General features: G+C 39.7%; 4 protein-coding genes across 9 annotated transcripts in view; all 4 read right to left on the bottom strand.

Moving 5' to 3' along the window:
- LOC140948898 (VWFA and cache domain-containing protein 1-like) overlaps positions 1–10,849 on the bottom strand; it is a 40,168-nt gene extending 29,319 nt beyond the window's left edge. Inside the window, exons 1-8 of the mRNA XM_073398163.1 lie at positions 10,183–10,849; positions 9,290–9,434; positions 7,999–8,125; positions 3,141–3,208; positions 2,890–2,991; positions 2,417–2,792; positions 1,376–1,524; positions 74–229 (exon numbers count right to left, since the gene is read on the bottom strand). Coding sequence (XP_073254264.1) covers positions 74–229; positions 1,376–1,524; positions 2,417–2,792; positions 2,890–2,991; positions 3,141–3,208; positions 7,999–8,125; positions 9,290–9,434; positions 10,183–10,820 — 1,761 coding nt within the window. The 5' untranslated portion in view covers positions 10,821–10,849. The remainder of the gene's footprint in view (positions 1–73; positions 230–1,375; positions 1,525–2,416; positions 2,793–2,889; positions 2,992–3,140; positions 3,209–7,998; positions 8,126–9,289; positions 9,435–10,182) is intronic.
- An 11,262-nt stretch (positions 10,850–22,111) lies between these two features.
- On the bottom strand, positions 22,112–46,425 carry LOC140947503 (uncharacterized). Of its 2 annotated transcripts, XM_073396619.1 has the most exons (18): positions 46,115–46,425; positions 41,535–41,683; positions 40,413–40,490; positions 36,971–37,099; positions 35,116–35,157; positions 32,288–32,434; positions 31,467–31,514; positions 31,135–31,245; positions 30,238–30,291; positions 29,888–30,046; positions 28,859–28,912; positions 28,316–28,360; positions 27,858–27,977; positions 27,078–27,137; positions 26,648–26,731; positions 25,678–25,734; positions 23,881–24,088; positions 22,112–23,251 (listed from the first exon to the last, which is right to left on the bottom strand). In XM_073396619.1, the coding sequence occupies exons 1-18, from the start codon at positions 46,405–46,407 to the stop codon at positions 23,176–23,178; spliced, it is 1,914 nt and encodes a 637-aa protein (XP_073252720.1). In that variant the 5' UTR covers positions 46,408–46,425; the 3' UTR covers positions 22,112–23,175. The 2 variants fall into 2 exon arrangements, with proteins under 2 accessions (XP_073252720.1, XP_073252721.1); XM_073396620.1 differs by lacking the exon at positions 28,316–28,360.
- A 6,693-nt stretch (positions 46,426–53,118) lies between these two features.
- LOC140948575 (uncharacterized) lies at positions 53,119–55,778 on the bottom strand. The gene has a single exon (XM_073397830.1). It carries the CDS (start codon positions 55,743–55,745, stop codon positions 53,640–53,642), a length of 2,106 nt encoding a protein of 701 aa, XP_073253931.1. The 5' UTR covers positions 55,746–55,778; the 3' UTR covers positions 53,119–53,639.
- Positions 55,779–60,738: 4,960 nt separating this feature from the next.
- LOC140947400 (centriole and centriolar satellite protein OFD1-like) overlaps positions 60,739–71,824 on the bottom strand; it is a 34,964-nt gene continuing 23,878 nt past the window's right edge. For 4 of the 5 annotated variants that reach the window (XM_073396490.1, XM_073396489.1, XM_073396488.1 and 1 more), the window contains 11 exons: positions 70,991–71,064; positions 70,510–70,601; positions 70,167–70,244; positions 69,857–69,918; positions 69,722–69,753; positions 69,203–69,261; positions 68,754–68,858; positions 63,500–63,611; positions 61,861–61,915; positions 61,596–61,761; positions 60,739–60,874 (listed from right to left, as the gene is read on the bottom strand). In XM_073396490.1, the coding sequence (XP_073252591.1) occupies positions 60,758–60,874; positions 61,596–61,761; positions 61,861–61,915; positions 63,500–63,611; positions 68,754–68,858; positions 69,203–69,261; positions 69,722–69,753; positions 69,857–69,918; positions 70,167–70,244; positions 70,510–70,601; positions 70,991–71,064 (952 nt within the window). In that variant the 3' untranslated portion in view covers positions 60,739–60,757. The remainder of the gene's footprint in view (positions 60,875–61,595; positions 61,762–61,860; positions 61,916–63,499; positions 63,612–68,753; positions 68,859–69,202; positions 69,262–69,721; positions 69,754–69,856; positions 69,919–70,166; positions 70,245–70,509; positions 70,602–70,990; positions 71,065–71,824) is intronic. The other variant, XR_012166962.1, reaches the window with a different exon arrangement.

Here is a 71,824-nt window from a genome sequence, read left to right on the forward strand (position 1 = left end):
GTAACAGAAACATGCCAGATAGTAAGCTTTGTACGATATATAAAATATGTAGTGTTCGGAAACTACAACTTACTGGTGTAAGATCTTTCGTTAGAGACTTTTCATCAGCTACAACACAGAGAATGAAATAGTCACTGCCGGTTACGGCTGACCACAAGTAAGTGGCCCTCATCTTAAGAATTTTTGTCCCGTCTGTTGGTCGATCACCAAGTGGTAACGCAAAGCTCAACTGAAAGGAAAAAACTCTCGAAATTATTTTCCTTTTATAGCCCCAATATGGTCCCATGTTTTGCAACGCTTTTCAGTTAAAACCTTTGTGATTAATAAAGAAGCTAACATGCATTGGCCTTATTTATACCGGAGGACGTCTGAGATGTCTACTAAGAATGACGTCTGAAATTAAGTACAACAGATCTACTCATTTAACAAACTCTTTAGTAACCTTTCAAAAGTCAAGTTTACCGAAGAGCCGCACTAATATCGCAATCAACAGCCAGGATAAGTTTCATACGTACATTAGCCTACACGTCACTGATCATGTTTTCAAGGCAGTAGATGAGAGAAGGACTACAGCCATAATCTTAATTGATTTGAGTAAGGCCTTTGAAAGTCTCTCACATAATCTTTTGGTTCGTAAAATACAAGACTTGGGTAACTCTGAGTCTTCCACAAAGTGGTTCGAGAGTTCCTTGACCGAAAGATATCGGCTACAACCCGTATAGGCTGCATGCTATTTTCACCATTACCTGTCTGTTATGGAGTTCCCCAAGGATCAATTCTCGTTCCCTTATTGTTCACTCTTTACATCAATGATTTGCGGAATATCGTCTCAAATTGCGAAATTGAATCTTACGTAGACGATACTAAGCTGTTTCTGGCAAGCGTGCGTCTCTCAAGATCTCCATCGGGTTGTGGAATGGCTCTGTCAACATCGGTAACTGATTAATCCCGAAAGTTTATCCTTTTCGGTACAAAGCAGCGGCTAGGAAAACTTGTTTATCCGACGGTATCGATTCTGGGCAAAACCTTAACTCCTGACAAGGTCTGAAAGGATTTGGGCATCTATCTTGATTCCGGTTTGACTTTCCATACTCATATTGACACTTTAGTGTCCTCGCTTTTTTCTACCTTGTGTAAAATTAATAGAATACGGAATCTCATTGATAAATCGATATTTTAAATTATTCTAAATTCATTCGTTTTAGTAAACTTTTTTATTGTTCGACAGAATAACATATTGTAAACATATTGTGTTTTTGAGAGCTTTTTGAGGTAATATCGCAGCTTTCAACACCATCTCCGCTTATCTATAATAAGGCACCAAACAATACAAACATTCTGGCTCATACGAAAACGAAAAGTACACATTATTTACCTCAAAATTGTGTTGGCCTGACCCACCCGATGTAAGGTTGTATATGAAATCAGGAGGCAATGCAGGTTCCAACAGTGTCAGCGGTAAAAAAGAGTGGCTGCTTGTTACATCCATTGGGCCAGGAGAGGAAGGATGAAAAATAGCGCGCCCTGAAATACGTGATTGTGGTGAAATTATCGCTGTTCAAGAGTATCCTAACTTTCCCCTTCCCTAGTTAACGAAGGAGAGATAATGTATTTCTAACTTTTTAGTTTGCGGAAGAAATATAGAGTAGTGTGACAAGTAAATAAAACATAGAACCTGTTTTTTTTTTTGTCATATAGTACTATTAGTTTTAGAATATTTAGCAAAATAAAGTTTGGGTACTGTAATTTTTCCTTGAAATTCGGATTTGGACTCTCTTAGAAGAGAAAGAGCAACATGCTTTAGGGTACTGGGAAAAAAAGTGTCATTATCGTAAGTATGCCCAGTCTATCAATACAACACTTTTATGGGCTGAATTGGCCTGTCATGTTAAACCTAAGGCAGCAGTAAACCAGGCTAGAATTTTCCTTACCAGTTGACAGTAGCACATATAAAAACAACCCATTCCGTCTCTGTTTTACGACAACAGGTGTCTTCGCTGGCTAATTTATACCGGAGACAAATGCACCCCACCGTAAAGTGGGCAAAAACGGAAAACCAGCGGGCTAAGTAGTTTTCATCCAGCCACCGAACCTGTCAAAACCTTTTAATCTTCTACCACAAAACTAACAAAAAGATTGATAGTGAACAAGCTAAAACAAAGAAGAGGATCAAATTAAAGTCTGCGTGTGTGGAAACTCTACTTTATGCGTTTTACATACGTACATACATGCATACATGTACATATATACAACCCGTCTTAGCAGGCTATACTGATCTTCGCTGGATGACGCATTTGTCTTCTTAATTTCAGAAAATTCGAGAGATAAATACAATTTTGTTTTTACGTCAGCCGAGCTGGGTGCGGAGTCTGTTACCAAAAATAAAACCTTCGTTAAAACTATAAAAGCATATTACCTTCTTTGTCTACAAGTACAGCATACGTCAGGGTTGAGGACGGAAGCTGAAAGATCTCTTTAAACAGGCGCTTGAGAGGCAGATCAAGAGCAAGCACGCCCTTAAAAGTTCCATTTTGGATAAGTGCTACGGATAATACCACCTTCAGACCAAGCGTCGGGTCTACATGAGGCGCGGAAAGAATGGGTTCTTGCTCTAAAGGAGTCTTAACTGATGTGTAGTAACTTCCCATAATTGTTTTTAACACACCTCCCTGTTGATCTCTGATTTCATTGAATACACCATTATTACTGAGAGCAATTCTTCGAAGGCGTTGAAGACTGATCGCTGACAGGCCGGCACCAAGAGCGTAAGTGTTGATCTGAACAGAATGGTTCTATAAACAACAGTTCTACTTAGTCTAGCTACTCACTGGCCAGTTAACAAAAAATGTACAGATCATATATAAATGCATGCTAACAAGTCAGCCTAACCATACTGATCTGTCCTTCCTCAATTGCTTGATATATTGCATCTTCAGTATCAGTGGGGTCACCATCCGTGAGAAACAAGATGATATTGCTTGTCCCGGAACTCTGAAAAAAGTGAAAATGCATAAATTTGCTATACTGTTTGATAGCATGAGTATTTGAATATACGGTGTTCAGTGCTCTCATAAACTTACAGTTCGTAATGGAGTAGCATTTAAAAATACAGAACTAGTTAACTGATATCGGCATCCTACCTTATCATTCGTTACATTCTGAAACATGCCGAAGGCCACTTTAAACGCCTTGGCATAGTGTGTTAATCCTGTACAGAGAGAAAAGTCATCAAAAAGTAGCTTTAAGTTATTAAGCCCGACTAACTTTGAGTTTAAACGAAAAGATCAAATTCTTGTAGAGAAACAGGCAGATGAAAGACATTTCCAAACGCTACTAATAACCGAACGAAGCGTCACAAAATACAACACGTGCAAGACTGGTATCTTTGCGCCAAAACTACAGGTCACGTGACCCTAGCTCCTACACTAGCCCAATTGTTTTGAAGTCACTGCCGGCAGTTATCGTTCTCTACTTCACAGCGAGTGAAAAGGAAAATTTGCGTACAGAAAGTTGTTTCTTATAAAGAAAAGAAACTTTCACAGTGCACTGCAAAACAAAAGTATAAATTAAAAATGACATGAAAACACTTTGACTACTATTACTTGAGCAACAGGGAAATGATCGAAGTAGTCTTTTCTTCTCGAGTAAGCTTGCAGGTCTTATATTTCTGAGAAATTTTTAAGCCAACAAGTTTGTTCACTCGCATACGTTAGCAATATGGTTCTTTGACCGAAGAGGAGGATAAATCTGGCTCTGCAAAGGTATTAAATCTGGGCATGCAATAAAAGTAACTGTAACTACTAATAATAGGATACAAGCGGGTTTTAATTCAGCCCGGCGAAAGAAGGTGAAGTCAACTCACAAATTAATCGAATGCATAATCAGAAAAATACACGCCTCTTTGGAAATGTTCAAAACTTTTTCTTCCACCTCAGACTGACGGAATGATCCGTTTTTCCTTTAACATTGGTTGATCTGAATCCAAAGTAATTTTCAAGTGATGAAAAAAAAAACAAACAGGTAAAAAGGCTTTACTATAGCAAACGTTCACGTCTCGAGCATTTTTTTCAGTCTCAGTCAGAACTCTCTCAGTGACAAACAAACACAGTCAGAACAGCCCGCCTTGAGCCTGCGGTAAGACGTGCACAGAATCTTGCGCAGAACGTTTTTCCGCCCTGAAACGTCAAGCAGGCTGCGTAGTAATCCTTAACAGCATAGGCGAGGCCTGGTCTCCAGAATCTTGCTTGCACCTTGCGCAAGGTCTTGAGGCGCCCAAGGTGACTAACTTCAATTCCATCATATAGTCGTTTCAACGCAGTGTGCACCAGGCTAGCAGGAGAATGAATCGGGCCTTTAGTGCTTCTCTCTGTCCTCAGCCTTTAGCTTCAACACATTGTCCTAAAGTTCCAGTAATGGATACTGTGCATATATTGCTCTGGTAAGGAGACTGTAGGTTTTCTGTTCTTACGCTGTGGGTGGAGATCTTCCCTCTTTGGTTTCTTTAATCACTGGGAGGATATGGAGGTTGCTAAATGTCAAAATCGTACTCTTGGGAGTCTCTCCAACCAGCCGGCTACTTGTCTTTCAGGTTGTTTAAACAACATCAACCACTTCAAGGCATAGTGGTCTGTTCGGATGAGAAACTTAGGAACAAGCAAATAGAACTAAAATAGTCGAGGAATTCTACTAATACAAGCATCTCGAGTCGAGTTGCACAATAGTTCTTTTCAAGGAGGTGTAGTGCTCGACTTCCACAGTCCACAACACGCTCTGTACCATGTACCTGCTTCTGAGACAGTACAGCTCCAATACCATGGCCACTGCTCGCATCGCTATCCAGAACAAACTGGCCACTAGATGAGCTGCAGTCAGGATATATAAGAACAGGTGGTTCTGCTTAAGTTCACAAAAGGCTCTCTCCTGTTCAGGACCCCTTTCTAGTCAAGCAGTTCAAAGGTTCTGCCTTTTCTGAGAGGCAAGGAATAAATCGACGATAGTATGTTACGAGGCCGAGGAAGCCTTTCGCTTTCGAGGTATTATCACCGGTTAGCCAGTCAAGGATAGCACTAGTCTTCTCTGGATCAGTATTGATGCCAACAGCCGATACCACGTGACCATGAAAGGAGACCTTTCCCTGAAGGAAGGCACACTTCTGCGGTTTCAATTGCAACCCTGCCTCTCGTAATCTTTCAAATACTGCTCGGAGAGGGAATAGGTGTTCCTCAAACGCACTGGGTATGACAATTATATGATCCAAGTAAACCAAGAAGTGCTTCCAGTTAAGTCCTCGTAACACTAAGTTCATTAGCTACATAAACGTTCCAGGCCCATTGGTTAGCCCAATCGTAAACAGGTCCACTGGAATTGACCTCGATGCGTGACGAATGCCGTTTTGAGCAAGTCTTTCTTGGCAACGGGGACATGCAAATACCCTGAGGCCAGGCTGAGGCAGCTGAGCCACTTTGCCCCAACACCTAAGGATTCCAGAATATCGTCCGTCCTCGGAAGAGGTTGAGCATCCCTTACAGTAACTGTGTTATGTTAAGCTGTAATCTCTTGTAATGCATCTAAGCATCATACTTCATGGGCAGAACAGTGGGACTGCTCCAGGGGCTATTGGGTGGTTCTGTTCCCTTTTTTCATGAGCTGAGAGAGTTGTCGATCAACTTCATCCTTCATGGTGGTAAACGACGGGGTGCTTGTTTAACGGGTGCGGCGGAGCCAGTGTCAATTGTGTGTTCCATCAAATGGGTTCGCCCCAGCTCACCATCTCCGGTAGTCCTGGTATTCCTCTAGTAAATCAGCAAATGAAGTTTGTTGCTCTATCGAAAGGCCTGAGTAGTCAGCACGGATACCTATCTTCCACACAGATTCATCCAAGAAAGCCTTTGGTCCTTGATGACTTTGATTTGGCTTGAAAGACGTATTGTTCTCACTAGCACTTGAATCCACATGGATTCTTGAACGGGATCGAGAAATTGTCCTTTCCCAGGCTTTAAGGTGATGGATTTCTCTGAGAAACTTCCTTGGTGAACAGTCATGTTACCCTCCTTTGGAATAGTTAACGTTTGTGCCACACAAAATCTAGCACCCAACTTTTCCATTGCTTCTTTCTCGATCCCTTCCAAAATTCCGGGTGTCCCACCAATCCAGGTTCTAACTTTCCGCATAAAACTAGCCCTGTTCCTGGTTGGCACTCAACTTGTTCTGAAAGGATGATACAGTAAACGCTCGGTACCTTCTTCTAATAAAAGATCGGCAGCTCTTCCCTCTTAGCCACAAAGGTTCCCGTATCAAAACTCGACATGTCTCTTGTTCGAAGAAATCTGATCCAAGAATGCACGCGTGAGGAATGTCACGAACAATCAACATCAGCTTAAAATTTAGAATTTCCGAGGCCTAAGGATATCACTGATCTTCCCTGAATTGCTGAAACTTCACCATTAGCCAAGTCGGGAGTCACTTCCATCTTATGAAGCTTAGCTGAACGATTATTTCCGCTCTTCTTCCAAGTTTCTTCATTGAGGATGTTAGAGGTAGCGCCAGTATCTAGGAGAACTGAAATCCGAGCCTGATTGATCAGTCCAGAAATATGAACACCACCTCCACTCAAAACAAACAAATTCTCTCTACTGGACGCTTCTCCCGTTGAAACATTTTGGGTCCTTAGATGATTTAAGGGGACGGATCGACCCGTGGCAGTGCCCTATGCCCTTTTCCCGAAGCATTAGGGCAATCCCGGGCGTAATGGCCCTAATTTTGTCAACAATGACATTGAACTCCGGCGAGTCCCCGAGAGGAATAGCGGCCGTGTGGGGTATCGTTGTTCCAACCTTTCAAGCCTTGAGTTGATAGAGACAATCAGCTTCTTAAGCTCTGCAGCATCAGAAAAATCTTCATCACTCTCGGCTTAGTTCAACTGCGGCCGTGCTGGTTTAGACAGTGTCGAATTGCGTGAAGCAGTGCGAGCTCTTTCCAACTGTGGAACCAGGCGTACGGCGACAGCGAGGCTATCTGGTTGCTTCATCAACAACTGTTCGCGGCATCCATCACTACAACGAACGGGAACTTCCTTTAAGAACCGGTCTTTCACGAGTTCTTCTTTGAATCGATAGGCGGCATCAGAGTAGGCGTTTTCTGCCAGTCCCAACAGCTTTTCAGCATACGCTTTGCTTTTCTTGACGAGCACGAATTAGCATCTTACAAGCGCCGGTTGATTTTCCTGAGTCAAACCGTGTCGTGATGCGTTCTAAGAACCCTTGATATGAGGTGCTCTCTGGGATTCGAAGAAGTTGAAGGGCTCTGTAGGCCGGCTGCTCCAACAGAGTAATCAAGTAATCATAAACGCTTCCGTTTCTGTTCCGTAATGTCAGCAAGCTTTAAGTATTCCTCGAATTCCGGTAACCATAACATGCAATTTTTTACCGAGCGAATATGGTTTCGGTTGATTTAGAGAGATGCTTCGGCTGATTGAATCGCTAGTACTTGTACTCGGTTTAGCCACTGACAGTTTGAAGGCTTCAGTCATGGCCTTCACCAGATCGTTGAACGAAGCGGGTTTCGTGGCTTCATGTGGACCTGTTGGTTTTAATTCTACCAGTGGCGCTCTTCTCGCCGGACTTATGAAGAGATTTTTCCGGCCTCTGTTGAGAGCAACCAGTCGCTCCTTCTCCGTAGTTGTCAGACATGGTTTCCGTACCGTTGCCACCAATTTCTAGAGAAACAGGCAGATGAAAGACGCTTTTGACAATCGAACGAACCGCCACAAAATACAGTACGTGCAAGACTGATGTCTTTGCGCGAAATAGGTCACCGTAGACCTTAGGCTCCTACATTCTTCTTGAAAAGTGTTTTAGGGTCATCAGTTTCCTGATGGAAAGTGAAAGGTATAAAATTTGGATTCCCTCAAGTTTAACTGACAAAAGTAAAAAAAATCGTCACTGAATCTTCGCCTAATACTACGTAAGGTTAGCATATGAATCAAAGCATACGTCCTACCGAGTGCGTAGATGTTTTCAAGCCACCCTCTCAGTCTCTCCAAATTAGCAGGTATTCCTTTTGCGACTATAGAGCCAAAACAACCAGAAGGGGTTTCAGTGTAGCTGGAAAAGGCAACAAGACCAACCTTTATGAAGACAAAACAAACTGGGCGTTATTGCGTTAATTATTAGTACCTGCCTAGTCCCTTTTCCGATTTTTGTGAAGTATTTCACTTTCTTGAGATGCCAGTAGCCTTGAAACAGGCGAGAGAGAACCTGTTTCTGCTCCTCCTCTTTCAGTGCATAATGTATGCCCATGAATGTACTGGAATAAGTTTGAAAAGTAGAATAACACCAGAGCAAACCCAAGCCATCCCACTTCAAGCCATTCTACTTCAACTGAACTTTTAACTGCTTTTCTGTTACTAAGTTACAAACGGACGCAAACGGATGCAACAACTTCCACCATTGCTTGGAACTACAGTGTATTATGGAAAAGATACAACCCATAAGACTTTGGAGACCACGTTTAATGCGCGTGCGTGGCACCAGCAATTTCGGATGAGCTGTTAAGGATGAGCTGTGCAAACGGATCCAGCATTGTTGCGCTACGCTTCGGCGATCATGGAACAAAAGAAATGTTGGGAGTTGTTGGCTCAAAAGTCTGACAGGTTCAAACTTTGTGCAGCATTTCCCAACAACATGCAACAGGGTGTGCAAACGGACGGAACATGTAACATCCAACAAGGTTGGAAGATGTTGGCCAACAATGTTGCGTCCGTTTCCACGGGGCTTTAAACGCAGTTTCACTTGTATCTCAGGGCATTTGGGTCCTGGGCTTCCAAATAGTTCGATCAGGATTCCATCAAATTTCCATTTACTTGCGTTGCTTAGGTCTCGTTTATATGGAGAAAACCTGTCCCGGGTCGTCCCGGGTAGATGGGTCGACCTCCCAGCTGAGTCAACTTTAGCGAGCGTTTATATGAGAAAGCACTCGTGCATGCTCTGATTGTCTAACACAGCGCTCGCAACCGGCTGGTCGAGCCAAAGTGTTCATGTATGAAGAAAAGTAGGTAAAGGTAGGAGGGTGACCGTCACCCTTCTAGGCGAGCCAATTTTTTGTTGTTGCTCATGTAAACAGTTCGCCACATTTTGTAAGGAAATATACGAAAGGGTAGCTTGGGTAGGCGGGTGACCCTTCTCTCAGGGACAACTTTTGTCTATATAAGTGGGGCCTTAGAGATGGGAATGTTCAGTCTAGTAGCTAGTCTGATAAACTCTTCTTGTTTTCGGAAATGAACAATACTTACGTTGTCTTTTGGTGATAATGTGTCCAGTACTGTAAATGCGGCTTCCTTAGCCAGCCTCATCCTTAACCCACTCATAGAACCACTGCGATCAATAATTATTACTAAATTCTTCTTAACGGGTGAAGCAGTTTCCACGTACCACGATCTAAGTTTCATTAATCAAAACAGACTCGATTAAAAATGCTCGCTACAGCCATTTAGGAGGATCTGAGCCCATATTCGACTTAAAAACAACGCACAATACGACTGAACCAACGAAAACTCGAGGAATTGGCTTTTAGCCCCAAATATGATTTTATAGTTTTTACTTTGTCGAGTTAATTAGTTATACCCCGTCCGCATGAATCTGGATATTTTTAAAACCGCACATTTTTTCATAAGAATCGGCCCTCTGTCCACTCGAAACCAGTGAGTCCGTTCTTCATGGGTTTTTTTTTGGATCCGACGGACTTGCGAACTGTCTAGATGATGAAAACCGGATATTTACGGACTGATTTTAGCGTGTCCAGATTCGTATTGATGGGACCCTAGTAATAATAGTTTTAACATTGCTTTGATCTGATTAGGTTAGGTGGAAAAACAGCAAACTGAGTATTATTTCAATCCCCGTCCACTCGAATCAGGATATTTTGATACCACATATATACATGTTTTAAACCAATCGGCCTCCCGTCACACCAAACCAGTGAATTTGCTCACCTAAACCTCCAGACTGTTTTGTTTTTAATCGACGGATTATATTTGCGAATTTGCGTGAACAATTGTAACCGGACGATTTTCTAGTTCACTAAGTATACTGTCCCAGAATGCCCCGGATTCGCTTGAAAGGGGCCTTTTGTGATCAGGAAACGCAACCTACAGTTTAGGGTCTCACAAAAATATAAAGAACTTACTTAAATCGTGGGTCGAATTGTAAACTGTTGCCCCCACAGTAGCGTGTATTGGCAGGATACTGCAAATACTCTCCGTCTATAGAACCGTAATACTGCCATGCCACTGTCTCCGACTCGTTGAAATGTCCCTCATAAAAACTCAATAACTCACTGCTGAATTCCACATTATCCTGACTGGTACCTGAAGAATCTCTGATGAAACAGCCTTTCGTTAAATCGACGAAAGAGCGAACTCGTTCATTGAACTGGATACGCAAAACATCCGAATTCTCTCTACAACAGCCTATAACATTTCCTTGAAGAGAATCTGCTGAAGGTAGCTGCATCCTTTCTCTCAGGCCCTGCAAAAACCTTCGACTATTGTTAATTCGGGCCTCGGCGTGTTTAGTTATATTGCGAAGCAATTGCTGGCCGTCGGTATCTCGAGCAACACAAGAAAAATCTTTATACAGCTTGTGCAGCATATCAAATCCTGTATTTTGTTGGAAGACCTTGTACAGGCAAGTTGCTAGCCTGTTAGCAGCGTTTTTTTCTACTTCGTGAACAAGCCATGATTGTGAAGGACGGACAACAAGGATAGCAATAATGGTAAAAAATTGAAGCTCTCTGCTTGTCCTGAATGAGCTGCTGAATGTCATCGTTTTGCAAAGACGAAACAGAGGAAGCTACAATAAGCAACTGTCAAGGGAACGAAAAAAAATATATTAACAATTGTACGATTTCCGGTTTTCATCTAAATATAGCTGTTATCAATATATGGCTTGCTCCCCAAGTTGATTCTCAAAGACCGAACATACCACCTCTTAGTTTTATAAGGTAAAAACAAACACATTGCCAGAAAGAAAGCGCACCCACTACCGTATTGGGCATTTGGGTAAGTTGGAAAGGCATAAAGTCATGACTGCCTGTAAGAACCAAATTAACGAACTGAGTCTTCAGGAACTTCACTCTACCACTTTTTGATTACCAGGTAATAATATTTTTCTCGTTAAGGGTCATAGCTACAAATTGAAAGTTAAGAGGAGCGAATCACATTAGAGACGTTAGATGTGGCCACTCGCTCAGTTTGATTGATGCGCCTGAGGGATTTGCGCTGACTCGTATCCAGTCGTCTCTCAAAGTCCTATTAATATTACCGGGAGAAGGGTCGTGTATTGCAGCGCAAGGACGTTCTGTTCTACGCGTGTAATCCAAAGAGAGACTACTGGGCCTTGTCAACGTCGTCCCCAGAGCCTGCGTTACCATTATCCAGCGGAAAGGGCAACAGAAGCTCTGTGGAAGAATTGAAAACCGGAACCATAAAATCCTGGTTCCGGTTTAATTGCCCCATGCGTGAAATTGTTTACCCATTTGACCAAGAGAAGTTGTCAGGGGAATTTTGTTTTGTTTGCACATTAGTACACAATCGTTCCAAAGTAGTTTTTATTTAAGTGACCTTTGATCTATGTATCAAGAAACTTGAAAGGACTCTTAAGGAAACCGAAAAATTTATATACTTATTTAAAATGCCGCGACTGAGACATTCCGTAGTCATGACGAAAAACGTTCTTTCGTCCTCACAATATGACCAGAGCTATATGCAAATTTGAAAAGTTCAGTTACATGTACTGTATAAAATAGGCCTAGATACAATTTCCAGTTTTCTTAGGATTCTTAGAGTCAAATGAGATTTTTGGAAACTTTTATGTTTTTTGGACGATAATGTCTGGAAAGATACAGCCGATAGCACAAAAACAAATTTGGGTGGTTCTAACACACCAGAAACCCCAAGCGGGCTCTTGCCATTCAAATACTACTGGTCAGTGGTTTAGCCTATAAGTTATGTTCATGCCTTGTTAGCATCATTGAAAGGCCTGGTCCAAACTCACTATGTGCTTATTGTCGTTATCGTTTGTTTGAAAGAGCACTATGTAAACGAGACGAACCACTTACATTGTCTAAAAAATGAATTGTCATTTTGAATCAGTTTGAAGGTGTCTTAGCTTGCATTTTGACCACACATCACAAGAATCCTGCATATTATGCAAATTATGTGATTATTTCGAAAAAAATTGGGATAAACCGTGATTTTTAGAATAAATTTCGAGATTTTGGGGGATAAAATAGGGATTTATAGACATTTTTTGCAGAAGTTCAGGATAGATTTTTAGGCCATTTTTCGGGATTTTTGTACATAGGCCTAGAATAAAATCTCTCTAAATGTGGCATTGAATGATTTTCAAAAATAAGAGAAAAGAAATTCTTAAACAAAATGTTATTTAAGCATGGTTTAGTGACTTTATATCGACGCAAAGTTTTTTTTCTTAATGCTTTCAATTCGTAGAAGATTGGTGTGTACATAGATGATCTGCCAATCAAACCAACGTCCTTACAGATTTTTGATTTGCAAAGTAATTTGCAACTAACGAACACGTTTTTACCGGCCAATCAGAGATGTTTTGTTTTCCGGATTCTTCTTATGTTAGTGATCCTTGGTGCTGACCAAAATGATGGCAGCCTCTGGCAACGAGATTGCGGACTTGCAGGTCAGCATGAAAATAAGGTTATTATTCATTCAATATATTTCTCCGTTTCTGATTGGCTCTCATTCCCCGTCTAGTTCTTCATAACCAGCCAGCGCTTACCATATATGGACGAAGTAGGCAATAAAACCATTGGTTCAATGGTAATACTCTAATTCCAGAAAAAACCGGATGTTGCATGTTGCATACAAAATTTGCTTTCTCAGGGTCAAGAACGAATGAAAATCTACAAATATGTGATCCTGACCCAGAGAGGAGCTTCACTAAAGCAAAGTTAGCAAAGTTTTAGAACTGAGGGAAAATGGGGAAACCGCGAGTGATATGCAGCAAACCACTTCAGAACTTTCCCACCGTTGATTCAGCAGTTTGGTGATGATTTTACCGTCCTTTCCACGTTCGTTCTGACTGATACATTAGAACACCTAAAGAACTGTGGAACGAACACCAGGAAATCTGCTTATACTGTTGCCAAGGATGATGTTAATTACCTTAGAGCACTTTGCTGGGTTCCAAACCCAAAATTCAAGCTGCTGAGTGAGTGTGTCAAAATATGCCCAGTCGGAAAAGTGGTCGTTGCTGCCATGTGATGGTGGTAATCTGGAAACTGGATGAAATATCAGGAAACAAGAAAGTTCAACCTACTGATAACCGTAGCTATACCTCCAAACTTACGAAATGGGGACTACCAGGAAAGAGGACTGTACAACATAAGCAAATCATGACAGAAAAACGTACTTCTTAAACCCTGCCATTTCGCAGACATTTAGGAAAGAAAGCGTCGAGGTCTCTATCACACGCTGTTCGATCCAAAACCATTAAAAAAAAGAAAGATTGAAACAAAATAGAAGTAAATCGTGCTGTTCCATTTCCGAAAGTGATCCCCGATAAGAATAGTATCAAGTTACTTGACACAATAGTTGGAGAAGGATCGTATGGTTCTGAGACAAATCTGATTGTTTGTGGTAAGTTAAAATTGTACCTACATAGGTCATCTCTGAGCCTGGGATAAGCTAATAACTTATATATGATATATCTTTCAGATTTTCTACAGGAAGCCCAGCAAAGCGTTCTAAGGTATATAACATCATCCTCGAAATTTGGACTCGCAAACACTTGGAGGTCGAGAACAAAAATGACAGCATTCTGATTCCTTTAGAACTTGCAAACTCGGCAATGGCATCAGCAGATTTCCTGGTGTTCTTTCCACAGTTCTTTTGGTGTTCTAATGTATCAGTCAGAACGAACGTGGAAAGGACGGTAAAATCATCACCAACTGCTGAATCAACGGTGGGAAAGTTCTTGCTGCATCACCACTCGCGGTTTCCCCATTTTCCTTCAGTTCTTCACTATCTCGCTGACTTTGTTTTAATGAAGCTCCTCCCTGGGTCACGTTCATATGTTTTTAGATTTTTTAATTGCTTGCAGGTTCTTGACCCTGAGAAAACAAATTCTATAGGGAAACATGTGTCTAAACCGCTATGTAAACCATTAGTATAAGCAACATAAACAGCTGATCGATCGCGGAAGCCGGATGATGTACACCTACCTTTCCAACGGTTCCTTCTTATTACCATTTTGATTTATACGGAGGCATTTTATCCAAAACTTAAGTTGAGCAACGGCCCACTTTTTTATCTCGTCTTCACGAAAGCTAGCACCAGGAATGTCCTCACTTGATCGTCCCCTATGTTAGTTATTTTAAATTTGCCGCGAGGGTTATTAAGCCTCACTTCCATGCACATTTTTTCTGGAATCGCAGTATTAGTGAACTCACCAAAATGGCAGAAAAGTTCACGGCTATCCGAAAAGAAAAGCCGAATAACTCTGACTAAACTGAACGGGGCAAACGCAAGAAAATGCGAAAAACATTTACTTTTTGATAAGTAACTGCAAAAAGATTGTTTATTATGAAATTGTGCCGAAAACAGGGGAATGTTTTGAAGAACGACTGCGAGGAGGTAAGAGTGTTAATAGTTTAAAAATAATTTGAATGGATAATAAAATAGTTGTTGAATTCGGTTTTCTTATGATATGAAGAATCGAGCTAACCTCGGTCGATAACACCCTCCTCGATGGGCATCATTCTCCATAGCCTGCGAGCAAGCTCTCTTATTTGGGCGAGAGAAGCGAGTCTCGCGAGAACGCGCGAGCGAGCGGCGAAGCCGCGAGGGGCAGAGGAAAGGAGAGCTTGCAACGATCTCTCAAAAAATTTTATTTGTACTTCGCTCAAACGAAGGGAAATACCATTGGCTGAAAAATGACGTTCCGGAAAACAAAGTTGATTGATAACAGGCCAAGCTGGCACCCTCTTCGTCTGTGTGACAAGTTTGGTTCTCAGGGGGATCAGACTGGTACCAAGAACGTGTTTCAGCCCTCAAAGCAGACGAGGGGGCTGGTTTGATTTAGTTCTCGCAAAGACAATATTGCGAGCCGAGGATAAGTCGGACCGAGTTTGTAGTTCTTGTGGAAGGAAAATGAAAACACTTCATCAGTTGTATTCGTTTGTGTCAAGCGCCCGGTTCAAGCGCTGCCTTCCAACGTCGGTTTCTTCGCCCGATTGAATTCCACTGGGTGAAAAAAATTAGAAACGTGTACTTGACAGTGTAGCTGTGTAGCTTGACCGTAAAGAAGGACAAAAGAAAGAGTTGCTAGCAACTGTAGTACAACTTAAGAGAACCAAGTCCAGGAAAACGCTATTCTCCAGTTCCGGAAAGGACAAACCATATAATGTTTTTGTTAGTGATTGCGACGGGCAGTCGGTCTTCTACACTGCAGTATGGACGACTTTTCAAAAGTAAACGAAACGAGAATCAAAGTATTAAGTTCTCATCCAAGCGGACACGTTGAAGTTCGATGTCCCCGTGGAAAAAAAAACATATCAGTGATTAAAAACATTGCTTTGATGCTGTTGCATAGCGATTTATAGCCTGTTCCAAGCGTTCAGATAGTGGAGAGCAGTGCGAAGTAAAGAAAGCGATGAAAAGTAGAGGGGGACTCTCTCACCTCCACCCCTCCCTCGCTTTTATTTTTTGCGCTCCTTTTTACTTCGCACCGCTCCCCACTATCTGAATGCCTGAAACAGGCTAAGCGATTTATAAATAAATAATTCGACGCGCCCTCGGCTGTCTAAACTTGACAGGCGGTTGTCACTTTTCTAATCTGCAGCACGTTTGCGGTGACAGTTTTCACGCTTTGCGGAGTCCCGGGGTTTCCAGGGTGGAAATGAAAATTTATGAGAGATCGTTGCAAGCTCTCCTTTCCTCGGCCCCTCGCTCACGCGTTCTCGCGAGGCTCGCCCAAATAGGACAGTTTGCTCGCAGGCTTCATATCATGTATGGCCTCAGTCAATAACTGTTAATTATGATTTTGTAAGTAAAGAGTACGGTACCCTAAAAAAAATATATATATATATAGATTTTTGTACAATGATATAAAAATGTTGGGGGAGGGCTTATGTCCCCTCCGCCAGCCATATCCTCTCTGCGAGCGGTACCTACAAATAACGATATCCTGTAAACCTTGGTCAACAAATGTGCCCAGTTAGGGTGGAACTCTAAACTCATCAGATGCCCGTATATAAGTTGTCTGAGCCGTAGTTTCTTTGACTCTTTTTTCTTTAACTACTCACTGGATTTGTTTGCTTCATTTGAGCTAAACGTTTTGGCTTCATCTAAGACAGATTTTAACAAGAAGTAATGATTATGTGACGGTGATAAGGCTTTTTCCACCCTTTGGCGTCTTGCGCACCGTCTAACTGTACGGTATTAAAAAAAATTTGCCGCTAAAGGTCGGAATTTATTCAGTTCCAAGTCAACAACGTTTAACTTACTCATATTTTCATTTCATGCCTCTGCCTCCTCGTTGAACACTATTCTTAAATTAAACGCATTTAAGTAACAATTTTCCCCTCTGAGAAAAGAAGTAACCTCTTGGAGGTTACTCGACAAACAGCTCACTTTCAGCAGCACATTCCGTGTGCATTTTATTTTTTTCTGCCATGATGTTGCTGAAGTGTCGCGTATAAGCCCTATTGTTAGATGTGCTGATTGCGTGCAATTTACTGTTGACACTTCCTGGATTTATAGCGAAGAATCATTAAAATACTCAACGCTCAATGACCCCTCAATGGACGTTTTTTCATATGCTGCCCGAAACTTTGAGACCTTCGCCTTTTTTGTACTACTTTTTGTTTATAGTTTAACTGCAACATCGAAAAAGCTGATTCAAAATATTTGCCATAAAAGGCAACGTCGGGGAAGAGCAAAAGACAATGAGGGAGGAATCAATGCCGGGATCTGCGAGAGTAAACATGTTGCAATAACATGAAACGTCATATGGAACTAAAACTAATAACAGTCTCAAGTCTCTCGAGGTAAACACATGTCAATGAATAAAATGTACCTCAAAAAGGTGGGACTATATAAATGCTAGGTAGTATTGCAGAATAATTTAGACGGCCACTTTAACCGTTTACCTGGGTCGGTTAACTTCATTTGTACCAAAACTGCTGCGTCGTCCTTTCAATTAGACTGCACGTTTGTCAGGTGTATGTTACTTAAACACAATTCGTTGATCTGCAAGACGAAAAAGTGACTTGAAATATAACCATTAAGTGATCCGTAAACACACTTTGTGCTGTTATCTCCAATGAAGTATTAAAACCATTTACGTGGCGTATATTGTGAAATACGTGAGATCTTACACAGCCTACTTACACTGACATCAGATGTGACAGATCACAGGACCTCCATGCCGGCTTGAAAAATCGGAAGGATTCAGGATTAACTGACTTATCTCCCGTTTTCTCTTATAGTTTACCTTGCTACGAAAAAACGAGTTCTCATCTTCTAAACACCATCTTGAAAAACCTTTTTTAAAGAGAATTATCGCATTTGTTTAAAATCAAAGTCTCATTTCGTAAGAAAGGCACAATGCCGGGCACAATGCAATTCAGAGAGTGTGTGGTGGGAAGCTTAACCAGAACTAAGCTGTTTTTGTGGTAAAGGGATCGTTAGAGATTACAATAATTCTCAAACAGATAGATTTAGCCTCCTGAATACAAAGAAGAGAGGAAGTAAACTTTATTTTAGCTGGCAAAGAAGGTGGACACTATAAAATAGCGTACCTCTCTTGTCATCTCCTCAGTCTTTCTTCAAGACATGGTTTTGTGGCGAAAAAGCTTTTATCTATGAGACGAATGGCTTTCATGTCGTGAAAGGGAAAACAGAGTAATTGGAGAGCAATCTCAGCGTAAATCACACAAAATGCCAATAGCAACTAACAAGGGATAAAGACCTCTCGTTGTGACAAACGTATGGAAACCAGCAGCTCTACTTGACACCCACTCTCTAATATACAATCAGTGAAAGTGTCAGCAAAACTCTGTTTTAAAAAGAGCGTCGTTTGAAGAGCTCTGCCTATGAGATTGCAACTTATTGGTACCAGAGAGGGTCTTACAGACATTGTCTCAGTGACACGCGATTTCCGAATGCTTTTTAAACTCTAAGAATCAAATGAACAGTTCTCGCCGTGTTTTCCAAACATTTCAAAAAGGTATGGCTTACGATTATGAATAAAATGCCTTTTTTAAAAAAGAATACACTTTCGCTGAACCGGAGAAAATACAGAACCACTGGCAGATTCACAACCACAGAAATGGCAATAATCTGAATGGGAATGAAGAAGTGGATCCTCTTGTTAAAATCTCTCACCTTTGTGATTTCTGATTATTGATTGCTACTCACTTCTTCCGTGACGCTTGCGAAGTAAACAAGACGTGCAATTTATAATCATCTGGTCCTTCATATGTAACGTCTGACTTTTGCACATTCAAACTGAAATATACGACTTAGGAGACAGCAAATTGTATCACATGACTGAATAGACAACATTTGACCTCTTCTCATGCTTTCTCTATTTGGGCGCCACTAAACATGGTATAATCCAGATAACATATGAGCTACAAAGCGATAAATATCTTGATAAAATCATTAACTTTACAATAGCAATAGATGGGCATTTCGAAAAAGGTTTTTTTTCCTCAATTGAACTTTAATATGATTAAGAGCAGATGCATTTCCCGAAATTAGTTCGTGCATACCATACGCATCTGCAAAATTCATTGGAAATTGACTGCTGAAGCCTTCTTACAACGCTGTTGTTCATGTGAAACGACTACTAACTAACTACACAGTGTGGTGCATTAGTTGTAATGTCAAGAAACTTCAACAATTCTAAACCTTTAGGTGATACACTTTACATGGTGTAACGATAAAAAAAAAAAGCGAATTAACGATCAGCCGATCAAACGACAATGAGAATGCTTCCCGGTTGCATTGGAGGTTCTATGGGCATATAGGAGAAGTGCATGCAAGGGCGTAGCTGCCTGTACGAACGGTACGCACGAACGTACCCGAAAAAGTCGAGGGTAAAAAAATAATAAAATAAAAGTGCAAAATAAAAAAAGAAAGGATAGACACTAGATAAAACGTAATTATTTCAAGAGCACAGGTTGGCTCAATTCATTTGTCAACGGACTGTCAGCTTAATTTTTCTTCTTACACTCGAATGTCGGCTTCCAGAAAAGAGACGCGATTCATTGGTGGACCGAATCTTCAATCATATAATAAGAGGAACGGCGGGAAAAGCGCAAATAGCAATGCTGGATGGTATGAAGAGCAAACGCGTTGTTCTTCACTTCGGACTGTCTTCGCACAAGACGAAGTAGGGCACAATTACATCAATTTAGGGTGCATGTACAGGTTCAGCACGCGTTTTGGTACATTTCTTTGCTGTCCCTGCATGACCACGACGTGAAATGTTTTTATGTGACGTTTGGAGGACGTGAGTTCAAGCTTGGGAGAGCCGTGACATATAAACTCTGGGATAGAATTGGAGTTGGCTTGGTCAAAAGTCTCAACCAAGGTCTGTGGCTTCACACTCGGATCCATTTCACTCCACTTCATCAGTGAAAGGATAAGGGAAATCGTAACACCAATATAACGCGAAATATTTATCCCGATTTCATCATAAAAATGCTTTCTGGAAATAAAAACATCAATTTATTTTTCCATATTTCAGCTGTATGCCTAGGTGTATGTGCGTACATGCATGCTACATTCCTGTTAGAATAAATAGCTGATAGGTTCCTGGGCGGAGCTTTAAACGGGTAACATTTTGTTGTTAACAAAGAAGCGCCAAAGTGTATTTTTTTTGTCTTCTTTTGAAAGAAACGTGGATTTGCTTCATTCATAATATAGTTTGATAACTTTCACACGGAAGGCCAGTCCTGTGTCTTAATATTTCGACCTCCCTCACGTTCTGTACATTTTCAAAATTGACCCCCCAAAATCAAGCCTCTTAGAAAATTGTGGTCTTGTATAATTAAAAACTTCATTTACTGTACTTGACAGCTTTGTTAGTACAGCAAAAGAAACAAAACAAGTCAGAACAATGAGAATGCTTTGTTTTTACATAGGGTGCGTAGACAAAATATACGGTCCTATACATGTAAACCCTTGTGCTCTCTTACGAAAAGTGCTCTTGTAATGTTGGTGTTCCTAAGTTGAAAAAACCGCTGGTTGATGTTGGATACAAACAGCTTCTGGCATTAGTTAACAGGGCGCAAACAATGTACATTTTTCCCACTTGCTCTGACAAAGCTCATAGCTGTGTTAAATTGACGCTGTAGTGGAGTAAGGTGTAATCCTCTGAAGGGTGGTCACCATAGATGCATAAAAGATTGCCAAGGGGAGAGCGACAGTAAAGCTGTAACTGTGGCAACAAGCCAGAATCAAGCGATGACTGTGTTGGTTATATATGAAGTCAATCATGGTAGCTGTTGTTATGCTAAACTGTGGTACAGGCCAAATCGAGGGCACGTATCACTGTAGCGAATGGGGTATGCGAACCGCTTTAAAAAAAGCCTCGATCACCTTGACAACAAGTCTGTTATAACAAACAATCTCATCGGGCACTTGTAGGATATCTTTCACTTGATAAATATGGTTCTTCATGAAACGAAATTCAGCTTTACATTCGTCATCGCACAGGTCATCTAAATCGAACGATTCGTACGCCAGTAAGGAAAGTCAGATGTTAAAAAATGTTTTGGTGCGTGGTAAAGTTTCTCTTACATTGAGCCCCGAATATCATGTCGTAAGGAATCCTACCTGCTTTCTGTCTTCTCTTCTTTGTTTCATTGTCCGTATCACAGAGTATACTTGGCAGTCTTCGGTCGCCAAAAAGAAACAACAACAGCAGCAACAACAACGAAAGCTTTGAAGTTCGCGTGCAAAGTCAAGTCGGTATCGATGGAAGAAGATTTCTTCACCGAAAGAAAACTACCAAAAAGGTTCGCAAGACCAGAAATCGAAACGGCGCAAATGCGCAGAAGCGTGTCACAATCCAATTTAATGCGACCGTATTACAAAGTATATTTGGCATTCTTCGGTCGCCAAAAAACAACGTAAGGTATCGGTATCAGTATCGGTATTGATGTACGGAGCTTAATTCAGCTTTAATCCATCGGCGTGGAAAGCACAGGTGTGCCTCTGTGTAACATTAATTGGATGGTAGATTCCAGCGGAAAAGTAAGGCGAAAGAAGCAAACTGGTTTCTCGTTTGCACAAACTAGGAAGCGAGACGCACTGACAAATGTTTGAAGCTATTGGTTCCAATTGCCTCAATGTTCTGTTTAAAAAAAATTCTGCCGCCGAAATTCATCGCAAAAATAGCGGACCATTTGCCGCTTGATGACGTTGTTGCGGACACCAACCAGACTTCTAAATATGTAGAAATATTAAGGGCACAGGAGTTATCCTGGCACATATTTTTGAAATATTGCTGCGAATCGTACCACGGGAGAAATCGCGAGACAGAAGCCAGAAGAACCATGCTGCCACTTGACTCAGTCTATCTACAAATGTGCCTGTTTAGTTTTATAAGAGGAGAGAATCATGCCAAACCTTTGAGGTTGCCGCAGCCCAAACTTCAGGACTAGTCAATCTTGTTCTCTCTTGTCAAACTATTTTTTGGGAGTGCAAGCATCCGTTTATTGATCTTAACACCAATAGTCATAACTGAACCTGCTGTAGCGAGCGCACGACTATTAGAATGCTCAAGAAACTGAACAAAGACCTTACTTGAATCATGCAGAGCTCTCTTGAGTAGGCCAAAATCGAGCAAGTGTAGGAAAGGCTCTGCGGGTAGGAGGCCAGCGAGCAAGCTCTCTGCGGAGCTCTGGGGGCGGGCGAGAAAATTGTTTGATTGTTTTGCCGTACCGCCTGTATTCATTTAGTTCCCACACGAACGTTTTTTGGAGCTGTTCACGTAGGCTTCTTTTATCGGAATATCGAGTTGCTTCTACGACCATCCATAAATGACCAGTAATTATACACTACTTTTTTTGTTTCTCAGCCACTTTTTATTGTTATGATTATTTAAAATATTTAACAATAAAATACCTTTTGGACTATTCATAGGGAAAGGCAATCGTTAAATAACAGTCCCTTTTCAGTGTAATAGACGATTTATACATCCGGATAGTTAATCACATCGTTTAGTGTGGAAGTACCACATACCTCTTAGTCCTTATGTTCGGTTCCGGTTTAAACCAACAAAACTTGTATCAGCTAAAAAACAGCTTCTTTACGTAACACAAAAAATAAGCAGGGATTCCAAGCAGGCTAGAACCACGCTTCAGCGCCGCGGAGAGCAAACACTGGATCCTTTTGTTCGCAACGAAATACGATTAAACGAAGACTTAAAAAAGACACATGAGGTGCTGCACCAGTCCTCTGAAGTAGAAGGCGAGCAGTAATAAAAAGGCATGCCGGCTTTTTAAAAATTGAAGGGCGCGATACAGAAACGTTGGGTGACTAAACGCATGCTACTACTGCAGGATGTCAGATTTAACGGATTTTAACCTGCACTGGAGGCGTGCAAGCAACATTCGCTTCTCCGTGAGAGAGATGTTTTGGCAAATTAGTAGGATAGCCTTGACCTTTCTTTAAAATCAAATATGGCGGTAAAACAATAGCTAACTCGCTCACGAACAAAATACTCCCGAACTTCAGGCTAAAAAAGTCGAAAGAGTTTTGGATCTAACTAAAAGGATTTTTTTAAAAATACTCTCTAATCTGAACTAAAATCTGAGGCAGGTACAATACTCTTCTCGGTGGTAGAGGGCTAGCAATAAAACAAAAAAAAACAAAATGTCATAAGTTAGATTTATAGCTGCATTTGAGATCCAGTAATAAAATATCTGTTTCACACTTCAACCGAGTAAGCGTCAAATATTCACAGAGGATCCAAGACGTAACTCCACGCAAGCACAGTAAAGCATTTCACGAGATCATCAATACAGTATGAGCTCCGTGTTCATAATACATAATTGGATAACAGCTATATCTTGCTCGCTGTACCTTGCTGCTTGAGTAGGGACAAGGTGTCCAGTCAGTACGTTATCACACTAGTAACACCCTTCACTCCAGCTATCGTCGTTGTTTGTTCTGCCTGGACTAAGTCCTCGAGGTGTTGGAATTCTCCTTTAAGAGAAAAAGAGAAGACACTCCAAAGCATTTACATGAATATTTCTTGAAACCTTGAAACGGGATACTTGAGTGTGATCATGGGTTCAAAAACTCATCAAAAAAATCTCCAAGACAATGCAAAGGAAATTAAAGCCCTGATAAAACGCAGCAATGTTTAAGGTTTTCTATTTTCCTTCAACAATGATGGCCAGGGTCATTCGAAAAAATACATGGATCCAGAGGAATATTTTTGAAGCCGTTCAACAAATTTTGCAGTTTGAACACACTTTCCTTTTCTTTAATTAACAAACACATGCAGAAATGGTATTTACAAAACGTTTTGTCGTCTAAGTATGGCTATTAATGGATCAAATAATACACATGTTAGCAGTAATAATATCTGATAATCTGATGATAACCCAGATCTTTTAATATAGTGCCGTTATACTGTTGAACCTCTGACCAAATCTCCACAACGACAACGGCCGAAAAATATATACAATCACCATTCTAAAGCGATCAAATTGGTGTCATGTGCAAACACTCCCGTACAACGGATAATTACCTCTTCCCCCAAGATTACCGTTGTGAGTGGAGGAAGCAGAAAGTGAGCAGTGGGGAAAAAGGCGGGAGTCAAGTCGTACCTGGGTGCAGCCAGCTGCCCAGTTCTGGGGGTGACAGATTTCCTTGAAGCAGGTGCCTGCGGTGGAGTGTTGGATTGTCTACTGTTAGGACCACTTCTACTGTAGGTTGGCGCTTGAGGAAGACTACGCCTGCGCATCTCACTATCTTCCGCTGTACGAGGTCTTGCGGGCTCCCTTCTCTTTACTTGGTTCGGTTCACGTCTTTTAACTTTCGGCAACAAACACAAAAGAGAACATGTAACTACAAAGAACTTCGTAGAGGAAGACAATTCTGAAAATAACTCACTACTGCGCTAAGAAAAGTTCCCAGTTGAACTAAATAAATCATAATATTAATACCATTTTACTCTGCAGTTTTGGCCACTGCGCCAAGTGCTGTACCGTGAATCAGCTTCTTGTTAATATGCATACACAGCACATTTACACAATGTATAGATTTAGCCAAGGCAAAAGGCGAAGCCCCCGTTAAAAACTTTTTGGCATAATTTGTCATTATGAGCGTAATTTTCATCTTCTTTCCGAAAAGAGCACTGCTAGCATAAGTGGCACTTTTTGCTGGTTTGGCATCTCAAAATTGTCATTTATTGATCATGCAGCCAATTTTCTTGGCCCGAGATCAGTGTTACAGGTGAATTTAAGTAACAAAATCAATTTTTTGTTTGCTTGTTGTCACTTTCATTACACCTCCGTTCACAGGAAGTGACCCAGGACTCTACAAGCTTGTTATTTGTTTCGGTTTGTATAATTGTCAGACAATGAATTATGCACTCTTAAAGTTTCTATTGCCATTTACTTGTTTGTTGCAGAGTAATTGAGGTGTTTTACCAAATTTAAAGCAAAAAGTAGAAGCATAATTTACAAAAAGTTAGCATAATTATTCGTGGCATAATTTGAGAAATATACGAACACTCCTAATGGCATATTATGCTACTTTTGCGAGCACAATCTATCAAACCCTAGACGGGAGGTCGGACGGACGTACGTTCACATGGCTACCAAAATTTATCGGATGGATAGATAACCAAATTTTCTTAGCTGTGGGGCGCCGCTCGCGACTACCAAAAGACGACTGGAGTATACACGCGGAAACGTAAGCACCTAAACATGATTCTTTGCAAAAGACGGACTGTTCTGGAAGGACAGGTATCTGGAATAAACCCAAATATGCAAGACTGCATCACTATACTTTATTTTCTTACTCATCATTTTGCCATCTCCGCCCGCAAATAGCAAAAGCTAGACGAGGCGGGCGAAGAGGAAAGGTTACAGCAGTCATAACAGATGTTATTGTAAAGTAACCTAAATAAACTATGTTGATAAATAAGAATTACAGAAAAACAAGCTAAAGTTACAAAATATATAGTCTTAAAGAATAACATTACAAGACAAATCTACTACTAACAGAACCTATGAATTACTAGTGCATTGAGTCAAGGCTGCAGAATTTGCCATTTTTTGTAGGAGAATGAACTCTTCAACATAATCGTCCTCTGCTTCCATTATCGAGGGCAAAAAGTCATGAAAATTTTCTCCTTTGGAGAGTTGACGAAATTCGTTAGGAATTGCATTCCAAAGTTTAGCTCCAAACCTGGAAAAAGAATCTTGATCAGCGAGAGGCTTGAATACACCACGAATGAGGCTGGAGCTATTGTGCTTTCTGCTACGTCCTGATAAGCCAAGGATATGCGACCACTCATCTCATAAGGAATAATTAAGGCCCGGGGAAGCTGAGCCAGTACAATTAAGAGTATTGCGGTATTTGAAAGTCTACATGTATTTACTCAAAAACACAAGTACCTGCTGTTACCACTGGAATATTTGCGTCAGAGTTTGGGTCATCCCGCTTCCAAGAACCTTGTGACAAATCAATATCAAACTATCAGAGGTATTTCAAACAAAGAACAAGGGCGCTGTATTTAACCATGTTACAGCGAAGGAGCAAACGCTAGTCAAAAACTATACTACACAAATGGCAAAAGAACAGATATATATTTTTTATATCCTCGATCAGGCCCCCTCCGCAATTCTGAACAACAAGTTTGTTTAGATCCACCTTCACAATTTAAACTACGTATGTATAAGATTAGTATACACAAATATCAACAAGTCTGCAGTGTTCGGTTCTTGTTTCTAACGGAGAATCTACAGCCCCGTTGAACGAGCGTTTCCAATAAAATCTTCCATTTTGACTTTGTTTTATAGTTCTTTAAAATCATACGAGCAGACTGTTGGACCTGGACCAAATGGTCTTGAACAAATCTACTGCCAATAAATTGAACTGGCGCATAGCGCTACTCTTCTGTACATCAGAGCACCACCAACTGGGTTAAAACGCCACTAAGAATAGATTTCTCCCTGCATCGAAGCCAATCATCTATCAGTAACAGTAATCTATAAACTGATTAATGTTACTTCCCACAGCTCAAACAAATCCTCAACTAGTGAATTCTTAACATAACCTCCAACTACGACCTTGACTGTGTTATTATTGCAACCAGCAACGATGGCGAAGTGATAAGAGCACTTATTGCCTCCGACCAATGTGGCCTGGGACCGTATCTCCTGGTAGTAGTTTGTTGTTGGTTCGTTTTCCTTCTTCTCAAAAGCCAATACATCGGTCCAAATATTGATATGATTAGGAGCAAACAACCATGCAATGCAAACACGAGTTCTTAAGACGTCTTAAGCGGTACTTCGAGGGTAAATGAATGACAGTTACAACTACATTCTTGGATTCCATGTGTGTGCCTATTGTGTGATAACTTACTGTTGTGGTCGTTTTGGCTGGAAGCTGGAGAGGCGCCGCGTCGTCTTGGCTGTACATACTCCTCATCGTCATTTTCAACCAAACCTGTTGTGTAATAATATTATTAACTTTCATTCTGTTCTGTAACCATTATTATTATTCATTCAAAATATTTCTCCGTTTCTGATTGGCTAAAATCCCAAGCATAATTCATTATAACCAGCTACTGTCGACCAAATTTGGAAGAATTTTGAGATATGTGAACTGATGAAGTCATGTGTGCAGGGATTATTGAACGGTTAACCGAGAAGACCTGGGGACGAGGTTGAGTTGCTTTGGTAGTGAATACAAAATGGCGAAAAATTTCATTCGTTTTACGAGGAAGAAATAGGCGAACTATTGGCTAAAAACATAGCAAGAAGAGAAAATTATTATAAGACATACAACTAACCATAACCAGTAGCCACGGGCTGTCTGGGCCTTGGAGTACCACCTCTTCTCTTCAATGGACCTGAAATGGGGAAGAAATAGCGTGGCCGAGCGGTTAGAGCATTGAACTCCATAGGCCCCGAGTACAGCTCCCGCCCTGAACACTCGCTGGATTAGTTCACGAAGACCCGTATTTAGATAGTCTTGAAATAGCTGACTGTTCCATCTTTAGCCTGCGAACAGCAGACGCATTTCAGGTCGGAGGGAGAGAAGCGAAGATCGGAAATGCGTCTGCTGTTCGCAGGCTATTCCATCTTAGGCTAGTAAGGATTCTTAACCCTGTTATGTTTCAATTGAAATTTTTATTTTTTGTAGTCACTGATCTGCTGGGCTCAACTAGCTTTTCTGCTATAAGGCAGAGTGTAAATAAAGTAATTATTACTATTTTATTTTGAAAAGAAACGACAATATTTAGCAGTAACGTCACATTCGCGAACAAAGCGCTTAAAGGGGCTATGCTGTGTACTTATAGAGTGTTTTCACTCACGTGGCCAGCATATATGCAAATTATATTGGAACAAAAGAAAGCGTTTGCATAAGAAAAGAGTTCAACTCCCGGAGGGATGGTTTGGGACACCAGCATGGCCGCCGTTTCATTGTTTTGGGACACCAATATGGCCGCCGTGACGTCATGTGAAAACACTCTATAGCAGCCACCAAATGCGTTCTCAGTAGTCAGTTACAAAGAGACTGTCTACATCTTTTTTCCACTTTAAAGTGCAGTAAAATAATTGATTACAACCTTTAACTACTAGGTCTGCATTTTCCTGGGGTACTGAAGGCACTGGGTCGAGCTTTTGTGGCCTTTCTTGAGGAACGAAGCCATTATTACTATCATATTCATCCATATAGGAAACTTCGTCTGGTGAAGGAGAAAACAGATCTTAAGCCACAGTCAATCATATACACCTCCATGTCAATAAGGTAGACACGGTACTAGGTTGCATGTCGCGTGTTGGATAATAGCTACGTTTTCAACCAGAGATAGTTTCGGTACTATCAGAACAAAAAGGTCACTGGAAAAAAGTCCTTCCACTGTCAATATATATTGACATGTTATTTTACTAAGCAGTTCCCTTTGCACTGCAAGTTTCTACGCAAATAGTTTTTGAAAAAAAAGAAGTAGGCTTGTGACAAACAAAAACAGAATATTTCTACTCCCAACAAACATAAGTCCAACACATTTTGTCTGATGCTTACCAACTGATGCTCTAAGTTGTGGTGATTCTCTTCTTTTTACGGGACCTGTAGATTTTGTTGTAAAGACATGTAATGGTCGACAAATTACCCCTCTATTCTGGAGCAAAAGGTCCGCGTTAATTCAAAACGCCACATGCGAAATTACAAAATTGCTAAGACAACGTTTCCTTTAATTACACCAGTACCAAGATGGCGTCCAGGTTTAAAGATGTTACGGATTGATGAAGGTGTTAGGGGATTAAAAGACGCTGTAGCAAAACTAAGGATCTCCGGCCTGGGATAGTAACTAACAGGTCATAGGTTGGACTGCTGTTGAGAGAACTCTAATTTTTTATTTTATTGCTAGTCCACTGCATCACTAACTAAATAAATATCATCCTCGTACGTTTACTGACCAGGCATAAAATTCACCATCACCTTTGTATCAACCCACGGAATGTAGTTCTGAAATGTTAAGACCTCTACAGTTACGTACCTCCCGCCAAACCCGGCAAACTACCCTTGTTTTTACCTTTTTTTGTGTTTTAAATTTCTTCAACTCACCTGAAGCCACTGGCTGTCCTAGCTGCGGAGTTCCACCTCGTCTCTTTAATGGACCTGAAAAGCAATGTATGCACAGGCAGGTGGAAAATTAGGAGTGCAGCCAGGGATTTCAAATAGACTGGGGATTCCTTAATAAGCTGTAGTAAGGAGTGACAAGAAATGGAAAGTCAGCTACTGTTATATGAATCACTGAACTGTATGCCTGGCTGCAACCCAACTTTGGATAGTCATGGATTCAATGTCAAGCAGTTCTAAGAAGGAAGCATTAGATTTCTGAAGTATTGTTATCACTAATCGTCTTCTCATTGGCTAGGAGCCAACAGTTAATTTTGGAAATTTTGAAATCAGCGCAACCTACAGATTAGTTAGCTGACTGCTAGCAGATTAGAGACCAATCTGTAGGTTGCATGCACAATGCATGATTTCCAAGAGCGATGTCAAAGTGCATTCTATGCAATGGTGTGTTTGTTTGTTTGTTTGTTTGTTCAAAACAATCTATAATAAAACAATTATTAGATTCGGTTTTTGTGATATTTGGAATAATCAAGGTCTCAGTAAGTGTTATTAGCCCTGTGCAGTCAAAGGCACCAAGACAAAGGCCATTCAAGGCTGATAACACTTACTTAAAACGAAAAAACGCCAAGGTGATTTCAACAAGGTTTAGAGCACTGTGGCTATGAACTCAAACATAACATGAACAAGATTGATTAGGTTTTTACTGGTTGGCATCCTTCAGTCTTGAAGGACAATGGTGTCGTGCTTTGATTTGTGATTCTCGAACATCGCCTCGCGTGGAAAGACCGATTCCGAAATGACAGTCCCTTCCGCACATTGAGCAGATGTGGTCAGATTGGGTTTTTACAGCCTTAGTTATGCAGTACATGTGTACACGAAATTCACTTGATTGAATAATATAATCAATGTTATCGGTACGTGTGAACAATGATGAAGAAATGTTCCTGACACTCTCACTGGCATTAACTAATCAGAGTAATAATTATGCCAATGCTTGTTTTCTTCTGCCACTACCTTTCACTACGAGATTAGAATCATCCAGGCTTGGGCCGGAAGCAGCAGCAGCAGCAGCAACAGGTACACGTCTCTGTAGGGGTCTTTGCATGTAATTATCATTATCACTGTCATCATCATCATTGTTTTCATTCATAAGTCCTGCACTGTGGTGTAAACCTACCAGGTAATCAAATTATTTTAAAATCAGCCATCTTCTAAACTAAACATGGATGTAAACAAACACTGTTTTACACAAAATTTAAATGGACAGAAGACAGAGTTTTAGCGAAGGTTAAATACGAAGAGTTCTCATTGCATTCAGCCAACCATTGAAGTTCCATTGGACTCAAAGTGAATTTTCAACTAACCTGTAGCTACTGGTTGTCTTTGCTGCGGAGTTCCCCCTCTTCTCTTTAAAGGACCTGCAAAGTACATTGTTATGTCACCTTATAATTTGCTAAGACCTTTGTAACATATTTCTGAAGAAAACAAAGATCAAATGCTTATGATAGCTAAACATCAATTAAAACTTCTAGCTTCTAAACAACAAAACTACCCTTAATTGGATCAGTATTTACCCCCAGAAAAATTAACAAATTTAGAAATGTCATGGGTAATTCAATAAAATATAATAATAATTAATGATAGTAATTATTAATATCATTATTATTATCATTATTATTATTATTATATACATCACTTCATGTCTTAAAGTGGCTGATGTCACTTAAACAATTTGAAATATGAGTAGGCTTGCTAGTCTAGGAGTATGGTTTTGACATTGGACACAGGAGTCAGTTAATAGTATTTTTTACACGCTGAATGGGAAAGTTAAATACCTCTTTCATTTTCAGTCTGTTAACCAATCTTTTTATTTCTTAAGGCTTAGGAAAATAAAAGCTGTGAGAGGATTGAATGGCCACAAATGCAGGGGAGCATCCTGGGTAAATGTGGACATTGACTGAAGAACATGCAAGTTGTGGGACTACTTGTAAACAAAACAGTCACAGGGTTGATGTTTCAGCAACTTTACTTGCCCGGTGCTGTGGTGTCTGTTTACTTTAGTGTAGTGTTGTGGTATTCAGAGCCTCCCAATAATTAAAAGTTTCTGAAAGTGCCTTGCTTCCTACCCAAGAAGAGCCAATGATGAGTCAATTGAATAGTGTGTTACAGCATGGAACACCACACTGAACAATAAAATATTACAATAATAAATTTATTATCAACCATTTTATGAAATGTGTTTAAAAAATCAGCAACCTTACCTTTTACTACAAGGTCTTCAAATTCTTGAGGAACAGGGACTTGTCTCTGTGGTCTTTCTTGATGGACAAACCCACTATCATCATAATAACCATCTACACTTGTAACTGCATCTGTTAAAGAGGGAATCATTTTGTAGTCACTTTGAAGTCCACTGTTTTTTGAAAATTTCATGTTCATAAACTATACAATGCAGCTGAATTTTCAACAAACATGCGACCCTGTTGATGACTGACTGTGAATTTCATGAAATACTACGTGCAAAACTTTATCACAACACATTAATTCATGTGCACATTTAAAATTAAAATAAATAAGTGTTTTTCCCTCTCACCAAATGATGCCCTTGTTTTTGGTGATGGTCCTCTCCTTTTAACTGGACCTGCCAAATAACAGATACTTGAAATGATTAATATTAAGTCACCTCACTATACACAGATACCTTTATTTACAAACTACAATATATTTTATGTAATATTAAATTTTATGAACATGTACAGGGGATGGGGAAGCTTGGGAACGTTTCTATTACAAAGTTAATGAAAAACTTGCCAGAAGGATTAACACAGTTTAACTAAAAGTCTTAGACTTCAAACTAATCCCTTCCAATCTCATAAAGATCTCATCGATTCTCACAAATAAATATTTACTATAGGAACTTGCAATTATGGCAGACACAACAAGACTATACCCAAAATTAAAACACAAACAACCACACAGAAACTGCAGAACTGCAGAAATATTCAAGTTGAATAAAAGGGCATGTCAAAGATGCACAGCATTAAAACACATGAAAAACGACACATACACCTGCAATGCCACACCCTTTCATCTTTCCAAATTATACTTTGGCTTACAAGACTAAATTAGTGGCATACTGGTTACATGTATGGCTCTAAGAGAAACTGTTGAGAGGCAGACCTAAGACCCAACATATCCCATTAAAAAATCAACACCTAAGACCTCGCCATGATAAACTCAAATACAGCTGTAAGCACTAACTAACTCACGTGTGTGCATGACAGGATTGAATTTAGATTACAAAGAAGAGAATCGCACTGTCTTTTTCAGCACCCCTGAAAATTGGCTGATAAAATAACACTAAGTAACGTAGTGGTTTAACGTATACACCACAAAAATCACTAATTAAAATACCTTTCACTACAAGACTAGAGTCATCCTGGTTCGTGGAGTGAAAATTTAAAGTAGCAGGGACACGTCTCTGAGGTCTAAGTGTGTTATTATCATCATCACTGCCATCATCACTGTCACCATTCATAATTTCTGGATTCTTGTGCAAACCTACCATGGAAAGTTTTGAAAAAAATTTTTAGCCAATCTAGGTTTTATCCATACAGTGGGACCTCGATATAATGAAGGGCCAAGGGACTGGCAAAATTTGTTTGCTATAACCAGGTTTCGTTATAGTGAAGCTCTCGTGCACGAAGCGCGCGCGTCGGAGCACTATGGGTAAAAAAATGTGGTAAACTACCCATCTGAGAAAATTTGGTAATCACGTGACCGTACACCGACCAATCGACCACCAGATCGTCTGTACCACAGGCATACGAACGTATAATAATTCCATTAGCAGGTGCGGCAACCCAAATGCAACTCAAGGTTTATTTGTAAGGAAATCGCATGGCCGCCTGGACTTTTAGGAAGAAAAAACAACAAGAAAATCGTGTCTTTTTCAACGTTATTTTTGATGTTTACACTCATGTAGATAACAGAGAGAGCGCTAGAGCACAGGGTCCAGAGGAGTTTTGTGTGAATAAATGAATTACTTATTTAAAGTGTCACCTTGGAAAATGTCTATACCTGTCACTTAGCACGATTAATTAGCCCAATGGGATCTTTGTGAATCTACTGTAAACGATTTCTTCGCTTCTTATCTGACCCAGATCAACTTTGTTGTTCGCCATTTCGAAAATCAATAACCACATGTACAAGCCATATCCTCGCTGGCGCACGGCACGTCACCAGAAGGGTGACCGAGGCACAAAGTGCCAAGTAAAAAAAAGGACAAGAATTTCCGTATTTTATACTGTAAGCCGATCTTGCCAGCCCTCAGTCTCTTGGTTTGTGGTCTATAGAATGTGTAATGAAAATGTAACACGATCAAAATAACCCATTTATTCAGAGGTTTCGACGGGTTTTGATGTTCTAACAACAAACACATCTCCTCTGGACCCTGTGCTAGAGCGAGTGATTGACTACAAAAGAGACGAATAATTTTGTAGGAAGAAAAACATGAAAATTGAAAAAAATTCATTAATAACAATCAAAAATTACTGATAAATAAGATTAATGTATCTTTAATGAGTATCATAAATAAATTACACACACTCGGTGTTAATAACACACTAGAGTGTTCTGTAACAATTTTGGACCTCAAGCATCAAAAATGCTTAGAATTTCTGTGACCATCAGGAAAGATGTGACAGCAAGGTTCCTTGGAGCTGTTCCAAGCTCTAAGGGGTGGGCTGGGCCACTTAAGTAATTATTTTTATCACGCAACCCAGTTAAAATATTTTCGATAAAAGCAAGATAAAAGTAACAGGCAGCAAAGGCTTAAACTTAACAAGTGCAGTTTTCAATTTACATTCAAAAACTCATTAATAATTCATGAGTTCAAAACCCAATCACCTCCGCTAAAATCCATCACATGCTCGTGCTTTAAACCCCGGTAAAGCACCGTCAAACTTAAAACACTTCATCCTCAAAAGTATTCTTTATATAAAAGATACTAATAAGGATGACATTTTATACTATTGCACGTGACCTATGAATATTAATGATCAGCACAGCAACTGACACAACAAATGGTGGTTGAATATTTAAATATTCTTTCAAAATAACACACACAGTAAATTTACTGTTGCAAAAGATTAAACCTTGTTCTTTCACCAATTTTATCAGCCAAAAGTTCAGTGACACGGCGGTAATATTGGCTATGGCAGCGTCCAAGCATTGCATTAAAGACTTGCCAGTTGGGAATAGGCAAGGCTCGAGTACTGGATTTTACCTACCATTCGGCCATTCCAGAAAAATTTTTTCAAAGAAATATACTTTTTCAGAGGAATAGCTGACTTTGGGTACCATTTTCAATTAACTTCCTCTCTTCCTCAGCATTTTTAGGCTTCCGAAAAGTTTTGGAACAAGATGCTATGTCCTCTTCGGTTAGTGTCGTTCGTAGACTGGAAAATTTCTAAACACGTGTGAGATTTGATTTTCTTACATAATAATTTCATACGAAATGTTTTTTTCATATGCTAATTCACAACATTCAGCAAGATACCTGTAAGATGAAAATTTGTTTGTTTTAACTCTACTCTTTAGACTTTTAATTTAAATGTAAAACATAGAGAAATCTGGTCACCAAAGTGGCAACTAAACCAGTACTTTTGGTCGCCAAGGAGAAAATAATAGTTGTATTGGTGACCGTATCAATCACAATTTCGAGTTCTGATAATATTATTAAAGTAATTATTAAACCTAAGTGCCGAGTAGCCAGCAAATATAGCATTGGAAGCAGCAAAATTGCCCTCTGCCAGTTTATTTTGACTGGGCTGATCAACATCTCTCTAAAGTGTTCATGTACCACCACTGGTACTCTGTTAGAAGGGTGTTGGAGTGAACAGCTTAGTAGAGTAAGATGTTATAAAAAATTGGAAAATACTGTGCAATGCAAAAGTTCGATAATTTTTACAAAGTTTATCAAAATGTGCTTTGAAAGGGCATGAAAAAACCAGACGTTTCGAGGGTGCTCCCCCTTCCTTAGTGGTTTAAAGTAGGGTCTTACCCTCCATGTCAGATCAGAAGCACCTTAAGTGCCACATACTCTAAGAATGGAAATTGACGATGATGATGGTGAGCCTTGAATAAAACAAATTTAGAACCATTCCTCGGCAGGGAATTTCCCGGGCTATGAATAAATTTTTTATTTACATTTAGCCTAATGATGGAAAATATCTCATTACTTGTTGCTGGCTTGGATGGGCCTCCTCTTCTCCTTAATGGACCTGTCAAAAAAAGGAAAACAATAACATTATGAAAACATCAGTTAATGAAAAATATGAAAATGGCATCAGCAAAATGCAATCAACAGTCACATATGAATCTCTTCATTCATTCAAGACATCCATTCATTCATTCATTTTCATTGGTTTATTCAGATTTACAGTTTTATTTTCTCACTGCCCACAAATAGCAGAGGCTAGTCTAGGTGGCAAGTGTCTATATAAAACAAAATACACACTCCAAATGGTGTTAAATATATATTGTCAACAAAAGTTATTTAAGCTTATATAATTTGTACAAAAGGTAAAAAACAGAAAAAAAGTTATGTTAAAAACAATGCTGACATTAACTGGAATACAGAATATAAATGAGAAGCTTACAAGTGAATGACTACAATAAAACCCCACACATAAGAACCTAAATTTTTCCATGTCAGCCTGAACAGGTTCTTTATACATAGATGGTGCTTAACTTGAAATCACGCTATCCAGGTTCTTAAATAGGTTCTTTATTATTTGGTAAGAAAAAAGTACTTGTATTGGTGGGCATGGCCTTTTTTACTAAATTATTCACACATTTTTCATGCTAGTTACATGGAATATAGTAGAGTACAAACATTAAAGGCATATAAATCTTACAAAATAGTGCTAAGTTATGAACATGTTATTGTTTTCTATGTTGTACTTTGGAAATTAAGAACCGACTTTGAAATTTCAGCCTGAAATGGTTCTTACGTGAGGGTGATTAAAATAAAAATTTCAGCCTGACAGGTTCTTAAATTTTAGGTTCTTATACGTGGGGTTTTACTGTATTCAGAATATAAAGTTCTTAGGGGTACAGTATATCTGAAGCAGTATCCCAATAATTAAAGCATATAGCTAGGCCATTCAATGATCCATCTAGCTGCATGCATCCCACCCCTAAGATGCAGAATGTCTTAAAATATGCACAAATCATGCCTCATACACCTCCTTTTGGATGCAAAACGTCTTCTCTGTCCGTTATGAGCAGGATCCATGCATCATATTATTCTTTCATCCAGCTGAAGGCCTGGCTGCTATTTATAAATTAACATGCTTCACCTCAAATGGATTATTGTTCAAGATCCAAGATTGTCACAAATTTGTGCAAGACTGTTGACCCTCTGAGTACCACAACTAGGGTGTTCATTACATTGGAGATCGGAGAATTCTCCATTTACTATGCAGAATTTTCCGCCTAACGTTTGCTAGCTTATGACTATTTTTAATGCAGATGTGGAGCCTCAATCAAAATATTCTCCAGTAACATTACACCTTTCTCCAGCTGCTGCTAGGATTATTAATTAAAACCCTGCACAATAGTTCAAAGCGAAGGCCAAAAATTTTGAAATGAAACAAAATTAATGGCTTAAAGAGTGTTCCTAGATGACAATGGATTCTTAGCATGGTTTTATGAAACGTTATAATAAAAATAGGTTGTGCATGGTTTGGTATAGAAGCAGTCCTCTGAAAATGTTGGTGAAAGTCGTGGAAAAAAAATTAAAGAAACACCTGTAGCGTGAAGTCTTGTGATTGTTCTGTGATGTGGGACAACCAGCTCATGTTGCTAGGTATTAAGTAATTTTTACATGCTACACGTGTACTTGCCCATGCATGCAAAATGCCCATATATACTTGTCAAATTTTGTTGGACTCTGCCCCGAGACTTTGGGATTTCCCTTGAAGGTTCAAGTTAACATGCTACTACATGTACATCAGGATTCACCTATATATATGCTGTATTTTAGAAAAACCGTCTCTGTCTGAATCATATCTCAAAAAGTTAATTAACCACCTTTCACAACCAGATCTGAATCATCCTGGCTGACAGCTGTGGGAGAAGGAACATGCCTTTGCTGTTTCAGTTCACTATCATCACCTTGGATGTTGTCAGTCATTTGCATTGATGTCTTCCTATGTGAACCTACGTGATTTAAATATCATTGATTTATTTTAAGGATATCAAAAACTACATTTACTATAATAATGTTATGTTAATGCTGCCTTATAATAATGATTTAATTTGTGGAACCTAAAAAAATGTCAATAACAAAAATAAACTGTTAGTTTGATGAAGCACTAAGAATACACAAATATAGAAAAAACTGGGAAAATTGAGATTTTTCCTATGGGCAGCTCTCAACCACCATACTACAAAGGGAGGCTTAAGCCAGTTCAGGAATTCAAAGCAGGCATTTGTCCTGGTGTTAAACTCGGAGCCACCACTACTTACCATTGTTGCAGTTTGGCATATAACAGTCTGTGGTAAGATGGTTGATAATTATATATCGAGTCACAAGTTACACTTGTGATTGGGCAATTCCAGAAAATATCCATACCCAACCACGGACGGCTTCCATGTTTTATCCCCCCGTTGCCTTCGGAAATTCCAAAATGTGTTACCCCCCCATGCCCTCAGAATTCCATAATCGTGAACCCCCCCTCCCCTTCAGAATTTCCGTTTTTTTGGAAGTACATTTTCGACTTAGCAACGCCTATATGAACAAACGAACATGAATTTATGCCTCCTCAAGGCTGTGATCTAGCGGCGCCAGGCGACAAGCTTTACTCTAACCTAACGCTAGTAGCCAGGCTGTGCAAACTCCTTTTTACGTCCGAATTTGGCTATAAAAATAAACACCACTAACGGCAATTTTACTCCTCTTTGTTTTCTTGTGCTGTTTTGACGTTTACAAAGCAAAATAGCTCAAATTCAGACTGTTAAAATCTTTCGGCGGTCAAATATACCGTCGAGTCGTGTTGCGTCCTTTTATACGTCATGTAGTGTGCACGAAAAGTGTTCTACTCTGACAGGCGTTCCTTGGAAGCCAGGGACTGGTGCGAGTTTTTTTACTGTTCATCGGACGGGAGTAACAAGAAACTTGCAAGCAGTAAGATACATATTCAGTTTTTTTTTTTCATGTGACAAGAAATTCATCAAGGTTAATGTGAAACCCATGTTTTACTGTTCACTTCTATAAGTTATGAGCGTGAACACGTGTCTGATCTATCGATGCTTGTCTTCTGCTTCCGCGGTCATACGTTCGTGGTTTATTTACGAACTACAAAAGTCCACAACAATAGCGTTTTCAAGGAACTCACTCTACACTTTCTACTCCAGAAATCCCACCTGTGGAATTCCCCCATGCCTTCGGATTTCCAATCATAAATACCCCCCATGCCCTCAGAATTCCATAATCGTGAACCCCCCCTCCCCTTCGGAAATCCTAAAAGCCGTCCGTGGTATGGTATGGATATTTTCTGGAATCGCCCATTTCCAATAAAAAAACTTCTTTCTAAAACTTTCTCCAAATGTTTGGAGCAGTTAACAATTCAAAGGATCAGAAAATATTTTAATCTGTTGACGTTGCATCATATCAAGCAACAGAGCAAAGAAAACAAGCAAGATGTTGTGGTTACTTATTAGAGTTAATTTATTACAACAATACCATATTCGGAATAACTGGGAACAATAAAATCACCTAGCCCTTATATAGATCATTTGCACTTAGAGGTCATGTGACATCATTTTCATGAAAATAAAAGTTATATGATTTTACCTTCCAAAAACGATTAGTGGGTCTTATTTTTAAACAAAATAATAGTGATTTGGTTTTCAAAACCCACACCATTTTCTTAAAATGAGTAAGTTCGTAGCTGGTCACATGACCAAAAGGTGATTTTTAAAATTATGAATTACCTCTTTCTGAACACAAATTTTGCACTTAAACTTCACGGAAAATATTGAAAAGATGATGTACATAAATACATACATACATACATATATACACAAATGACTTATTTTGGTAATGCAGGTCAGTAGCGGCAACTTATAAAGCTGATGCAAAACTATTTCTCCCTAACTCTGTATTCTTTCCTTTTACCTCAAGTAATAAACCCTCATGCTTAGATTAAACAAAAGTGAAAAATGTTATCAATCTGCCGTTGAGCCATTGCTTCACCTTTATAAAGACTTCAACAGCTTAGTCTATGTTTGTATACGTATCCATAGTAGATGACTTGCCGCTTGACATAAGTCCATCACTTCACTGTCCAAAACATTCTGCATGTGGGACTTTATGAACGACTCTTCCTACTTTTATGTGTAATTTCTCAATTTCGGACAACATTGCAACTGAACAATTACCCCAAACAGAGATGCAATAAGTTATTTGATGTGGAATCACTATTTCCCAGCACTAATTCCTCCTTCTTTCACATCTCTCAATCCCTTTGAGAAATTTTTCAGACTGTTGCAACCCCATTTCTATGTGAATTCTGGGTTCAACTTTGTGCTTTCGGTTATATATATATAGAAAATGCAGTCACGCAAAACAAGCCATGCATACGAAATCAATTAGCCTCTGAATGAGTAAAGAAAATTTTCAAAAGGAGTAGAGTAGAATTACATTATACAGATTATATTATATAACCAAAGCTTTATTATTGTCATAGATGTGAAATAAATATTTCCCGGATAACGTATGCAGCCAATTCATCAATTTTGCACAGCAAAGAAAAAACTGGCCAGATACTGGGCACCTGACATCAGTGAATACTTCTGGCCCCGTTATCCCAAACAGATTGAATTTCAGGAAGAATTAATGATTTTTCTGACAACCTGGCCTTTAAGTAACTTCACTTTAAATAGAAAACAGTTTCTTTGAAAATATCACATATTACCAACCCTTATTTGAACACCACGCCCACTAGTTTCACTGCGCCATAAACAGCATAAATATTAGCCAAGAAAAGTTTACTTACCTGCCTTCTGCGACTGTTTCTCAAGCCGTAAACCCGCCAAAAATTGCATTTTAAAGGTGAAATCTTCATCTTCAATTCGAAATACTTTGTTTACGGAAAACTTAAAGGGGGCACTGCAAAAATTGAGTTTTTGTTTTAAGTGGCTGGAAACTGGTACTGGCCGGATAGTGGGCAACATGCTGTACTAATGTTTTTAAAGAAAGGACACAGCTCAGACTTGATTAATTACAATTATTATTATTATTATTATTATTATTATTATTATTATTATTATTATTATTATTATTATTATTATTATTATTATTATTATGTAAAATTTAGCACAGGGATTTTCCCTGGGGAGAAACATCCAGTCAAGTCTCATCCCGAGACCTCAGACTTCCAGCACCTTTCTGAGGATTATTATTATTATTATTATTATTATTATTATTATTATTATTATTTAATGTATAAAGTCTGCCGCACACACTTACTTTCATCAGTTCTTGAATGATCTGGATGACGATGATGATGGTGCTGACTTTCACTGGGAGGGGAGCCTGACAGTGCCTCTACAAAAAACAACCAGGGAAAAGAATTAAAGAAAAGAAAGCCAGCACTGCAGTACACAGGTTGCAGATGCATACCTTTTATTGAGCATTAAGTTAAATAGAAAGAAAGCAATCCTTCTTTTGTTACTGTAATAGTGCTCTGTACCTGTAAAACAATTAAACATAAGATGGCAAATTGTCCTTAAAGCAAACTGTCCTTGAAAATTTTAAACATCCAAATAATTTGGATATAATATTATACACTTAATGTCAGATCCCGAGGGAAACAGTTAGTTTTGTTTTCCCAAGAGTCCTGATGTTTCCCGAGACGAAGTCGAGGGAAACATCAGGACTCGAGGGAAAACAAAACTAACTGGTTTCCCGAGGGACCTGACATTAAGTGTTTTGTTATATTTCTACACTTTCACTTCAACAGCAACAAAAGAATAACCGGAGCGAACCAAAACAGTCGACTCGGTACTTATAACAACACAAATTTAATTCTCAAAACCACTGAATGAATGATTTACAAACAAAAGTACTTTCCTCATATTATCTGCATCTTTTTCCTCCACTAGCTGCTGTTTTTCTTCTGGGAACTTCTGGGATAACTTTAAAAATCGTTGCTTTTTAGCTTGAGGCTTCGTTTTTGTGTTGTTGTGTTCATTCACGAAAAAGAAAACTGGCTGGACCTGGCGGTGTTTTTCCCGCCTTCTGTCACACCACTTTCCACCATGCTTTGATCACGTGCTGCAATGTATCCCGAGCGGGATACATTGTTTAATGTATCACGATCGGGATACATTTGATTTTAGTCAAGGCCACGTGACCAAGAATCAACCAATGGCAGTCCCTGTTTAGTTGAGTGAAAGTCTAGGAATATAACAATACATTTTGTCTTCTGATATAATGGTTATCTGATTTCTTATTTATTGTCCTCTCTTTTCTCACCAAGGTATGAAAAATTAATGTAATCTGGTCAAATTATTTTACAGTATAACCGTCCCACACCTTTTTTTCTTTAATTATCTTCCCTAACTGGTGCTGACTAGTTTTAATGCCCACCTTCTTGTGCTGCAATTGACTCCAGTTTGGCCAGAAGTGAACCCCTCACTTTATTCAGTTCAGGTATATCCAAGCTGTCTTTTAGGTATCTATAAGGGCTGATCCTTTTCTGTTCAGCAGATGGCGGATGACTTGGGGACACATACAACCTGTTTTAGTTAAAAACAATCATGTAACCTCTTCTATGAATGATGATAACAAAGTGACCACAATATTACCAGAGATGCCAACCTCTACCTGGAAATCTAAAATATGGAGACTCTCTCTTTTGCACTAACCCCCTCCGAATGTCAATGCAATGGAGTCTTACATAAAGTACATACTATCAAAATTCACTTTCATCATTGTAATGATGAAATAAACTTTGTCACAGACTAAATACATGCAAAACTGTTCCAGAAACCGTACTTGTAATAAACAAGTAGTTCGAATTTTGAGAAAAAAAAATGGGCAAAATTTCAAACTAAAGCACAGAGAAGCTCAGAAGTCCATTTGATGTGAGAGATTTGGTGACCCATACGGGAAAGCAGGAGATCAGTGCCGTATCCGGGAGACTTTGGAAGAGTTGGCCTATATGTATTACTCCCCTGGGTACCAGAGACTTTTCTTGTGCCATTTCCAGTCTCTGTCGACTCTTTATCAATACTACAGGAGGGAGGCCACGTTTCTCAACGAAATTATCTTTAACTTTACATCATCAACAGTGATTGCATACAATAATATAATATTACAATGGTAGTATTAAGTTGTAAATGTACACTACCAATAATTAAAACCTAAGTGTTAAACTTTACATTGTAAACAAAATTAATAGTTTGAACCAAAGATTCACGTCACGAGCATGTTGAATAAGATTGCCTCAGGGAGCATAGCCCCGAATAAGATATAATAGCCAGAGAAAACAGCCACCATTTCGCAATGCCACCACTGTTTTCCCTATGAAATGTTGTCTGACAAACAAGCCCAGAAATTCCATACTTATTATAATACTTTATACCCAAATATAGTCGTGAGCGAAGTAAGGAGTACGAGGCCTAGCTTTTAGCACTCTAACACCTGTGGTGCAAAGAGCCATGTTTTGGGGTTTGAGACAATATCAATAGTACATCAGTCACTCAGTGAAAGTTTAATTTATCCAACTTTAATGTACATAGACATTTTTTTTTCCATTTTCCTATCAATTACTGCTGGGTTCAGCTAATGATGGCTGTTATAAGGGAAATGAAAGCCATTTGATGCAGCCACACAGCCACCCTTCTTCTTCTTTTTGGGCCTACTAGCCTGTGTACAAACGCCCCCTCCCCTAAAAAAAAAATGTAACAGAAAACGATGTCCTCTGACAAATGCAAGCTGATGCATTAAAAATTTATGCTTGTAATTGTACCAGTCATCCTATCAATCTTTGGAGACCAGTGAGTTCAGTTGTGACAGAAAAAAAAGGATCACAAAGTCCTGACTGAGTCATTTAGTTATAACAGGGCCAACATAGTCATCATCATCCACCAGTTTGACTGGATAGAATGTACTTGCTGGTACATCTGTGGGTCTACATCTTTGAGGAAATGTCCCTCATGTTCCTTTTGGATGAATGCTACTTTTATGTTAGAACTTTCACTTTCCTTGTGATGAGCATCACCCATAATGAGCCAGTGGTGACCCAGGGGGTCCTCTTCTTAGAAGCGATCCGAACACATCTACATTTTTGAGAAGAATTCATTGCATGTATTTATAATATATGATATGCATAGTTTCATCTTGTCATGAAAAGTTCTCATACTCTGAGTAGTGTAGTACAAAGAGATCAAACTAAATTCTACAACTGTCATCCAAAAAGGTGATTATTAGTCAGTTGCAAGAGGTGGTCATTAACAAGAGGTTCCAAGTGTATTAATTTGACTGAGAAAATTTTGGTCTTTTCGCCAATAAATAATTGCGAGGTAGCCACTGAGGTAGCCACTGACATCAAAGGTGGTCGCACATGCATTGGAGGTTAGTTTAACAGCATTTCAGGATTGTCTTTTACTGAAAAATTCCGAGTTGTTTCCCGTCATACAATCCTGCCAATGATTGACGCCAGCTGTCAAAGATCTGCCTGTTCTAGTGCTTTGGTGCTAAGCAACCCGTACAACGGGTTTGGAAGCATTGACAATCCAGGAAACTTGATGGTAACACCTTTTATATTTAGATAACTGCAGTTAGTAGGTAGCTTCAGGGTTTGTGAAACAGTTGAAACATCTGTAAACTTCTAAGTTCCCTTTCACACATTACAAAACCCAGCTGAAATCCAACATAGTTGGTGTTGCTCAGTGTATTCCCTGCCTGCGAGTCAGGGGCTGGGAACGTTGAGGTGGCGTACGTATTCTGGGTAAGCCTTGTCAAAGAGAGAGTTTCTGATTTTAAGTCTATGCAGTGGAGCTTAGGTGTAAATACGCTTGAGTTGTAGGGCTAGTTGGTCACCAAGACCACCAGCATCATCTGTTGTCCAGTTGAATGTGCTTCACAGCTGTCTGCAGATTCTCCAGGAACGTTTTGAGTATAAGGCAAGCGTATGTTGTTATAGGCTTGATTTCCGCCGTCCCCCGGGTTCGGTCGAGTGCGGGCTCATTTTCCTGAACAGCAGCTGGTAATCGAGCCTAATGTTGTTATCATCTTCAACCTACCATTATTGGTGTCTGTCATAATACACTGTAAGTGGCTTGGTCGAACCCTCTTCACAGTAGACTACAGATGGTTGCCAGGAAACGGACGGACTTACACAGATATTGACATAATGTGTACTGGCTATAAGCCAGTAAGCACAAAAAAATGTAACAGGTTATTACAGTCAAACTGAGACAACTGTGAACACCAGAAACAGGGTTTGTACTCTTTCAAGTTCTTCAAATTCCATGACTTTCCATGACCTTTTCTAGTTTTCCATGACCTTAGGTTTAGCTGTCATGTTCAAAAATTTTCAAAACTTTACTTGTTTTAGCATATTTTTGGACAGGGTTCGAAAATACGCCAAATTTAGCGTATTTTACAGCAAAATTGTTCAGATGACTCCACAGAGGTTACGAAGGGAGTCACTTTGACTCCAGACATTTTCAGTAACAAACAGGGAGCCTGACTTCCACTCCAGAAATTTTTGGTAACAAACACAATTTTGTCCTTACCTTTTTCACAACAAATACAATTTGCGTTAATTTCAAACATTGTAAACCTTAATTAAATCGTCAAAATTAAAGAATTATACTGCACGACAAAACAGGAAGAGGGTAAATTACAATCAAAGTTTACTTGATAGCTGCCATCATGGATTTGAGCTTTCCAGGCCAGCGGACCGCCACAGCTACTTCATGTATCCCTCAAGACAGTGTATACATGCCAGGACCACGTGTTGGAAAGTCTAAAAGTGGCTTTTTTCGTTGTGATACTTGAATCCAAATATTCCAAAATGACTCCAAAATTTGTGAAGCAGAAGTCATAGTGACTCCACTCATCAATAAAATTTGCAAACCCCGTTTTGACCTTAAACAGTTCAACAAAAACAAACTCTGGTATCCACTAAAATGCATGTCATTCGCGCTGTTTAATTACTCCTCTTTGTCTTACATTATCCTTGCCTTGTCAACTGCAGCAACTAATCTACCAAACAAAACTTTAATTTTCCATGACTTTCAAGGACAGAAAATTAAATTCCATGACTTTCCAGGCCTTGAAAACGAAATTCTTGCATTCCATGACTTTCCAGGTTTTCCATGACCTGTACGAACCCTGCAGAAATATTTCTGGAATGTTATTGTGTTGCAAGAAAAAACCAATCAGGTGTGAGAAAACTAATCTGCAAGTGGCAACAGTAATATTACAGTGTAGTTTGTGGTTTTGTGGCCAGTTCGTGTGTCGTGACTTTTGCTGCAATTGGACATAACACAATAAACATTCCTGAGATATTTCAAGTGTTCATGGTTTTCCCAGTTGCACTGTAAGCGATTAAGAGAACTGTGGGAAAGAAATAATAATGGTTTCCTAGACTGTATGACCAAACACAATTAGTGCATAAAATTCGCTCATTGTATCAGGGCCCTTTAATACAGCAATTTTGTATCTTGACATACAGTCTAGGAAAACACTGTTATTTCATTCTGACATTTATGTTAAGCTGAGCGCCGCAATGACATTTCCGGTGAGGACTATTAAGCAAATAATTATATTTAACAAATTAACACAATTGCAATGAAAAACTGAAAGAACTACAGGAGGATTTTGAGCCAACAAATTTAAACATAATCTTATGTAAGAAGGCAAAAAGTTGTTGTGTTTCATAAAATATTCAGTAATAAAAGAACATGCTCCTTTTTCAGGGTCTTGCTCTTCAAGGCTTTAGTGAATTACATTAATTCATGGTCGTAATTTTGTTTCCTTTAATCAACCTTCTGATGACTTAAGCTATTATTGAGTGCTCTGTTTCTCGTAAGCTTATATTTCCTGCCGAGTTAAACATTTTATGGCTGGCGCTCTTCAGTGTTCGCGGCAAATCAGCTGATAAATATAAAAAGATTTCCTAGGACAATAAAAAACATAAGAAACAATCTATTTACCATGTATCGTCATCTTCTTCTACCGCTGCATTTAAATCCAATAGAGGAACATCATCCAAATTTAATTTGACTTTAACCATAGTGGCCTCATCACCCATAACTCGGTTGTTTGGAGTCCGCCGGTTCAACGAATAATCGCTGCTTTTCAGCTGGGCATTTTGTTCTTCGAGCCTCTTAACCATCTCCTGCAGTCGCTTGATATCTGAGCCAGCAGATTTTCGCAGTTCAGAGTTCATATTACAGTCGTGACGTGGAAAAGAGATTGAGTCCAAAAATTCGAAATTCGATGACATCCATATCCTCCCAATATCGCCGAGTCCACAGGTTCAAAAGCCAGCGGTTAAAAGCAGTTGAGGCAGGGACGTCACGTAAAAAACAGCTGGAGCAGCTCCTCAATAACGCCGCCTTTGATTGGACGCGGGCAGATAATCAGACGAATGCGGTTGCTTATTCGAGGATTATTAGAAAAAACTCGTTGCAGCTTTGTACTCTACATGGTTGAAAGATAAGTTTCAAGACGACACAAAAATTGGACGTATTTTTACGTTAAAAAAGTAGATTTCGAACGTTCATTCACCCGTGGGTTTCACCAAGTGGCAAATGCTAATTTTAGGCAATCAACACGAAGGCGACTTCTGGTCACTTCGGATTCCATCATCCGAAAAATTTCCGACGAGACCTTTGACGGATGGCGGACCATGGCGGAGTGTGACTACCGAAAATGTGAGGCCTAGACAAAAATCCTCAAAAAAGGAGACAAAAGAGCATGAGACATCTCATGCGGTGGTTTACAAGACCAGTGTTTCGCATTTCATGGTTAAAATTACACCTCCAAAAGACACAGATGGGAAGGGAAAGTTTATTTCTTTATTCCTTTATATGTTACACAGTCAAACCTCTTTAATACTGACACCGAAGGGACAGAGCAAAGTGTCTGTATTAGAGAGGTGTCCGTATAAAAAAGGCCACAACGATGACGTCACTTTTGACTCCACTTACAGTTTTAAAATATAGCCACAGCGTTCAGCCGGAGCTAAAATCAATTATTTTATAATGGCAGTGTTAAGTTATTTTAATATTAATTTTGCTTTAAGTTTTATAGAAGGCCAAAAGTTTATCAGTTTTATCATAACTGTCACGTCTTTACCCTCTTTAAATAAACGCGTTACGTTACCTTACCTTACCTTAACATTGTACATCTAAGCTAAAAAGTAAGTACAGTTGTAGACAAATCACTGTTTTACAACGAAACAAGCTACAGCGTAATGCTGCAAGTAAAAGGTTGTAACGTAAAGTCAGTAAAGCACAATTCTGAAAGCGTCTTTCGCTATTTTGCAAGTGCAGTAAACAGTAGCTAGAGTACAAAATGTAATAGAAAAGATCTTTATGCTATATCTGTAGTTATTCAAGCCTTAAAAAAGTCGGTTATGTTCCTCTGTACACCTTTCGTTGTTTGATATACAGCGACTGGGCTTTTGAAATTACCTTGCATAGCTCATCAGCCGGGTGGGATTCACCCTGTGCAGATTCACCTGATCGGGATTCGGAATTCACCTGATCAGCGCAGTGTTCGTAATAAAGAGGTTAAGTTTACATGAATTTACTCTCTGGGGCCGAGATTTAGTGTCCGTTATCCGTATTAGAGAGAGTCCGTATTAAAGAGGATTTTGTCGGGAAATTGGCAACTGTCCGTAGTGGTGAGGTGTACGTATTAGAGAGGTGTCCGTACCGAGAGGTTCGACTGTACTGTAATTTACAAGGGTTTCCCATCACTGTGAAAAAGAAAAAAAACAATAATAAATAAATAATAAAATAAAATGATGTATAAAATCAACGAGGGAGACTGTAAAATAATTAGTAACAGAAGATTTAAATGCGTCCACGGAAGGCTGATCTAATAGAAAGGAAGGTAAATAAAGTTCTCGTAAAAAAATTGTACTTATAGGTATTGCTGTTACTACCAATGTTTATTAACTTGCTGCTATGGTAAGAGCCTGTTACATGGGTTGGGCGTGCAATGTACTCCGGAATATTGACCCTAATTTTATTTTTCGCTATTTTATACATGGTATTAAGTCGCGCGGCTTAGTTCTAGTGAATGCCACTTCAAATCGTTCAAGAGAGTTTAGTGACTGTACCGGGTTCCTGCTCGTAGCAGTTTTTTACAAATTTGGCGGCTCGCCGCTGTTCTTTCAATATCGTGGCAGTGCTTTTGATTACTGTGGGTCCCACACGCTGCAGGGGTACTCCAGACAAGGACGAACGAGGGTGATTTAGGCCTGACTTTTAACATTCTCTGGACAGGAATAAAGATAACGTCTGATGAAACCAAGGGACTGGTTAACCTTCCCTGTAATGTTCTCTTTATATATTATAAAAGCTTCAATTCAAATTGAAGGACAGCTCCACTCTCAAGTAAGGATGATGAGATACAGAGCCATTGTATACTGATGAATGATTTAGTTTCTCGATCGATAAGCCCTCAGGATCTTACACTTGTCACAACTGAGGGACATTTGCCATAATTTGGTCCAGGCCCCTAGGCTGTCAAGGCCTTGCTGAGAAGTATTGGCGTCATCTTTGCTGCTCGCGGTTGCGTATAAGAGCGTGTCGTCAGCAAAAAGTCGAATGTGAGATTTTATATTTGCACCTTTATCGTTAATGTAGACGAGGAACACTAGGGGGCTAAAAACAGTGCCCTGCGGGACGCCAACCATAACTGATGCAGACGCAGAGTTATCTCCTTCCACTAAGATGGCCGGATTGTTCCCTATAGCAAAGCCAAGCTTGAATTCACTTGTTGATTGTGCCCTGTACGCCGTAGAGGCTTAGCTTGAGTAGGAGGCGTTGGTGTGGGACAGTATCAAAAGCTTTAGCAAAGTCCAGCAAGATAATATCGCTTTGCTTGCCATGATCAAGATTTCTAGCAAGATCTTCCAGCGTGATGAGCAGTTGGGTTTGAAAACAATGCATAGTTTTCTTTTGGTGACAATGAAAGGCTTTTCTTTACAAAACTGTCCTTCGAGAAGTTCGAAATTTTCTTCACGGCCGATTGGAGCGCTTTGCCTGTTTTGAAACGCAACCAAGCAGCGAAGTTTTTAAAAATCTTCAGGTATATTTTGTACTCTATAGTCAAGAAAGTTACGTTTTTAAAAGGAAAATTATGTATTTGTAAATTCTTCATCTTAGACGTTTTATACATTTTGAGATCGCTTTGGGCGCCCTGTGTTTGAGATTTGTGTTGAATAACTTTTGCTATGTGCTCAGCCGATTTACTGGCGTGAACAGATCCACAAGCCGGTTTGTGTGACGGGAATTGCTTTTAAGGATTAATTTATAGGTTTTAAAATAAAGTGTTTCGAGAAATGATTTCTCTATCTGTTGTTGTGTGTTATTTCATTGATAACATTAGCTTAAAGCACGATCCTGGGATTGCAGCATCCAAGTGTAATGCTTCCCACATTATAATAGAGAGGAGAAGTCCTTACGTCACGTTGCCATGGTAGCAAAATTTTTGGATGACAACAAACCGATAAAGTCACTTAAAAGTCTAATCGCACTATTTCAAACTCAATTTCCTTTAATTTGGCAAATCTTGGCGAAATTTTCTTTGGGACCGTATCTATCGTTATCTAAGTTTACAAAAAGAAAGCGACAATTTTTGTGTTGTGTTCACCTACTCCATAAAGCGGGCTCGTGAAATTAGGAAGTTTCATGTGGTGCAACGATGACACCTGAGATCAGGCTCTATTTTCGTTTCGCTCTGAAAATTACATTCCGGCGGGAATGGCGAAATGAAAAGAGAGCCTGATACAAAACTTCTGCGAAACGTCTGCCGCCCACTTTTTTGATTGATTGACATTGCCGAATCAGCCAACCAAAATTACTTCCGTTGCTTGTTTTTCTAGTATGCAAATTTTTCTCGCGTGGGAAAAATGTAGACTGGCTGAGTTAAAAAATAGCTTTTATCTGTTAATCAAAAGGCACCTTGTTAGCGGTCAACAACTTGCAGAGGGATTCAACTCTGCGATACATTCTCTTTCCGTAAATAAAGCAAATCCTGAGAAGATATGAACAACCATATGAATTTTCTAAATTTCCATGGCACATATTAACACATATTTTCCTACCATAAAACAATAAAAAAGACAGCAAAATCGATCCTTCTCTCCGCCGATGACGGATCATTCACGAAAACAACCACGCGAGAAATAAGCGCTTTCAACTTCCAGCGTTTCCGACAGCCAATCAGATCTTGTGGCATTGTTCTAACAGCCAATCAGCGTTACGGCCAAAATCTGGCCGTAACGAGCACAAACGTGAATGAGTTTGGATCAGGCCCAATTTTAGCGGTAGCCGTTAGAGAGAGAACCGCTCAAGTTGGGCCTGATCTCAGGTTATGGTGAGTTCAGTGTATGACCCCCAGGGGTTCGCCAGTCCTTTCGTATTAGCTGCTAAAGTTATCCAGCAAGACCTGTGCTGCGGATCCTGCGGATTGAAATAGGACGAGCGATCATTATTACATCCAAACACGGCACAAAGATCTTTTTTCCCATTACAATCTTATTCTAAGAAAACTTTAAGAAAAATGTCCCGAAAAGCGCTCAAAAATACAAACGAAATGTGCTTAGAAGGTTTGTATCAGGCTCTCTTTTCGTTTCGTTATGCCCGCCGGAATGTTATTTACAAAGCGAAACGAAAATAGAGCCTGATCTCAGGTTAAACTCACCAAGGACAATTACCGCGGCGAGTAGGGGGCTTCCCTTAAACCTTCACTTTGAAACCAAATGTGTCTGACTCTAGATTCCACTTGAGTGGCTGTTCTCCAACTAAATGGAAAATGGCGCGCGTCACACCTCTCTTTAAAGATGGCGCCCAAGATTGTCAGGACAATTTTAGATCGATCTCCGCGTTCTCCATATTGTCTAAAGTCTGTGAAAAGCATGTTGCTGCCTTCTTTATGGATTGCCTTGTGAAAACTGGCTTACTGTATGAATTTCAATCAGCTTTTCGCGCAGGGCACTCCACCGAGTCGGCTCTGATCAGTTTAACTCACCAAATCCTCTCCAATCTAGATGAAGACAAAAGGTCTAGATAGCAGCAACAATATAGATAGTCGTATAAACATGACAACTTTCTTTAATTTTCCAGACATGTTTCGACGGTACATCCGTCATCTTCAGTGTTAAATATTTTGAAATCGCCGCTGAATTTAAAGCGCGCGCCCGATCTTACAAAGTTCGTTACATTGCGTTGTCAATATTGCGTACTAAAACAAAAAAATTAAACAAGTGACTCTTAGTTCTTTACAGGGAGAGAGTCAGGTTAATGTGTTTCACCTGCTGGTTGAGATCGGGCTTCTCCCATTTTATAAACATGGATTCCTTAAGCTTCACTTCGTACTTAGCGGTACTTAGATGAAGACAAGCTTTCTGGAATGGTTGTTTTGTAGACTTAAGAAAAGCGTTTAACGTTGTTGATCATCAATTGCTTCTTACGAAACTGCGCCTGTATAGAGTGAGTGATCCTTCGCTGTCATGGTTTGAATCATATTTCGTCAAAGGGAAACCTATTACAATGGTGTTATAAAGCCCACCCTCCTATATGGGAGTATGACAGCTGCAATGTCGAACATCTTCAAGGTATTTTAAAACTTCAAACAAGCGCGGCACGCATTATACTTGATGCTGAAAGACTTACACCATCAGTCGTATTATTCAATAATCTAAACTGACCCCCTTCTACTGAACAATCTCTAATAAAGAGATGCGCACTAGTTTATAAGCGGGTCCACAATTATATTACGCCTATTTATTTGAATAGTCTATTGGTCAGAAATTCAGAATCGAGCCACTAGACATTCAAACATAAATTTGGTGTTCCCCAAGTATAAACGAAAAACAGAAGGAGGTCGAACTTTCACTACTAGGACTATAAAGGACTGGAATTGCATGAATGCCAATATAAGAAATAATGGCTCGCTAGCAAGTTTTAAGCATAACGTTTTTAAGGTGGCTCGACTGGATTTTTTATGGGGGGTACCTCCCAAGTTTGAACGTCAACTACGTCGGCGTGAGTAGAGATATGGAAAAAAAGTTACCACAGCTGTATTATATAAAGATGAAACTTTCTTATGATCTGGGTTTTCTTGCAATCGGAGTCACCATAGCAACGTAATGACGCCATTACGTTTTTCATTTATCTTGGTGTTTCTCTGTACCAGGAGTTTTTTAAAGAAATCGCTTAAGGGAGTTTCTACCTGTTATAATTGCCTCAGTTTTGGCAAAGTTTGAACAAATTCTATGAGAGCGTTTTGGAAATATTTTGAAACGAAGTTTTAAGAATCATAAAAACAGTGAAATAGCATACTATCCACAAAATTAGCTAATATTCTAAGAAAATGACAAGCTTTGGAAACGCGGCTTCATCTCATAGTGGTTTGATACCATTGAAAACTGCCTTCCAAAAAAGAGGGGAATTACTCTGGGCGATCGCGAGAAAGAAGAATTTTATTAACCCGCATTCATCTGCTTTTGTTACAGTTTGTATACGTAATTTGGTCCGTACCTACAAGTTTCGCATTATTCCAAAAACCGCTCGATAAATTTTTTTATAAACTTGACAATCTAGAGATCATTTGTCAATGAATACACCCTGCAAGTTTCAAGAACATTGAAAACAGGGAAGGCTTTTAAATAGGGCCTCCAAAAGAAGTAATTTTTCCCCCAGATTTGAGTTCACAAGTGAGCGTCCTCATTATTCATTGGCATTGTTTTCAAGTTTCATATGCACGTGCACAACTAGCAAAAAAGATAAATTTGCATTTAAAAAAACTCTCGATTACTTTCCGAAGAAATTTCCCGAATATGCTAATAATTGGCTTGTGTCACGGATAGCAGTGACAGCCGAAACAGTGAACGTCACGGCTCATTGTGTAGGATACAAAACTTATACTTATCTTACTCGGGTTGTTTGTTGCAATCGGCTTGTCATCCATATTTAGATATTCGCATCAAACAAATTACCATTGTCTCTGCTCTTTTTTTAATGAAATTCATGTTAGCAATGTTCTTTCTTCATGCAAATTTCAAGTGAAACACAGCTTGCTTAAAAGGAGGGTGTGATTGACAAAGTTGGTAAAAATACGTTCACAAACTAAACGAATAACGTCCGCGTACCTCCTAAGACATGTAACATGCTCGTTTCGAGGATTCTCTGAACGAATAAAAATAAGCTGAATAACAACAGCTACTGTAAAAGGAAAAAGGAAATACAAATTCTCTGGAGTTACTTAATTTTCTGTTTTCTTTTAGCAACGTCGGTACATTCCGATCCAATTTTCATTTTTTTAATTAATTACACGAATAGAGTAGTTACAAACAATTCTTTAAAGTCTAAAATAATAACAATAGCCATTTAGTTTTCGTGGATGTAATAATAATCTACTTAATGGCACCTTTTAAATTACCGAAAACATGCTGCAAAATAGAAAGTGGGACTTCGGGTAACTGACACATTCATTCATTTAAGAACGCCTGTTTGGAAAAAAATTTACGATTGCTGAAAGAATTTTTACGTTCTTGGTTACTCTTGGCTTACTGGCTTTGTCTCCTATTTCTTCGAACGCTTCTGGTAGACCTATCACTGCTAGCAGAGCTTTGGCACCACCCCTTCTGTAAACGTCCTCCATTGTTGTCAAGTCAAGTCCGGCCTTTCCCAACTTCTCCTTCATGCCTTCAGAAACCGGCAGTTGATGCAGAGTTGTTTTCCGTGCTCTGGCCTCCTGTGAAAACTTCATTTCTTCTACGAATGCAGCTGCCGGGGAAGAATTTTCAATGAACTTTTCAGGTGTGACTTTCAAAGGCGACTGAAATAACACGCGAGATAAGGCGGCAGCATCTTCCGCGGCATCATGTGCGTCAAACGTTTCCTTGATTAGGCACTCATAAAGGTCAGATAAGGACTTGCTCTTGCAGGATTGTAATGGACTATCTTTCTGTTTCATTTCCTTTGAAACAATTTTTAAAGAATCCACAAGTAAAACATTGATGGAGAGAAACACTCTAAGTAAATTGTTCCTTTCAAGTGCATTTATCAGAACAGGGAAGTCAAATTTATCTCTATTATGTGCAATTAGTACAATCCTGGCTGAGTGAGAGTAGTGTTCAAGATAGGAGCAAAAATCTGTTAGACCCTGTGTCTGTGATACGGCTGCCAGTTCAGTCCCCCTCCTCATCAACGTTTTTCGGCCATTTCGAAAGTCTACGCTAATACCGTGCACTTGCGTCGCCGCCTGATTGATAATTTGACGTTCTGGGAAAAGGTTTTCAGAAAATGACTCAGTTTCCACATTTGATGGGGAGCATGAGATTTGAAGTATTTCAGACTTCTGTTCAAGCCCCGTTGTCTCTAAGTCCATTGACAAGAAGAGGTAGTTGTGTGGAGAGGTAGGTAATTCGGGTATCGTTCCGTTATTCAATTTAGGAAGGGGCTCTGTGAAACCTTGAAACTCCTCCTTAGTAAGACTTGCTTTAAGATCAGTCATAGTTGCATTAGTAACAACATAGTTTTTGTCGGTTTGCTGCAATCCAATACCGCTTTGATATGTCACTCCCTCACGTGCTTCGACTGAATTTTTCCTTAGATTCCTTTTCTTTCGGGAGTTTCTTCTTACCCTTTTAAACTCCTTAGTTGTTTTCCTTTCGGCGTTCCGCTTCCTTTGGCTTTCCATTTTTCTAGTATACTCTTCTGTAACAGACATACCTGACAAACCCATTTTTTCTGCGGCAAGTATGACGTAGCCATGCCCTTCGTTGAACTGGGCGATTCCCGCTGCGGTTCGAAAGTCGCTACTTTCAGACCCTCCGTAGTGCCTGATTTTTGGGGCTTTAGAACCAACCACGCTGTTAACGCATTCATTACGCTGTGACGAGCCACCAGGGGCTAGCTTCTTTGCTGATTCCTCAGACATAAATGGCCGAAGAGCATCTTCAAGCACCGCGCGCAGGTCTTCGCCCTTCAAATCCTTCCCCCCGGGAAGATCTCCGTGCTTATAACCTTTTGGATCTTTTTTGTAGCCACACCAGGATGCGCTGCACTTATTGTGATCTCCAAATGCGTAAGGTACTATGGCGGAAAATCCTTCCATTAACAACAACGGCTGGCCCTTGTTTTGGTTAACGCAATAAGTGAAGCACCTCTGAATGTAGGATATAATATTCGGTGTCAGGCCTTTCACCTTCCCTTTTGCTGCGTATAAACGCGTTCCTAGCGCCCGACTTGCATGATTTATGTCACTCCATTTCTCGATATCGTAGGTAACTAGCGTTTTTAGATGACTTTCTGTGGCGCTGTCATCATCCCCCACGTAAGTAGTGTAAGCTACACCACTGCTCAATGCACCAGAAAACAACTCGACAGCTACGTTAGCCTCCATGCTTTTGGAAGAGCCTTGGTGGTTCTTGCGGCAATCATGTGCGACTGCTTCCTGATTCTTTTTTTGCGCTTCAGCACAAACCCGACAAATTGTGTTACGAGTGGCATAGCTGATGACTTTGCCGGTCTGCAAGCCTACTGCTGTTCCTACTCCTGACGAGGAATCATGACTACGGCCTCTTTTTCTCCAACCCATGTCGTACGACACACCCACTTTTACGACTTCTTCTTCCCCAGTTGACGATAAACTCTTCTCTTCATCGTTAAATCGTTGACAAGACTCCCTGGCCACTTCTTCTACTGCCTTTCCACTTTCTCGCTCGCGGTTTTTAAAGTTACTCGAAGACAGAGACGATATTCCAATCGTTGAAAGTAGTCCCGAGTAATGGGCATGTCCTATTCCAGAATGAAGTGCGCCTAGACCTGCGCGAGAATTCACGTCAAAAGTTGGGGGACCTCTTTTTCCCGTTCGATGATGTTCTGATGGGCGAAGAATATTAATGTGATCACAGCGGGCACATTTTACTTTCATGACTGGGCACACTCCTTCGTTGCGAACGTTGCAACTGTTTCTCAAATCTAGGGGTCCTTCGTGACAATTCATACATTCCTCCAAAGCGGTTGTTAACATTTCCAGATTCACCACGGAAGACTGATTCATATTTGGAACTTTATGATATATGGCAAGGCAGATCTTAAGGTCGGTCCCTCGGGAACACAGGCTGCTGATTTATTTTCACTGGAATCAACATCAACTCGGTCCCTCCAGCGATATTCTCTCATAGATTTACACTGCTCATTTCTCAATAGTCTGCCTCGGTAATTGTGAGGGAGATCATCATTTTGGTTGGGAAGATTCTTCTCACCATTCTGTCGAAAAATAATATTGAAATTAGGAAATGACTCGGAAATTTTATTTCTGTTTGTTTTCTGTGCCACATTAAGAAAAGACACCATAAACACACTAAATAAACGGAATGGAGCCATACCTGCGTTTCACCATCACTTGAACTAGACTTTTTTCCTCTACTGTTGTTTAGCAGAATAGCTGCTTTTCTTTTTCTGGACTCAGAGACCATTGGCATGACTGCATCACACAGCGTTATAGCGTGACATTCAGTGCGTAATATTACTTCATTTCTTTACCCGGTTATTAGCATATCCCGAAGATTTTTTCGGAAAGTAACCGAGGGTCCTTTTTGATGTAAATTCTGTTTTTTACTAGTTGTGCACGTGCATATGAAACTTGAAAACAATGCCAATAAATAATGAGGACGCTCACTTGTAAGCTCAAATCTGGGGGAAAAATTACTTCTTTTGGAGGCCCTATTTAAAAGCCTTCCCTGTTCTCAATGTTCTTGAAACTTGCAGGGTGTATTCATTGACAAATGATCTCTAGATTGTCAAGTTCATAAAAAAATTTATCGAGCGGTTTTTGGAATAATGCGAAATTTGTAGGTATGGACCAAATTACGTATACAAACTGTAACAAAAGCAGCTGAATGCGGGTTAATAAGGGAAAGTTCATTTAATATGACAAGGGGGGGGATGAAGATATTGAGGGGGGGCTCCGAAAATTTTTAGACACCCGAAGGGGGGGCTCTGAAAAAATTGTTGAACTAGGAGGGGGGGCTCCGAAAATTTGTATACTTCAAAACCAACACGTGACATCATCATACAGATCGGATGGTTTTCAACTCAACAATTTAATGACCTGTGCAACTCAGCTATATCACGTGGTTTACAGATATAACAAATGTAGTCTCAGTAATTATTACACTCTTGTTCATCCCAAAAATGCTTTAGAAAATTGTATCACAACTGTATCTCAAGTTTGTCATAGTATAAACCATTGAAGACAATAACGGTAAATGTATTTAATACAGTCTAGCGATCTTTTTTCAGGGGAGCAAAGGAATTGAAGGAGGAGGGGGGGGGGGGGGCTCTGAAATTTTTTCGACTACCAAGAAGGGGGCTCCTAAAAAATTGAACTGCTAGCGAGGGGGGCTGCTAAAATTTCAAGCTTCGAGTTTCAATATCTTCATCCCCCCACCCCCCCCCCACCCCCACTTGTCATATTAAATGAACTTTCCCTAAAAGTCTTCTTTCTCGGGATCGCCCAGAGCAATTCCCCTCTTTTTTGGAAGGCAGTTTTCAATGGTATCAAACCACTATGAGATGAAGCAGCGTTTCCAAAGCTTGTCATTTTCTTAGAATATTAGCTAATTTTGTGGATAGCATGCTATTTCACTGTTTTTATGATTCTTAAAACTTCGTTTCAAAATATCTCCAAAACGCTCTCATAGAATTTGTTCAAACTTTGCCAAAACTGGGGCAATTATAACAGGTACATACTCCCTTAAGCGATTTCTTTAAAAAACTCCTGGTACAGAGAAACACCAAGATAAATGAAAAACGTAATGGCGTCATTACGTTGCTATGGTGACTCCGATTGCAAGAAAACCCAGATCATAAGAAAGTTTCATCTTTATATAATACAGCTGTGGTAACTTTTTTTCCATATCTCTACTCACGCCGACGTAGTTGACGTTCAAACTTGGGAGGTACCCCCCATAAAAAATCCAGTCGAGCCACCTTAAATCCTTTCTAGCTGAACAAAAGGCTGCGATGCTCCTTAGACTCTTATTGTATATACGTTTTATGTTGCTTTTATCTACCTTAGTCATAACGTCTTTTTAGAAATTATCTATTATCTTTTATCCTAAATTATCTTTGAAAATGGTATATTTTATAGTTTTTCGTTGTAGAATCTATATTTGTAATTTGTTTTGAGGGCCACAGAGTCATCAGTGTATTAGGACTACTGTTAAGTGTTTTACCCTCTTCAAATAAAGCCTATTTTTATTATTACTATTATTAGTAGTAGTTTAAATCTGAAGAGTTTCAGTTGTTCCTCAAGAGAAATGGAATCAAACATCTGACATCTGCTCCATACCATCCTGCCAGCAATGGTCTAGCCGAACGCTGTGTGCAGAGTTTCATATCAGCCATGAAAAGTGAAACGGAAGTAAAACCTCTGAACATTAAGCTGGCAACGTTCTTGCTAGGTAACAAAAATACCCCCCATTCAACCACTGGAGAAGCGCCGTCTCAGCTATTTTTGGGAAGACGATTACGCACTCGACTGGACTTGCTGAAACCAGATCTCCGCTTGAAGATAAGCAACCGTCAGATAGACCAAACTGTCACGAAGGGTGGTGCTGTAACCAGAGAATTCTCCATCGGTCAGACAGTGATAGCACGAAATTACACTGGTAGTAAAAAGTGGATACCTGGCATCATCCGAACACAACTTGGCCCCCTTTCTTACGAAGTAGAAGTCAAACCTGGCTTAGTGTGGCGTCGACACACAGACCAACTGAGGGATACCAGAATTCCAGTGACACCAAGCAGCAACCCTGTTACCCAGACCTCAGAACTTCCAATCCAGGTTGAGAGTCGTGAGGACCCAGTGTCTGTCGCCAATGAGCAGCCAGCAGGCAGCAACTTGGAGACTGATGTTCCGCCACCAAGTCCAGTGGCTGACCCTGCAATCAGCAGTCCACCAAATTTGAGTGAACCTGTTCCTGTTAGACGATATCCGGTCCGAGTGCGGAAGCCCCCAGCTAGGCTGGATTTATGAACTTTGAAGTGCCATTACAGTCAAACCAGCCCAAGCGTTCCCGTCGCTAACGGATTAATAAATTCTTGGTTCAGTAGTTTATTCACGAAATAAATAATGCAATATTCAAATCGAGCCTCGATTCAATAATCGAATGTTGATTGGATTAATAAACAAAAGCCTTGCCATATATGGACACCACGCTCCTCCCGCGCTCCAGTTGAAAAAATGGCGGGCAGGCGAAGTTTGGGACGGAAGGCCCTGTCTGGAGCTTTCTTGTAAGGAAGTTAAATATTAAAGTCGCTTGGGCTAATTGTAGACGGTATTCCAGCGAGCTTTTGCGGTCTTCGAGGTTTTGCAGCAGTCTGTCAACGGCCTTTTCACCGCCTTCACAAGTGGAAACGGTCGCTCCGCTTGTTTCTGTCAATGGTGTACACAACTGTTCAGCGTGACTACGCGGCTTTCTGTTGTGCAAGCAGCTTTCCAAAATCATGACTTTTATTTTATCTCGGTTTTCCAGGTCTTTTATTTCGACGTCGACGAACTCTCACCACTCCCTATCATAACCCTGCAACGAAACAGTGCCCTGTACATGTATGCCAAATCGGTCAGTGTAAAACGCAGACTGCGGACTGCAGACTGCGGACCAGGGGTAAAATGCAGACTGAGTGTAAAATGCAGACTACAGACTGAGAGTAAAATGCAGGCTAGGGGTAAAATGCAGAATTAAGATCGACTGATCTTATCGTCAGTGCTATCTATTAAGAAAGCTTCAGCTCCTACGCCCAGATGGAGACCCTCTCGGTTAAAGCTGCTAATGGTGACGACTATGAGGCAGAGTTCAAGTTTCTGGAAGCATCATACAGAGAAGATGCTGATACAGGGACGCTACCTGGGCATGCAACTAAATATTTTGGAAGTTATGTTATAGGAGAAGATAGCATGTTTTGACGAAATCCTGTTGGCGGTGTCAAAGTTTCCAAAACTAGAAGAGAAGCTAATTCAGGAAGCCCACACTATCTGTAAGCTGCCTGCTGTAAATCCTGCAACCAGCGTTGCTGGCGAGACTTTGTCTCATCTGCACGGCGTCTGAAGACGTGGCTTCTATCCAGGATGGGTGACCTAGCAGTGTTGAATGGTCACAAGTGGAGAACAGACAGTGTCTCTATAGCTACACAGGAGTTTGTTTCCCGCAATAAGACACACAAGAGAAGCTTCGGCACTTCGGGCAACGTCAAAAAGTAGCAACCTCAGGAGGTTTATTTAACATATTGGCTATATTGGATAGTATAACACGTGTGGACGTTTTTGTTATATTTGTTGAGGTGGTAAATAAGATGGCGCGCAAATGTAAGATAAATGGCGAAACACCGACCTGAATGTTTCTTTATATTGGCCAAAGTTTTTAGCCCTACCACCTTAAAATGGCCTCCGCGGTCCCTGTACTGACTGCGGAATCTGCTGAACTGAAATATACCAGGTGGCCATAAAAACCAGTTACGCAGTACCATCATTAAGCCTTAACCAGATATTTATGTAGGTTAGGGACTGAACTGAAAGGGCAAAATGGTTTCAGAAAGTTACATTTATTCAATCGAAGTAAGATTTTGAGCAGGCTGTGAATGCGCTGAGCCAGTGGGATACACGTCTAGTTCCATCTGATTGATTCGGGACTGAAACTTCTGATAAGATTCCTCCAATTCCTGCAATATTAACAAATTTTGTGTTTGCAGTGGGTCCAAGAAACAAAGCCAGTAATTTCTAAGCAGTACAACACGTCCACTAAAATTGTTTTATGCAACGTTTCTTGTCATTTTGTTGTGACACTGCGAGGCAAGTTGCATCAGGGAAATGTTGCTTTGTGTGACTCCCTCTTAAAACAAATGAGACTTGCTAAGTTTACGTCTCAGTAATCATTACAAAGAGTGACACTTGGTTCTTTTAACAAAGCTTGTTGCTACAAAAATTGTTGCTGGAAACGTTCGCTTAAGGGGTATTTCCTACTCGACGAAATTTTTATTCAAACCTGTGCTGCGAAAAAATCGCGAGAAAAGTTTCAAAACACGAATCTATGCCGAATCTCACGACAGTACTTGCGAGGTCAAATTTACAAAGGTATAATACCGATAAAGTAATCACCTGAACTTCACTGATACTCGGCACAAAAACAACTAAAAAACAATTAACGGGTGGCATTAGACACAGCATACAAATTGCACATATCACAGTCTTTGATAATTAGGCTCCCGTCCTCGTCTCTTTGAATGTTCTAGTCTTGTACCTCCCGTGACCTCTGTTCAAGACACTTCCTCAGCTCTGCCTTCCCAGCTTCCCTGCCGGTACCACCTCCCCAGACTCCTGCTTGCTACCTGTTCGTCGGATTTTGTTAATTACTCGTAAAGAGAAGGCAGATTTGTTACCAACCTTAGCTTCCATTTCGAGGCGATCAAAAAGTGCTTTGCTCTGAGCTATCATGACCAAAGTGCTACTAGTTTCATTCATTTTGCTCTCGGATGGCGTCCTGTGGCTCTCGTGCTGGTGCAACTGTGTATCCACAGGTGAATCATCAACACTAGGTAATGTTTCCATACTTTAGTACCGATGTGGTGAAGGAGATAAAAAATTACAAGTGTTTATATCAATATATACCATAAGTAAAATGAAGGCAACAAGATGATTTAGCACTTACTGAGGGAATGAATTAATCAAGGTGGTTCTTCTCCTATCTAACTCCATGTCGAGCACTGTAGAAAGATAATTATCGATGTTAGAGACGTAAATTCCACCTCTAAAAATAAGATGTCAAGTTGACAACCACGTGCCTGTTTACATGGAGGTGGGTACCCCAGGTAGGTACTGTCCATATATAATCTCATTAATTTAATCACGTTTGTTCTGTCGCGAATTCTGATAATGTCGTGAATTGTAATACCTGTCGCAAAAGGTAATAACAGTTGTCGAGAATTGTAATAACCAAGTTTTCGTAAATTGTAATAAGCCGAGCTGTCCTGAATTGTAATATTTTGCAATAAGTCTTGAAAATAAACAATAATTCACCAAGAATGCTTTTAGATAACTAAGATTGTTCTTATTTTTTAGGATTCGACAGGAATCCTACAATGCAGCTCCTCAAAAGCTCATTGCTCAATTGGTTATTTCCAAGTTCCAGAAACCCTAACTTTCAAAACGACGATAAGTGTTTGATTTTCATCAGAAGAATAAATCATTATTTTTCAAGTGACTGGCTTTGCACTTAGCCTCGCTTTGAAACAGAGGCTTGGGGCCACTCGGAAATGGCCTAGAAAATTTAGGCCCCCTTAGTGCTTAAGGACAGATTTAACGACAGTTTGAAAATTATAAAAAAATGTGTAGGGAAAACCCCTTAACCGTGTGAGAGTGTGACAAGATTTATTTTTCCCAAAATATTTGAACAATATGCTAGCCGTTTACTTCTGTTCGTCGACTTTTTGAGCTACGAGGAATAGTATGATGAATAACCAGGTTTGTGTTTACCTTGCCCGTTATTTACACAAATGATACACAAGACGAACGGACACTTTTGTACAACACAAAAATCTAACACCTCTTTGCACGTAATAGCTCTAATGGTTTAAAGCTCGATTGATATTTTTTCCTTCCTGTAATTCATCGCACTCTCAAGAATTTGGTGAGCACTAAGCAAAATATCACAGTGGCGCCTTATTCTTGGCTATATTATCTAATCTTCTTTTAATTTAGTTCCCACGGGGGCTGGGGAACACCATGGCATAGGGACGTTTTCGTGTTAATAACTGATAATTCATGTTACATTGTAAAATGACGTCATCAGTGACATCATAAATGTGTTGAAGAAATACTTCATTGCTCACTCTCGTACTCGTGCCACTTGATTTCTCGTTAGTCGCGACTTTTGTCATCAAAATAAAAAAAGGCAAAAGTCACACAAACATTGCAAATTAGTCACGCTGAGGTCATTTGTGCGATGTATTATTAAGGCGTTTCGAATTGTCCCTACCCCCCTCAGCCCTTTACGACAACGCGATATTACAATTGACGGTACCTTAATAATAACAATTGTCGACAACTGTTATTACAATTTACTGTAACAGGTATTACAATTCACGACGTTGACATAATAGGTGTGGTGCCCCACCGAGGCGGGTTCCGGCCACGTTCTGTCAGACCGGGTTATCCTCTCAGCGGGGATAAAATGTTGCCATCGAGGTTTTTTTACCCCTCTTGAACGGGTTACCCCATCTACTTGGGGTGCCCCACCTCCACATAAACAGACCCTAAATGAACAACCATTTATTTGACAATCAAACTACCTTGCTGAGTTTGATGTAATGTGAGTTTCAAATCGGTCACCTCTTGCTTCAATAAAGACTCTCTTGTCAGTAGGCCTTCATAAAGTTCCTGATACTTCTTTTTTCTCTGGCACTGAGGAAAAATGTCTGTAAATGAATCCCTACTGGCCTATATGTTTTATTTCACATAATTTAAAGTATACGAATCTGATGTCTGCTTTACATATGCAGTTTACTCCCGATAACTCGAATCCTCGCTAACTCGAACCTCGAGCAAACTCGGACCTAAGTCGATTTTCCCTGAACTGCCTTCATACTTCCTTAATTCTGTGCTATCTTCCAGTTGAATTTGCATTAATAGCAGTCGTCCTGTACGCCACTAAAAGATAATCTATGCTAATATTCTAAACGTTTACAAGTGGTTCGCTTGTCAAGTAGTTCACAAGAACACTGTCATCAATTTATTTAGCTCCAGTTTCCAAGTCGCAAGATTCAAGAATATTGTATTGAACATTAGTCATTGTACAGTGAACTCTTGACATTGTGTGTTTCATTAATATCGTGTAGTGTGATAGTCTTGCTTTGAAACGTACTTTACGATTAACTTAGTACTTACTTAGCTTTGCTTAACTAGTTGCGTTCGACCCCGTATTTCTAGTTTATACGTATTACGTCCTTTTGCATCGAGGACGATGCTTTCATAACGGGGGAGGTATGTTGTCAAGTATTTTGAAAGTTATTATAAGATCTGTCCCATCTTTTAAGTTTCATTAAGTGGGCCAAGGTTAGTTTGGATTTCGTCCGCATAGGAATCTTCCTGTTTTCATCATTTTCTTTTATTTGTACTTGAATTTTTGCTTAGCTCGCGAATTTATGGCTCAGTCAATTTCAAGCGTGCCCATTCCCCCCGGGCATTTGTCATCAGGGAGTTTTAACATCAACGACGGCAACTGCAGCGAAAACGTCACTTTAAAATGATCCACGTTTTGTCAAACTTTGTTGCGTTTAGTCCAAATTGCTGGAAATGTCAAATGTAGGCGAATTTCCGTGGAGTTGATTTCTTGGGGACCACACTCAAGTTTTAAAAGAGAAAGAAAAAAATTCGTTGTCGCTTGATTACGTCCTCCATAAAACGTGAAATTAGTGATTTTCACGTCCTAGTCGTGCAGTGACGGCAAAGAAATGTACAAAAAAGTGAGCTGCACGTGCAAAGTTGCTGTTTTGCTTATCAAACCTATTGCTTTCTTGAAGTTCTCTCTGCCGTCGCCGTCGTCGTTGCTAAAGTTCCCTATCTTGTCGATCCCGGCGGTGGAGAATTTGTCAGAAAACCTCTGCCCGGGGGTGGGGCATTTGTAAATTCTTCTCGAAGCGGTTAACGCCGTTCCTTTTTCAACATTTCACTTAAAAATATGCCTATTTAGATAGCTTAACATATTTCTATGAAGAATATTTTTAACAATTATGCTTTAAAGAGATAAGTGTGGTTTTTGTTCCATCAATTCCCTATATATCCCACAGTATTTTTTGCATCTGTCCAAGAAAATGCTTCCCGCCATCGTGACCATTTTGCACATGGAGGAAAACAAGCAATGTATCGTTTGAAGAGTTTAAAGGAAAAGACACTCGTTGTGCTTGAACGGTTCAGGCAGAAAGGCTTAGAAAACCTTTGCCTAACTTTAACCTCGTTAAAGTTCCTGCTTGGGTTTGGTAAACAGCGTTTTAGTTTTTCATTGGTTTGTAGCTTCTTGCCGATTACAACCATGTAGGTTCAGTTATACCAAAACATTACCCACACCGAGTTCACCTTGATTTTGATTCCCACGGTCAGCTAACCCAAACATGACCCCCTCTAGACATAAAAACGGCGGCTGTTTGGCTAGTTAGTTAGAAGAGTTAAGATTGAGTAGAGAAGAAGAGTAAGAAGATTAAGATTGTCAGCAGAAGTCAAAGAAGAATAAAGACCAAGATGTAAATCATATTCCTAGTACCTCATCGTGTAGCGAGCAAGTTGCTCCAACACACCCCCACAATTTACTGTTATATTACCCTTGATAACTCAAACCCTCGATAACTCGAAGCTCCCGCTAACTCGAAGTAATTTTTCATTCCCTTCAAATAACTTCTATACAGTTTTACCCTCGATAACTCGAACCATGTTTTAAGCGCGTGATAAGTCGGGGAAAAAAAGTGTACAGAAGTCCGAAACACTGAATTTATTTCAAAACAACCGTGTCAATTCTTCGACCTTAATTTTTGGTTACTCCAGCTCAAATTTAGTGTTCACCCTGAATATTAATCAAGCTGTGTTGCTTAATTCCTTTTTCAAAACATCAATCTATATCTCTTTCTGTCCTAGAAGTAAAGTGTGCATGATACACTGAAAATCAAAAAGATCTGTTCAGCCCCAAAGTGACAACTCAGCCCTGAAGGCAAAAGTCTGATTCAGCCCCTTCTGGAACCATTTGAGCACAATTTAAGGTGACTCGACCCAGTTTTTTTGGGGGGGTACCATCCTACTTTGAAGCTCTCTGGTATCCCCACCTTTACTTTTATCGTAAGTCTAACACATAGAATGGATAACATATAGATCAATCTACAATATAACATAAAATTTTTGGCGATCGGAGTAAATGTCACGTGGTTATAATGCCACGCCCCTTTGAGGTCTGAGTCGAAAATCTGCTGTTGCCGGCATTTTTTCGTGAAAATCTCTCGGCTACACATAGTGCGCATTAGTGCCTTGCGCTAAACAGAGTTTCACCAAAATCGCAAAGACCCAATTCGAGAAATTCAGCGGTTTCCAAATTTAGGTCATAATTTATGCGAAAATGATAAGCAAACTTTACACGGACTATATCTAATAAACTATGAGATTGATCTCTTTATTTTGGGCATCGTTTTAACAGATTGGTCCTTGCAAGTCAGCAAAACGCTTTAGGGCCTTGTAAATGCGCTCGATTTCAAGCAAAGCAAACATATAGAAATTATAGTTTTCGCTATTTGTTGACGTTTGTCAGCGTTTAAGAGTCCTTCTCACGAAAAAAGCATTTTCTTAAAAATTCGTAGTTTTTTTTCCTTCAAATTTTTTCAGGGCCACAATTGATTAACTAACTACCCGGACTCTGAATTTCATGGTCATTGAAAAACTGTGACATTATCTTCTATAAGCCCAAACTTGAGTAAACATTGAAGATTTTTAGCGTTTTGGCTGAGTTTGTGCTTTGGGAGTTGTCTATTGTTTCTAGTCTGTCATTATACAGCATTCTTGTTCAGCACGCGTGCAAAGACCGCGCTTGGCTGACTTCCGAATGCTCACCGAGATATAATAATTTTGGTACAGTGAGACAGGCCATCGCGTGATACATAGAGGTTTAAGTCACAATTTTTAATCAATTCTCGTGCTTCTTGTGCCTTTGCAAAAAAATCAAGCAGTGCTACACACTAAATCTACTTACTATTAAAAAAATATCATTTTTTCATAGGTTTAATGCAAGCCAATAATTAAACCAAGTCGTGACGGGAACATCTCGGTGAGCATTCGGAAGTCAGCCAAGCGTGGTCATTGCACGCGTGCTGAACAAGAATGCTGTATAATGACAGACTAGAAACAATAGACAACTCCCAAAGCACAAACTCAGCCAAAACGCTAAAAATCTTCAATGTTTACTCAAGTTTGGGCTTATAGAAGATAATGTCACAGTTTTTCAATGACCATGAAATTCAGAGTCCGGGTAGTTAGTTAATCAATTGTGGCCCTGAAAAAATTTGAAGGAAAAAAAACTACGAATTTTTAAGAAAATGCTTTTTTCGTGAGAAGGACTCTGAAACGCTGACAAACGTCAACAAATAGCGAAAACTATAATTTCTATATGTTTGCTTTGCTCGAAATCGCGCGCATTTACAAGGCCCTAAAGCGTTTTGCTGACTTGCAAGGACCAATCTGTTAAAACGATGCCCAAAATAAAGAGATCAATCTCATAGTTTATTAGATATAATCCGTGTAAAGTTTGCTTATCATTTTCGCATAAATTATGACCTAAATTTGGAAACCGCTGAATTTCTCGAATTGGGTCTTTGCGATTTTGGTGAAACTCTGTTCAGCGCAAGGCACTAATGCGCACTATGTGTAGCCAAGAGATTTTTACGAAAAAATGCCCGCAACAGCAGATTTTCGACTCAGACCTCAAAGGGGCGTGGCATTATAACCACGTGACATTTACTCCGATCGCCAAAAATTTTATGTTATATTGTAGATTGATCTATATGTTATCCATTCTATGTGTTAGACTTACGATAAAAGTAAAGGTGGGGATACCAGAGAGCTTCAAAGTAGGATGGTACCCCCCAAAAAAAACTGGGTCGAGTCACCTTAAGCCAAAACTAGCAGGCGCTAGGAAGAAATGGGTGCAAGAAAGAACGGGGCGCCCGAGGGAGACACGCCCCGTTCTTTCTTGCGCCCGTTACTTCCAAGCGCCTGCTACGCAGGGTGGCCAAAACAGCCCAATCAAAAGGCAAAAAAACCCAGATATATCTGATTTACAGTGTACTTGCATTCCCCCCCCCCCCCGCCCCCCACCCATTTGCGATAAAACTAAACCCTTTATTAAATACCGTAAAATTCCGAAAATAAGCCCCGGGGCTTATATTTTTCAAAGGCCATTTTTGAGGGGCTTATTTTTGGACGGGCTTATATTCGGAGGGGCTTATCTACGGAGGGAAATTTGCGTTTCAAAATCGATTGGGCTAGCCTTATAGTTGGAACTAAATTTACCGTTTTACTTTGTATTTGAGGGCAATTTTCCAAGTACAACCGGGTTTTTTCGGTTACTGGTTTGGGGGGTTTATATTTGGAGGGGCTTATACATGAAAAGGCTTATTTTCGGAATTTTACGGTAACTTGTCTCAAAGAATACGCAAGTCGTGACCCAAGCCTATCCTAACAAGAAAAGAAAGTAAATACTGAAAAACAAAAAGTATACACAGCTATTCTCTCTGATTACTGGTTTCTTTCGAAGCACTGTTGGCTAACATTTTTTTCGTGGGCTTCTGTACCAATTCTAAACTTTCTGCTGTTACTAAATTGACCCTAGCAACAAAGGCAGCCTTCAGTCGTAAAATTCTTTGTTTTGAGGAGTTTAAAATACTTTTCGGTCATTTGGTTGACAGAACGCTCGAAAATAAAAGCCTTCAAGAACACGAAGCCAGGAAAACATTGGAAGCGAGGGTTTTTGGAACTGGGAATGCGGGCCTATTGCCTCTGAAGCAGCTTTCATACCTCATCATTCAGCTGGAATTCAATCCTCTTTTGCAACTCTTTCCATGACACTTCTTTCGATTTGCTGTTTTTTTCCATCTGTTTAAATTTATCCCGTAAATGTAGCTAATATAACAGATTTAAAGGTAAGAACAAATTACTTTAACAGCCTACCACAACCAACGTGATCGTGAGTAAATACTTTATGTTCCTAACTTGATTCAACTAGTTTAACATTTTAAAACAAAGGTATTCAACAAGCGAACATAGTATAGAGCTCGACTTCTATAATCTATAATAAGAATAGGAATCTATAATATTACTTGTGTATTATACAGCACAACAAGGACTTGTATAGCTAACGAGAACTACATCAGGTTTCAAGCTGCTTTACATATATAGCCTGCTCAATCAAATAAATACTGATGGCGGTGGTGATAAATTGACTTCAAACGATACAAAATCCTTACCAGGTCTGTTGATGACTTCGATGACTTATCTGTTAGTTCCTTGATTGTTCGCTGGTTTCCTTAAAACAAAGTTATAAACAACATCGCAAAATAAATTTCACAGAAAGGTAACAATTGCTGTTTGATATCTTAGAAAAGAACATGACTATATTCAAATCCCCATGACTATTTAAAAATCGGTTTATGTAGATAGATACACTTGTTAAACGTTTAAATGTCTGCTTTTTCTCTTCTTCGTTATTCATCTTTGAGAGTCAGTGACTCCCTATCTTAGTGCATTGTTATATTAATGAATAAAGTATGTCAGTAAGTGCTGTGTAGTTAATTAGATCACTGAACTTCTTTTATTTATTCTAAGTTGCAATCTGAAAGGCTTTGTAATAGTTTAATATTTTTGTTTTTAGTGCCACGGCTACAGCTTTCCAGCTATTTGCAGGGCAAGCTATTCAACTCCTGCATACAAAAGTTGTTGTTGATGTTTGGTAACAACACGTATCATAAAAACGTCATTCCCAATACCTTTCAGTTCCTCTTCATAACTGAGCAACTTTCTAGCAGAGAGAAAAAAAGATGCAAAGTTGCGTTCGATTTAACACGGTAAGTAAAGAAAGGATTCCTGCATTAGAAAAGAGGAAGATAAGGTCTACGTCTAACCTTTGTAATGAGGCGTTCTGCTCGCAAAGGGCCACCTCTCTTTCCTTTACATCCTTGTAATCCTTTAATAGAAACCGAATAACAACTCACTTCACCTGCTGCTAACGGTCATAAAAGAGAACAGGACAGTGACAGTCTCCTCAAAAAAACAACTGTACCTGCACTAACCAATCGGTGGGCTAAATATTGTGCTTACCTGTTCACACGCCATGCCGTTAAAGTTTTGTTATTGGTAACTACATGTGACCAGTTCCTTACTTGATTTCCGGTCTTGGGAAATACAAACAAAATAAATTGTCTACATCATTACCTCATTTAACCTTTTAATCGTGGCTTCTCTTTCCTTTAGAGCGCTCGTAAACTGAGATTTATTGTTTTGAAGTTCAACCTGAGTGAAAGACAAATTAAGAAAATGACAAAACTTCAGTAGCTCACAGTAACACAAAGGCCTGAAGTCTATAAAAGAGACTGAAGTGCAAGGACGGACGGTCGAACTGTCGCAACAACATTATCACACACGATTCTCTTCAGGGAATGTCAATCGTGGCCATTCCTTTTGAAAATCATGGAATGGAACAAATATAATTAGAAACTTTAGAGAATTAGCATCATCTTCTGACTTAGTTTTTTTTAAAAATTCAAGTAAAACACACCTGTAACACTTTTAACGTTTCTTTGGTTCTTTGTAACTCGTGGGAAGCAGTGGAACAATTACTTCTCTCGTTTTCAAAATTTTCTCTCTCTTCTACAACAGAAAATAATCACGGATCAAAGATGTCTTTTCACTCACGTTGACCAGCACAAAAGAGAATTACAGGATAAGAATGGTAACATGAAGGTGACCTTGGCAGTTAGGATTTTGTCAGTGAAGTCACTTCCTCACTCGCTGTCGAGCCTCAAATCTGGAAAACTAAGACACCTAGAAAGCTCAGACCCCTCCAAATCTGACTAGGAAACTCAGCCCCCACCAAAAAAATTCTGATAGGTCATGCTATTTATGTGAACGTTCACGTCAGTGATCAACCAGACCGCGATAAGATCGGAGTCAGCACCGTTAGATTCATGAAAAGGCTTTAGTTACTTGAAGGCCATCTGTATCGATGTAGATGGTACGATAAGCTATTTCATACTTACGTTGCAACTGTTTTTCTTTGAGCTCTAGACTTCTCTTTCTTTCGCGTGATTCCTCTTCATATTTTAGTTGATACCTGTAAGTAAAATGGTTAGCCATGGGAGTGAAATAGTAGCAGACTATCATTTCTAGTTGTGTACTTACTACAACATGTTTCAAGTTGTTGCAGTCATCTTATCTTTTTGTAACTGTTGTTCTTCCAGAAAAAGCGTACTCAACAAACTAGGAACCGGCAAAGGCCGCCTTGCGACAAGACCCAATGCCGTTTTAACAAAGTAGGCACCGCACAAGAACAACAGAACCTGGCGGTAATGTTTCACTAGGAAACGACCTGATGTTTACTGACCTGTCATCAGACAACAGTCACTGGAGTAAGTACAGTGGCGCTGTAAAACTAGACAAGCAAAAATGAACAATTTCAGTTGACACTGTTAAGGTGGCTCCTTCATTAATACTGGGGCACTTAACTGTGACAAATTTTCCTTCATAACTTTTTCGTTTTTAACGCAATGGCTGCAAAACTTTGCAAAGAACAACAGAAGCCATTCGGTAATAATATGAAATATTCCGATTTCACTCATGGAAAATATTTCTTGAGAAGTTAGCGTTTAAAAGGATCCTACTGTTCAAAAAAATACTAAAATAGCGTCTAGAAAAAATTTTGCTGATATTTTTTACTGAAATTTGTGGTATCGGCTTTTTTTGATGTAATAAATATACCAGAGAAATTTCAGAAAAATCGTTGGAGCAGAAGTCCGTAACTGTGAAAATTATGGAATTTCAGAAATATATTTCTATCAGGTAGAAGGAGCCACCAGTTCGAATTTTCGGGACAT

Source organism: Porites lutea, chromosome 9, assembly GCF_958299795.1.
Source record: "Porites lutea chromosome 9, jaPorLute2.1, whole genome shotgun sequence".
Lineage (NCBI taxonomy): Eukaryota > Metazoa > Cnidaria > Anthozoa > Scleractinia > Poritidae > Porites > Porites lutea.

Bases quoted from the DNA above. Each gene is read 5' to 3' on its own strand.
- LOC140947503 (XM_073396619.1), bottom strand. From the start codon at position 46,407: ATGTCATCGAATTTCGAATTTTTGGACTCAATCTCTTTTCCACGTCAC. The intron at 30,047-30,237 runs GTTAGTTGAAAA...ATTACCTGGTAG, and splicing joins AAGACAACCAGTAGCTACAG to GTTTACACCACAGTGCAGGA. The intron at 24,089-25,677 runs GTACTTGTGTTT...TGTTGCCGAAAG, and splicing joins TATTCCAGTGGTAACAGCAG to TTAAAAGACGTGAACCGAAC.
- LOC140948575 (XM_073397830.1), bottom strand. From the start codon at position 55,745: ATGGGTTGGAGAAAAAGAGGCCGTAGTCATGATTCCTCGTCAGGAGTA.